A 61,932-nucleotide genomic window follows, 5' to 3' on the forward strand; every position below is an offset into this window, starting at 1 on the left:
AGAATGATTCTTTTACCACTAAGGTAGATAGCTCTTCATGACTAATGGAAAAGACAGACAGCAACACTCTTCTAGATTAATTATTAATCCCAACACTCAATGCTTTTCCCAATTTAAGGATATATCTTGTGGTAGTAGCATTCTTATCTTGAATTCTAGAAGGTTTTAGGCAAATATTTCACTGACAATTACAATTTTATGCATGTAAAATTCAGTACCTAACCATTTCACAGAACTGTACAACCTTTTACCCATCAGGGTTCAGGGGCTGTTCAGATTGATGTCATTTTTAACCATACCTTTTTTTGGCAAAGTTTAGTTTGCTGTCAATTTGATAAATACATAAGAAATCCTGCAAAAAATTTGACAATATTGACAACTTGCCAAAATTTTAGTATTGCCAAAATTTGATAAGGTTTATTTTGGCTACAATCTGAACAGCCCCTCAATTCCTAGCTGGTGGGACCGCCGTACCACCTCGTATCTCTCGGGAAAATAACAAAAAAGAATTGGGAAAATAACAAAAATAAATTTGAGCTAATCATCTAGGTAAACATTTTGGATCACACACAAAAAGAAGTTATTCCTAACAGACAGGTTGCCTCTAAATAGAATTCTCCAACTAGTAAGCCACAGATCATGATGTGCAACAAAAGCACTGCTCTTCTCTAACCAATACTACTACTCTGGATCCAAAGGTGTGGTCTCGGTTGGTATTTGGTAAATAAGTAGGTCATGTGGATTTGGTGTTGGTTGCCATCTCCTCCTTATTTTAATTGCTTTGCTTAATTAATTATAGCACTGTGTTGCACACAGCATCTAGTAGAAAGAAACAAGAAACATAATCCAAGATGAGATCCTCTGCAACCAACTGCAGCTACTATTTTCAGGTATTTGGGTTTCCACATGTGAGCAGCAGAATCATAAAAGGACAGAGACGATTCTCTAACTGCAGCTGCTGCAGAAATGTTTTTTGTTTTTTGGATTCTGAACAGAGACTAGCATTTCATTAATGAGAACAAATCACCTACCCATAGAGAATCTGATTTCTTTTTAGGAGTAATTAACATGTGATTACAAAAATGGATCTGGAAGTAATTAATTACTAGCTAGGTATAGTGAGATGGAACTGTTCACATAGACTGATCATTATGGCTTATGATCAAAGCTAAGCTACCAAAGAAGAGAGAAAGAGGAGCCAAATAAAGGTTGGTGGAGACATCAAGTGTTTTTGTTTACCCATCTTTTTACAGCCGTGGTTTGATTCCCATTGCCCATCATATTCGTTAAGACTCAGGCCGACACTGTCTCTAATTTTCTCCTCAACACATCATTTGATTTTGTCAAGGATCGTTGCTGAAAATGATGAATCATAATTGAATGAAAGATCCTTTTTTGTCATACTAAGTAACAGATTAATTCCTACCTAAAAAACTGAAGAAAACTTGCGTTGCAGTTAATTGCATGAGTGGCAATGATCTGAAGAATTTACTAACCTCACTGAATTTAGCTCGTGCTGGTAGCTAGCTGTCGGCAGGCAAAGATCAGCCGGTGTTGTGAAGTTGGTCCTGATTTTCAGTCGTGGTCATGGTCAGATCATCTAATGATAAAAGTTGATGGAGATCATCAGGTCCTGCACGGTGGATCCAACGGTCAGACCGCCGATGGATTGATCGACTGGTTGACTGACTGATTGATTGCAAGCTGCTGCACTGTTGTGGCTACAGCTAATCTTAGCTTAGCTGAGCTAGCTGCTGCAGTGAGCTGAACATGAACAGTGATCAGTAAAAACGATACGGAACATGGTGAACATGAACAGTGATCAGTAACAAATGAATAGTGAACAGTGAACTTCAGTGCATTGCTGCAGCTACCTCTAAAATAGATTCTGCCATGTTCTTTCCAGATAAGTTGCTGGATTATTGGGACTGATTATTGCTCCATGTTCCGAAAAATAGGTTTTATAAAAAAACATTTATTTTATTATATTTTTTTGGACCACTTTTTTAAAGCTATTATCGTTTCTTTTGAGAAAAACAGATATTTCGTTAATTATGATTCTCAGATTAACCATGAAGGATTATATATTCGATGAAGTTACAGTCAATTTTAAGCTACTACCTCCATCCCAAAATATAACAACTTTTAGCTATGAATCTGAACATACAATTGTCCAGATTCATAGACATGAATGCTTATATTTTGGGACGAAGGGAGTACTATCTATAAGTTCGCTTTTGAAAATACTCCCTCCGTTTTTTAATCGTTGACTTTTAAATACATGTTTACCATTCGTCTTATTAAAAAAATTATGAAAATATATAAGATATAAATCATGTTTAAAGTACTTTGAGTGATAAAACAACTTACAACAAAATAAATTATAATTAAGTAATTCTTTTTAAATAATACGAATGGTTAAATGTGTGAGAAAAAGTCAACGGCGTCATATATTAAAAAATGAAGATAGTATACAATTTATTCCTATAATTAAGTAGATAATCTGTGGTAATAATCTAAATCAAAATTTGGGGGGGGGGGCTAATCATGAATTGAAGATGAACAGTGGAAAACGGATGGTGGGGTTAAGGAGGGCTAGCTATAATTGGATCCACAGATCCACACTCCATAGCGAGGCACACTTTGTCAAGGATGAATCATGCATGGGCATGGCCGGTGGGGGTGGTGTGTCCATACAACAACAACAAGGAATCAATCCCCAGCCAGCCTACTTTGCCTTTGCAGTCAAGCCCGCCATCATTCTTGCTCACAATTGGGGCTCTTCGATTCACTTCATCCACACACTCAATTCAGATTTCATCCACACCTCCTCCTCCTCTTCTTCTAGCTTCCATCTCATATGCTTTCTGGAATTCTGGTGGCCCTAACTCCACTCCTCTCCTCCCTCTCGCAAAGTGACTTCAATCTCCAGGAAATATTGTTGATTTGTTGTTTTCGCCACAAGAATCACAACTTATGCTCTCTCTCTCTCTCTCTCTCTCTCTCTCTCTCTCTCTCTCTCTCTCTCTCTCTCTCTCTCTCTCTCTTTGAAATTCATGATTCATTTTTGGTCTTTTCTGTTACCTTCTGCTAATATATTTCTCTATTTTTTTTCTCCATGTTACCTTCTGCTAATATATTTCTCTTTTTTTTCTCCGTAATGTTTAATTCAATACTATAATTCCATCTAATTTGGGAAGCGAAAGTGATGTGGTGGTGGAGTTGTGGGTATATGATTTTATCCTCCAGGGTTCAAATCCTAGCGCCCACGAATATTACGCATATGCAAGTGGACTTTCAACAAGATTTTAGTGAGATTAATTAGTAATGTTCCGCTAGTTTCTCTCTCTTAGAGCGCATGTTAAGGGACACATTCGCAGGGCTATGAGTGTGGTGTTGCTTGTGTAATAGTGTGTGCGTGGGTGCGTCTGCAATGTAACTGAAAAAAAAAAGTAATTCCATCTAATTTTGTCCAGCAAAAAGAAAAAGAAGAGATGTATGGGCCGGCCCTTTTCCTCGCGTTTCCACGAAGCCCACAACATCGGGCCCACAAAGGCTTTGCGGTAGGCCGGCACGTGATTCCCACCCACGTGCTGGGCCGGCGCGTCATTCCCTCCCGCTTACGTGTGCTGGGCCAAAGTACGTGGGCCGGAAAGGGATTCCCAACCGCGTGATGGGCCGTAAATGGGTGATCCCGACCCAAAAAAAAAGAGCCCACGTCTTCCTCTCCACTCCCACGTTATCACCTCGCCGCTGTGCTCCCACACTCTATCTTCTCTTTCTCTTCTCCTCGCGACTCCGCCGCTGCTCGAGAGCGCAATGGCGTCCATGGCGTTCACACTGGTGGGAGCATTCAAGGGGATGTCCCTCTCCTCCCCGTGCCATTCCTCCTCCTCCGCCTCCTTCCTCCGCGCTGACCGTGTCTCGCTCTCCGTCGGCGGCGGGGTCGGGATGGGGGTGCCGATGACGATGCCGGTGCGGCGGCTGACGATCCAGATGGCGCACAAGAAGGGGGCCGGGAGCACCAAGAACGGGAGGGACTCCCCCGGGCAGCGCCTCGGTGTCAAGATTTACGGCGACCAGGTCGCCAAGCCCGGCGCCATCATCATCCGCCAGCGCGGCACCAGGGTCATCACCATCCTCTTCCTTTACTTACTGGTTCTTGGATGTTTCATGTGTTCGACTTTTCTCCTCAAATTTTGACTGATAGTATAGCTTCGTCCAGCTCTGAACAATTTGTGAATTTAGGTGAGGTTGTTGTGTTAACTAACATCTGCACAATTCAGAGTTCAGGAATGGTGTGAATATTCTTTAACAAAAAGGCATGACAATGATCGTGTTCCAAAGTTGGTCCTAGAGAAAGTCTGTTATTCTATGCAACGCCACCCGTTTGCTAAGACGTGGCCGCATGTGGTACATTCTTACCAATATCGTGGGATGTGGCCAAGAATTACACACTCTTCAGACTTCAGGGGAACTAGATGTTTCAGGCACTCTAATGCAATGCAGAGAGAAAAGGAGGAAGTACACTTTGATATTAGGACGTGCTGTTTCTGCACTAAAGACTCAACTGATAGTTACTTTCTTCACATCCATGAACTAACATAGCACAAGAATGTGCTACATAAATGTGTGTATCCTGTAAAAACAGTTGCATGTGCTGCTAAACTACTTCCTCTTATGTATTGTATCGTATTGCAAGGCATGCATGCATCCTTTCGATGTACTTTCCAAGTTCTGGCATTTGTCCCGCTGTTTCAGTAATGCATATGCAACTTCTTTGAAGTTTATCCCTGAACCACCACACACACCCTCTGCAATAGTCTATGTTTCTACATGTTATGAGCAGTTGCGTTTCATACAGTAATTTCACATTTTACGGACATATTCTTGCTTTTTCTTATACATTTTCATTGGTCATTTTAGGTCTATCCTGGAAATAATGTTGGAATGGGCAAGGATCACACCCTCTTTTCTTTGATCGATGGCCTCGTAAAGTTCGAGAAATATGGACCAGACAAGAAAAAGGTGAAAGTCTGCATCCTAGCTATAACTTGTCAGCATCTACTTATAATTGTATCTAAGTGGTTTTCTGTTGCCTTTTCTTTTACAGGTAAGTGTTTACCCATACGAGAAACAACCTGAGAACCCAAACAGTTACAGAGCAAGAAAGAGAGAGTACTTCCGCATGCAGCGTGAACGCAAAAAGGCAAGAGCAGAGGGAATTGTTGAGGTGCAATTGGTGTTGGCAGCTGCAGATGAAAGTCCTGAGGTCAATGCAGACTGCTGATAAGTTCTCTGCCCCGTTTTTCTCCATTTTCGCAATCCATGTTTGATAACAATGTTTGGAATGTAAATCATCAACTATGAGATGAATACAAGGCCCATCTTCAACTCCTTGTTTAGCCATGTTCGGCTTGCTGTATCTTTTCTGGCAGCTAGGCTTTAGGAACTAGGGCGGGTCTATTCCAACTGAATCATCAACAGTGAGATGAATACAAGGCCCATGTTCAACTCATTGGTTAGTCCTGTTCGACTTGTTGTATGCATGTACCTTTCCTGGCAGCTAGGCTTTAGGGACTAGGATGGGTCTATTCCAGTATTCCGGTACCACAAGTTCCACGTAATTGTGTTATGGGTGTTGTGGTGGGCTGATCTGATGCTTGAAAGTAGTGGTATTCATGTGGAATTGCAATTTGCAATGGATCAACATCATCACTGGGGGTATGATATATGGTTCAGGCCGTATTTGAAACTACTTTACAAGAGGTTCTTGCAAAAGTAGTTTCTTTTGGCATGTAGGGCTGTAGTGGGGTTTCAGCCTCTTAATTGATTTGGTTGCCGCAAGACTGCAATGAGACATCTGCATTTCCTTGATTCCTTCTTGAGGGACCTACTATCTCTACTCTCTACAACGTAAAGTATGTGAGTTGGTGATTGGGATGGTAAGTTCTACGCCTGCATCCTTCCTCCAATTTTCGCTCACAACTTTGACATACATCTCAAAGGAACATCTTTTACCAGGAAAAATAGGATGCATTTAGGTTCACTATTATGAAAATCAATTTCATCGCTGTCATGGGCAGTTGGGCACTGCTAGTATTGTAGAAACAGCACAATATGTTGAAGATCAATCGGATTGTCAGCACTTGAAGACGATAGATAACCACTTCATCAAAGAAAAAAAAATAGTACCGTGATATTCTGCGGTTATCACTCAAGAACAAAAGAAAAGATGGTGGTAATTAGTTCCACTCAAACGAGGGGAACAACCAACATATGCCATATCCTTAGATTATTAGAGAAAGTTTAGACTTTTTCTTTCTTTAAGGAAGCTTGTGGATTAGGTATTGATCGTCATCTGTTCATCAAATAATTATAAAGGAGTGTTACTGTGGTTTTTGGCCCCTCTTCTCTTTCATAGTCTAGTCTATCTGCTGTGTTGCTTTCGCTGGAACAAAGCAGAGAGGGGCATGAGCCTCAGGTGGGATTTTTGTCCAATAAAGGTGGCCTGCCATAGGGTAGGTGGGACATGTTCTTGGCCCCTCACTTCTAAGGTGTCAAGTCTTCATCAAGAAACACAATACAAAGAAAAAAAAGGAAAAAGAAATGGAATCAAGAAGCATAATCCTTGTTTCCTCTCTGTCCATACCTCATCCTATAACACGGGAGCTAGCAGCACTAGTGAGTGATAGTGCCAAGGCAAACATTATTGAGAGCCCACCTTGTTTTTCCACAAGCTTTGTGCAAGTGGAATAATGGAGAAGGGCACAAAGTATGCTAATTACTATAACTTTTTCTCTTTCAATGTTCCCATAGCAGAATCTTTTCTCCTTGCACGTGGAATCTTGGAAAAATCAGCATTAGCATTTATACTACTGTAAAAGCAAAATCATGTGCAGTGGTTTATTTTTGACATTGGAAAATTTATCATACCGACAATAGTTTATTGGTAATACTTGGGGCTGCTTGAGGCACTGCTTTCTACCTTCTGAAGGGGTTTATTTCTCCAATTATATGTCCCAATGATGATAGTGCAACTTGCAGGATAAAATACTGCACTGTTAACCTCCTTATGTAAAGTAAAGCAACATTATGGTTTCAGGACATACATTAGTTCTATAACTTTACAGGAATGATAGATTTATGGTTAAGCATGTGCATTTTTCACAATCTCTGAAATAGTTGTATCACAGATTCACTGAGTGCTGTTTCTGATCTATATTCCCTTGCAGCATTTCTAGGAACCTTCCCATTGTTGTTTTCATGATGCATCTGAATTTTTGCAGGAATTCACAGCCATCAGTTCCCCTTTGCTTTATTTATGTTAACCGCCTTAGTTTGGTAGAATATTACTAAGATCTCATGAAATATCTACTTTTTAAATATGGTTGTGAAAGAAACATGCTCTCATGAAATGGACCACCTTTTCATGCTGTAGAAGTCGCTGTGTATTAGCCTTTTTAGATGCAACTTTTAAAGAGTTTATTTCAGCCATATGTTAGAAGCTTGTAAAAGATTACAAGGATATTCTAACAAGAGAATCTCTTCTGATGGAATTCCTTTGCGTTGGAAAAAAGAGCTTCATTCATTCAAATAGAATGGGCAAAGCTAATACCCTGAAAAGTATTTCCATCCTTCACCCAAAAAATGAGCAGTAAGAATTGTGTTCCAGACCAGGAGAGGACCAATGGAACCATCCAACTTTCACCGATGCAGCCATGCTTATCTCGAATTCTTCCTTTGCATGCAGACTCCACAGACCACACTACATAATAGTAAAGGTTTTGTCCACCAACTGCTAATGAAACCCTTTTTATCAAGAATTGTCCTCCTTTTTCTGCTCAATTATTTGCCTAAAGCATATTCCGCCGTTGTGGTAGCCATAATTCATAACCCTTCTTGTCTTGCAATGCATGTCACATTGTCATGACAGGTAGATTGCTGGAACAACCAAACACCTTTGTATTGCCTTGTTCAAGATGGACAGATTTTAACGTTGCACTCGATTGCCAGGCACTTCAGTAGCCTTGCTAAAGAGAGATACTGGGTCCTTGTGAGGGGATAATGGACACTACTGCACTAGTGTTTGTTGGATTGGACTGGTTCCAGTTTAACCTCTTGTTTCCTTAGTCCTTAAGTTTCAAGGATATAGGCTTGTTCAATGCACAGCGAAGTAGCGGACGGTGAGGATATATCCTGCAGATGCAATTGGATAGATTTGATGTAGCATTGGTTATTCGCTTAGGCCAGATTTTGGTGTGATATGAGGTTATTTTCTTGTGTTGAATGTTGGAGCAGTTTGCTGGTGCATATATTCATAGTCCAAAGAATTTCTTTGTTCAAAATTCGGAGAATATATGGTCCTCACCTCTCCATTGTCTTTTTGAGATGATATAGCAGCCTGAGATATCTAGTCCAACTTTATTTTGTATACTGCACTAGTTTATTAGAGGAGAAAATTGGAACATTGCAACTGAAAGCCTACAATTCTGATGCTCCTAATGCTGACATTCTATGAGAAAAACTTTAGTGTGGTATTATGTTTTAATCTTGCATCTCAACTATCTGATCTTAGGTTCTCTGTTACTACTTAATTCAAAGGCACCACCCTTTTATTGGACCCTTTACAACTTTGTTCCAGCTGCTGCTTATCTTATGTTGTAATTTCCCAAGGTAATCACCAACCTGCTGGATTGAAGTTCCAGATTGAGAATTGAGATAGCATCAAAATAAGGAGAGAGTAATCATTTTGTACTGTTGAACTGAGCAGATCATGGCTACTTCAGCTTCTGACACAGGGTCAAAAGACCTAATCAACAAAATCCAAACCAACTTCAGGTGCACTTTCACCAACTGTGCCACTAGAACTAATGCACATCACATGATCTGCAACTGTCAACAGTCTTACCGGAATTGGATTCTGAAGGTGGATACTCCACCTGTCCACCATAAGTCCTTATTTGTCAGAGGTTACAATTGCATGATGTGTCTATACTCTATACTGCAAAGATGAATACTAACAAGTTTTTCTTGGGCTTAAAAGAAGAAAAACTAGGAACAGCCTCACTAGTTTGCTAGGTCATTTCCAGGGTTTACGTTTTCGATAGAAACCGATCGAGAACTGCGAAATTTCGAGGTTTTGACGCTGGTCAAAAGTAGATCTGGGTGAAATTTTGAATGGCTTTCGAGAATTCAAATTTGAAAAGTAAAATTTGGCTGAAATCTGATCGAAATTTTGCCCAAAAATGTCATGACATTCAGGGTCGGAATCCTAACACTCAATCGGATAGGTGAACACTGGTCATTTCCCAGTGATATATGCTTTGGCATGGTTTGTAGGTGTGAATCTCTCTTAATTTCTCCAGACCAGCTACAAGCCTTCAACCACATGACTAGAGGTGTTTTTTTTTTTTTGAAACCTTCAACTTTCTAGCGAAAAACCATTACGGAAAAGAAAAATCCCGCGGATGCGATAAATAAGTTGTGACTACCGACCAAACACAGGATACTGTGTGTCTGTGCCACACTCCAATGGAATCGATGGTCTTTTGGGGGGCAATTCAAATTCCAAAATGAATTGCAACCATCAAGTCAAGGATCATGATCGTGATCAAGAGCAGAGGTGCCATGCCAAAGCAGGAGAGAGTGAAAGAAGATGTGGAGAAAAGAAAGTGTGTGAAAAAAGATGGCAGCCACCATGTCTTTTCTGACAAAGAGGGTGCCCCCACCCACACAACACAAACACAAACACAAAACACAAGAGTTTATTATAAAATCCCAAAATGCAAAAGGCAGCAGCATGTGTGTTGCCAATGCTTTGCATCTCTGCCACCAATGGGAGATCTGTGTCTGCCTACTGTTCACCCTTAGCCACATATAAAAACCCTCTCACCATTCCTCTTCATATCTCAGTCTCATTGTGCCTTCTTTCTTCTTCTTCTTCTTGAGCTGAGCCTCCTCCTAAGGCCTCTCTTGTATATACACATTTTGTATAGATTTTTAGAGTTATATCACAGTCTCATCAGCTCTTGCAACTTCCCATTGCAAGAGTTTGATTGATTGATTGGTTGATCAGCTGGTGTTCCAAATGGATCCAATCAGCATAGAGAAGATCAGGGCCATGAGCAAGTGCAGCAACTGCAAGAGGCAGCATCCGATGATCCTCCCTGCCCTGGCAATCTCCATGGTTGCCACCTTTGTTCTTCTCCTGCTGGTGACCAGCCCTGTCTGGGTCCCAAGGCTGTGCTCACTCATGGCCTTCTTCTTCCTCACCACCCTCCCTGACCTTGCCATGGCCTTCCTCCTCAGCCCCAAGTGCCTCTTCGTCGTCGGCAACCTCATCGTCGCCTTCCTCGTCGGCGAGTCTAGGCTCGCCCCGAGGGGGGAGCCGGCGTCGTCGTCGGTGAATGAGATACATGACGAACATGTTAAGAGGAACGCCGCGATAAGCGCAAAGGCGGTGACCGCGGTTGTGGCCATTGATCAGAATGCTCATGTTGGAGAATTGGGGGAAGAAGAGGAAGAAGAAGAGGAGGAAGAGGAAGAAGAAGAGGGGGAGGAAGAAGAGCTGCACCAGAGAGTAGAGGACTTCATTGCAAGGGTCAAGAAGCAGAGGAGAATGGAGGACAAGAGCATGTTTGACACTGATCGATGACCTGATGAGTTTTACCTTGGATTTGGAAGATTCAAAGAAGGGATTATTGCATCCAAATTAAGGATTCTTGTGATGCTTTAGTTTTTCATCTATCATCTTAGGGCCAGAGTTAAGAAGAAGAAGAGTTCACTTCACTGGCTCACTGCACTGTAGGAGATTATGCATGCACCCTTTTGATTAGAGTGTGTCTGATGATCTGATCCGGTTTAGCCATGCACAAGAATTAGGCAGAGAAAAAAAGAGAGACAAGGAATGTGTGTGTGATCTTTTGAAAAAGCAGAAAAAGAAAAGTGATGCATGTGTCTTTCTCTTATCGATCTTTGCTTTGAGCCTAATTGCATATGTAATGTCGCAATTATTACATCACTTATCCTGAGGAACAATGAGGCCAAGTACACTCAACCTGATCACCTCTCAGTTGTCGGGATAACAAAGTTGCTCAACACAAACAGTGCAAGGCAAAAGCTTAGCATTTTTGTGATTTTTCTGAAACGTTTTCTTAAGCAGCTGGCACATAAATATGTGCCCGGTCAACTCAGTTTTCTTTTCCTTTTTGGAAGGCAGCTAGCAAAATTTGATAGTAATTCGATTTCCAAATTCCTGCAACTTATATTAATTGCAAATAGTTTTTTTAAAAAAAACATCAGATTTTGGATCGTTCCTAATGCAAAATATTGAGATCTGCAATTTGTTTCAAGGAACCTTAGATTTAATAAAACCTCTCGTATCTATGCAGTATGCTTCCGTTTCAGGCTATAATATATTTTGACTTTGGTCAAAATAAAACTATTTTAAGTTTGACTAAGTTTATAGAATAAAATAGTAATATTTTTGACTCAAGATAAATTTATTATAAAATATATTTAATTATTAATTTAATAAAACTAATTTGGTAATGTAAATATCACTATATTTGTCTATAAAATTAGTCAAACTAAAAACAGTTTGACTTTGTCTAAAGTGAAAACATCTTATAATCTGAAACGGATGGTGTATCATATATAAAAATACACGCAAAATACGCATATGTCAGAACACGAGAGCACGTACAAGTACACGTATAAAAAAGAGAAAAAAACATACAGCTACAAAAACAAAGAGGACACATGAAGATGGCCCATATGCTTTTGATCCAGATAAAAGTTTAAAAAGATCCATGACACAGTGACACGCAATGCTGAATGTTCAGGCACAATAATATATGTCCTCTGCCTGCATCTGTGCATAATTGCATATGCAATGTCTCACCCTGTTTAAGCAAAAAAAGGGATTTGATAACATTAACCGTTTGGATTATCACGGGGTGATCGGAGCCACATGTTTCTGGCCGTCCCTTTTTTGGATGCTGATTCAGATCAGCGTCAGTGGCGATGAGATCACGTATTATTATTTTTTTTTCTCCTTTTCCTTTTATCTTAAACACGCAGCTGCACGATATGACATAGAAAAGGGACCAATCCATGCTACCAAAATAAATACCACCTCCATATTTTAATGTATGACGCCGTTAACTTTTTATCCAACGTTTGACTATTCGTCTTATTCAAAAAAATTTATATAATTATCATTTATTTTATTGTAATTTGATTCATAATCAAATGTTCTTTAAGCATGACATAAATATTTTTATATTTGCACAAAAATTTTGAATAAAACGAATAGTCAAATGTTAGTTGAAAAGTCAACAGCGTCATACATTAGAGGGAGTACTATATTAGAGAGGGGCAAAAGGCAAATTATGCTGGAAAAAAAGGTTGATGCATGAATATGCATGCAACCTATGCATCGTGTCCACGATCACGATGAGATGATGATCAGGTTTAGTGGCGCAGAATAATTACAAGTGGACTTCTTTGGAACGTGGAAAGCAGATGATCCTAGTAAAAAAAAAGCATTAATAAATATCTTCCTGACGCCTTGACACTGCAGCGCAGCAAATGAGATTAAGACGCGCATATTAATAATTACATGAAGTTCCTAATCAGGTTAATGCTGATAATGCGTTGAGTGTTATTTTGTGCGGATGGAATGATGATTAGACGAATGATTTATGATAATTATTTAAGATACAGACGGATTAATTAACTATTATTATAAAGTTAAACAATGGATTTTAAAACAGTATTATAAGAAATTCATATATTGGAAGTTTTTGTAAAAATCACACCATCTAAGAGTTCAGAAACATGACGGCCTTCCACTCCCCTAAAACGAACAGGTACTGTAATACAAAATGCATATAGTTGTAAACATGGCATTATCTCGCACAAAATTAACACAGTAAAATTTCCGATAAGAGATATCCACTGCAAAACCCTTTCATCACTTTCTGTTGCACAAGCGCCAAAAGGTACATGAATCGATTGTTTGCATTCCACTCGTTCAACAAAATTGGACTTGATAACATGGACAAAACGAAAAGCTTACATCACAACTAGAAATCTATCCTCATGTGCGTAGCAATGTATAGCCAGAAACCGCTTGAGCCAGCAATGTTGACTGCTATTATGTTTCCAGCATCACTTGTATCGGTCCTCGGAAAGCTTGTCGAATTTCCTACGGATCTATTTCCCGAATTTATTAGCTACAGCCGGTTCCGTTAGTGTGTTCCAGACCTGTCAAAGATGCAGAAAATAATGTCAATGAAGGCAATCAAACATGGCAACGAATCTTCAATAGCCTCTAGGCATGGCCATGATTGCTTACTTTTAATTTGCCTTTTGATCCTCCGCTGGCCAACAAGAAGGGACTGTCATTCGAAAATGATACCGAGAAAATAGCTCCCTGGAACAACATTGAAGCATATAAGAAACATAGAATTATAACTTGAAAGTGATTCCTTCCAAAGATAAAAGACTGGTTTCATTTCAGTTCATACGAGTTTTGGATTCAGAGAGGCGATGCACGATGGTTGGTTGTTTGATAAATCCCATAGCTTCACCTGTGTTTAAAAAAAAGGTGTTATTAATCAGCAGAATTGGTATCTAAGGTTTATCAAACTCAGGTAAGTTCGCACCATTTTGTCAGTCGAGCCTGTCGCAAGAAACTGCAAGAGAAAAAGCTAGTCTCAGTAACTCTCTATTAATCTATCTTTTGGTACATGCAGAATGCATACGTAGATTCTCAAAGAACATATCATACATTTGGGGTAGATGGACTGAAGGAGATGGAAGATACAGCCTTCTCGTGTGCGTGCAGAGTAAACGTGGGACGACCAGAATTTGAATTTGATGAGGCTGTCCGCTTATCAAATGCTTGAACCATCCCATTTTCAAGACTAACCTGCAAGAGTTAACAGATTAATGACTACCTTAACAAGGACCACACAGAACAGCCAAAAAAAAGTGGATCAAAGCAGAGTGTCATAGCATCAGGGAGAAAAGGGTCACCAAATAGGAAATCAAAACTGTGGGCACAAACAGCAATTTCAACTTAGCCTTCAAAGACTAGGCTATTTCCATAAGGGACCAAACATAGTGAATTTTGCATCCTATGGCTGCCCCTGCCACCCTCCACTGCTAAAATATCTACCTTTCTACTCAAATATGTTGTCATATCCGGGATACACTAACTCCGTTCATCTAAATTACGACAACTGTTCTCCAGAGGAAACTTGACGAAAAGGTTAGCAGAAGGCACCATTGTTTGTCAGCAATTTCTTACATGTTGATATATGACATGTATGAGTCTTAGGTTTTTAGCATGTTTTAAAAGAAAAGGAATGAAAGTTCAATTTACTCACCATGAAGGAGTGCTCATTATGCGGATCCCAAGCTAAGCTTTCTACATCTGCTTCAACAGACCATTTATTACAACTCTGTCCACCATCTTTCATGTCATTCTGTAATACAGCAGTAGCCATTGTGAGTTTTCAGTTAATGTAAGTATACATAAGTTATCACAATAATGTGACAGCCTTCAACAGGATAATCGAAATGAAACTATAACTTGGTCCTTTATATACCATGAGAGAAAGAAAATAAGGGCTTACAAGAAAATTCCTCTGAACCAAAAAAATATATATTGTACAATTAGCATGGCACAAGCATATTCAGTTCTCGATTTATCAGTTATCATCTAAATGCCTCTATCCAAGTACAGAACAAAACAAGATTATTAATTACACATCCTTTTAATTATCACACTGCTTATAGTCTGGTCAGAAACAATATGATACATATAATGTAAGATAATTTTCTAAATAGCATCTAAAATTAAGAAGTACAACAGCAGCAGAACAAATTTCAGGAAACAAATCAACAATAGAACTCATTATGATTAGTAGATCCATTACCATGGCAACTGATTTATCGAACGATCCGCTTAGAAGAACTTCAGGCGATTGTCGGCTCCAAGCAACAGATTGAACCTACATGCCAATGTAAGGAAAAATCAAATGTCTCAGAAACAAAAATGCAGTAAGTAAACAAAAGTAGTAAACCATTACCTTGTCATCATGATGTTCCAATGTGACTGCACATTTGCCAACAGATACATCCCAAATCTTAACAGTTTTGTCTGCACTTGCACTAGCTAGAACATTCCTGTGGCTCATAAGAACAGCAAGTCGTTCATGATGGGGCCATTAAGAGAAGATGTATTATCACTTGAGTAGAGAACTAAACGCACCTCACCTCCTTGTTCCATGCAAGACCAAGCACAGAACTTCTATGACTTCCCTTCTTGTACTTTTTTGCCTGTGCATGAGAGGGCATGTAGCATGAACATTAGTGCAGCTAATGAGGGACGAGAAGTAAACAAACACCTGAAGATGGGCATATGTGAATCATACATATGTATAAAGTAAATAAAGGCAGTGCCAATGAGCCTATGCAGAAGTCTGCTTAATCTACCCTTCAGGTACTACCAGTACCAGTTAATCGGATAAATGTGATATCAGTTCATGTGAATTCAGTTTAAATAAAGATTAGGGTGGATCTGAATCTCAAACAGTTCTTTCACAACATCCGGTGGCAAAAAAAAAATGCTGGCTCAATTTCAGGTCAGCATTTTTTCATTAAATTCAAACATAGAGCATAGCTGCTAAGGGAACTGATGGCAGGTTTCCCACATGGTGATCTAGACTAAGGCTGAATGCAAATAAACAGGAAAGGAACAATGGTAATCATTACAATGCTAAAATGTGTTATCAGCGCATCTAAAACAGAATGTTCAACATTGAATTGACAGAATGCCAGGAGAGTCGACAAACGCTCAACAGGAAGAGTAAGACAAGATGAGCTGAGCATGACCAATCAGTAACATATCCCATGCAAAGCAACGATATCTTCAAACTAGCTCAACATTGAAAAATAAGGACTCAGGAGAGAACCTTTTTGCCCTTTACTTTTTTCTTCTTTTTTGAATGTCCTCCTAGCACCATGTGAGGTTGAACTTCATCGACCTGTTACATAACACCAAATTCCAGAATCATTAATTGCTTTGCAGTCAAGCAGTTGATGGCTGTATAGAAAGACGGTGTTGTATGTTTCTAGAAACATTACTATATCCAGGTCCCAAATTTCAATTGCAGGATCCATGGTGCCAACAGCTACGAAATTCCCTGAGGTAAAAACAATGAAGAAAGGATCACAAAATAGGATGTATGAGCAAGTAAAACATTGAACTCGGAATAGATTGGCACTTAGTTGCTTATCTAGTAAAACACAAACAGCACCAAAATTTTTACCTTTGTCGCCACCCTTAAGGTTAAAATCCATCCATGCTGTGCACAACGGAAAATCAGCTAGAGGCACCTCATGGTGCACAAACATATTTAGATCGCCGTCTTCTGTTTCTTCAAGTAAATTTACCTGCATAGATAGAAATTCACAGATTGAGTTCATATTATATGAACTAATAGCATTCAGCACAATGAAACATCAGTGACCACAGATCAATTTTAAAATATGCCAACAAGTATTAGAGTAACTCCGCATAAATATTCCTCTTTAGATTGATCTTATAAAATAACTCGTCAAAATCAGACAAAGCTGAACTACAGCAATCATATTTAGCAAAAAATAAATAAATACGAAGGCGCTAATGGAATCTTGCCTGCAGCGAATTGACATCATCCTCATTATATGCACAAACTACCATCAAATCAGTAGGTTTGATAGTCATGTCTTCAATCTCTTCATCATCGTCATCCTCCTAATATGCGTCACATGAGGGGACGGATTCAGTGAACTCCAATCCGGTGGTAGTACATTTTAAAGGAAAAGGAAATGAACACAAAGTCCCCTTCACAGTAAGAGATAACTCACATCATTGTTCTTGAGATAGGGGTCCAGGTCATTGCTAGCATAGTACAAGTCCCCTTGGCCGGAGCTGAAAATCTCGAGACCTGATGTGAATACATATCAAGTTGCCATTTACGATTAGCTCCTGCAGCTTAATCATCATCAATGGCTACTACTGACCAAATCGAAACTGACAGCAAAAGTGCAAAGAGGATTCGGATTCGTAGCTACCTTCCTCCTCCTCGTCGTAGTTGTCCATGTTGAGCTCCTTGAGCTCGTCGGCGACGTCATCGACAGCGCCCTTAGCGAGCGCCTTGGCCGCGGCCTTTGCCTGCGCGACCTCGTCTACCTCCTCCTCCTCCTCATCGGCGGCGGCATCGACCTCCATGTTGCCATTCTCCTCGCCGTCGTCGGCGTCCTCGTCGGCGTCGCTCCCACCTCTGCACGTTGGAGATCGTGACCGTGAGCCAGCGCAGCAGCGGCGGACGAGGAAGGGAGGGGAGGGGATGCGTACTCCGTGTGCTGGGCGATGGCCTTGATGGCCTCGTCGATCTCCTCCTGCGTGGGCGGCTCCGCCTCGACGGGGACGAGCTTGGCGGCGCCCCTGGGCACCCACGATATCGCGGAGATCATCCTCGGAGCTTCGGTGGTTGGAGCAAGGCGGCGGCGAGTACTCCGGCGAGAGGGGAGATGGTTGGGCGGTGGCGCGAGGGGGAGGAGGTTGTGAAGAGGAGAAGAGGGGAGGGGCTAGGGTTTAGTTGGTTCGCGGCGAATGCAATTGAATTGGGCTTGTAGTGGGCTGGGCCGAGCCGTGCGGATTAACTGGGCCGCGCCACCGCGAGATTGTTGCGTGCGGCGGTAGGCGAGGTGAAGAGAATTTTCTCGCAGCTGCAACTTTTCTATAATCAGAAGTTTCTCAAACGGTCTAATTTTTCATCTAAATTCTGAAAAAAATATAATTAGAGAATCCAGAAAATGAAGCTGTAAATTAAGTTTCTTAATAGTCTGTTTACTAGCTTTTGATCCAGAAAATATATTTGTAATTTCTCTCAAAATTAGAATGAGAAGTCCGTTTAAACAGTTCAACTTTTTATTCAGACAGTGAAAAGTTGCATTAGTTATAGAATTTAGAAAATATAATACTACACCCGTCTCAAAATAAGTGCAATCGTGGATATCCGTGTCCAACGTTTGACCGTACGTCTTATTTGAAAAAAAAAAGGTAAAAAAAATAGTCGCACGTAAAATATTATTCATGTTTTATCATCTAATAACAATAAAAGTACTAATCATAAAAGGCTTTCAAATAAAACGAACAATCAAACATCGGATATATTAAGGTGTAAATCTAATATTTATTTTGAGACGAAGAGAGTTTTAGCAGTGAGAAATGATTGGGTTGGTTTGGTTTGTGGCCTAAATTGGCCTTACCAATTTTTATCAATATCAAATTTTGGTAACTTTTGGCATGGCTAATTTTGGCAAAGGTAAAATTGTGTTTAGATTGAAGCCAAAATAGCCTAAATTAACGGTTGAAATGGCATATTTTCTTAGGCATGCTAGAATTTGGCTCCAAACCAAATAGACAATAAATACTATTGAAATTGCCAAATATTGGTAAGGCCAATATAGGCCTCAACCCAAACCAACCCGATTTTTCCATAAGCTTCTCGAACTCAGACCGAAGAGGAAACGAGATACGGCCGACGCAGTGGCTAACGGCGTCGACCAAAAAGCAAAGGAAGAAGGGCGGTGGGGGCCACCCCGATCGGATCGGGGGGAAGCGGTTCGTGTCCACCTCCGGCGAGGGAGGCCAATCGGCGAGCGGCGGGGGGACCCGCCACCGCTCGCCGGCCCGGACAGTCTCGTGTCGCCACAGTACGGTGCAACACAAGCCACCAAAAAGTCCCTGCACGTAGTAGCCACGTACGCCGTGCTTGCGTTGCGACAAAAAACAATCTACGCTTAACTACGACTAATCGTGTTTAGTTCGGAAAAAGAAATTTTTTTTTTGCTGTTTGATCGGATGTCGGAAGGGATTTTCGGACATGAATGGAAAAACTAATTTCATAACTTCCTGGAAACCGCGAGACGAATTTATTAAGCCTAATTAATCCATCATTAGTATTTGTGGGTTACTATAGCACTTATGGCTAATTATGGAAAAATTAGGCTCAAAAGATTTGTCTCACGATTTCCATACAAACTGTACAATTAGTTTTTTTAATAATCTATATTTAATCCTCTATGCATGTGTCCAAAGATTTAATGTGATGTTTTTGGAAAAAAAAGGAACTAAGCCGTGGGTCGTGTTTAGTTCAAAATTTTTTCTTCAAACTTCCAACTTTTTCATCACATCAAAACTTTTCTACACACATAAACTTTCAACTTTTCTGTCACATCGTTCCAATTTTAACCAAACTTCTAATTTTAACGTAAACTAAACGAGGCCTAAAATCTAATCACTCCTACGCACAGCAAATCTAATCTGAGATGACCTGAATACGAGTGTGTTTAGTTCACGTTAAAATTAAAAGTTTGGTTGAAATTGGAATGATGTGACGAAAAAGTTAGATGTTTATATGGGTGTGTTTAATTCACGCTAAAATTGGAAGTTTAGTTGAAATTGGAACGATGTGACGGAAAAATTAAAAGTTTATATGTGTAGGAAAGTTTTGATGTGATAGAAAAGTTGAAAGTTCGAAGAAAAACTCGGCCCTGATCTGAAATTAATCCCCGGTCACGTCAGGTCAGGTCACATCGCATCATCAGGGCCATAAGAACCTTGCACTGCAAATTCCACACGCCCATCTCCCCATCGTCCAACCGTGACCGACCGCTTCCAGTGCACACCCGTCCTCGTCTTGGTAGCAGCAGTAGTATCTCTAACAATCATAAGCTTCTCATAAACAATTCAGATTTTCGTTCGAATTTTTAGATGTTTTAGTTATAGAATTTATAAAAAAAAACTCCCTTTGTCTTAAATTATAGCAGCTTTCAACAGATTATAACATATACTATTGTACTACGAATATAAATAGATGTATATACAAGTACGTAGCACTAGATATGTTTAATCCACCAAAAATAGTTTAACTTTAGAATAAAAACTCACGGCTATATTTAAAATGTTTTCTAACTTACGACTACATTTAAAATTAAAATGGAACAGAGGAAATAGATATATGCAGAGTAAACGATACTGTGAGCCCAACATGCAAGTTCCAGTCGTTGTCGATCGCCTGAATTTGGACAGATGAAATAAGATCGATCCTGAAACAACTTGTGGGAACGCACGCACCAGCTAGCAGCAGCATGAGGGTTAAAAAAAATAGTTGAGGCAAAGCAAGCATCAAGTTGCTGTTTGTATAATAATTCTCCTAACAAGTAGTAGCAGCTAGAAGCAGCTACCGGGATAAGGAAGGGCACGGGGAATGGAAAAAAAACGTCCAAAAAAGACCCAAACCGATGGGGTTCTTCTTCAGCGGCCAATTTTTAGTTAGTTCCATGTCATGTGTTGGACCTTGCTAGCGACCTTGGTGTGGCCACCTGCCTCTGCATTCTACTATAATCCCCTATATATACATTTCCTTTTATTCATTCCAATATCGTTTTCTTCTAAAAAAAAACTCAACTTTTAGTCTTAGATTCTCTCTCACGCACAAAATTAATAAAAAGAGTAAGTTTCATAAACCCATGTTTTATGATCAATGTTACGGACAACCATATGTATTATAACATGTGGCATATAACTACATGTTTATGGTCTCATTGTTTCATAAAACCCCATCTTTATTTCAATCTTGATAAATTTCAGCATATTTTTAATAAATTTTTGAAAGTAGTAAAGAATTAAACTATCAACCTTAGTCAAGAACTTAATAATTAAAAATTTTATATGCACTATATGTTTTTGCTCAAAATAAATAAAAGTGGAATTCTGTGAAACTTTAAAATCATAATACCAAAGGTTAGGTGTCACATATCATAATATCTGTGGTTTTATGCAACTTTAACAATAAACATGAGGTATTTTGAACTTTGCTCTTGGTAAATTATCATGCTGTCATAGCTACAATGTTGTCTAATTCCTAACTGAGAATATCTTTCAAGAAAAAAAACATGGATGGAAGTATATCACATAGCTACAAATGCTATGCCATCACAGTTTGTTGGATGCACTCATCCAGTCGGTTTCTATTGGGTCACCAAATCACCAAGAAAATACCCCAAAAAATATCTTAGCCGCATTTCGATGTGTTTTTCTTTATAAGAAATGGAATGGAAAACAGAAAATGCAAGATAAGCATATATATTACAGTATTCCCACTATTTTATTTCTTTTTCTTTAGACAAATATTCGACATCGTGATACTAGTGGTTGCAGTGAGACGTGTGAATCCCATGGGTTTATATTAGTGAGGGTGTCCTTGTCACCTTGTTCATTGTGGATGAGCTCGGATTTGCATGTCTCCATCATGTTTCTCCATCAATAATAACATAATATAATATTACATTATTGCTACGTATTTTCAGCACTACTACTACTACTCCATTATGCTTGATACTTGGGGAATCAGTCACAGCCTCACAGTGTTTATATACACCGGTAGATATTTCGTCTGTGCTGAGTATAGTATGGATGGACACACTGATCTCATCAGCCGAGGATACCGGGAAGTTTTGGGAGTCACTAAAATTTCATGGTTTAGAAATCAAAATTTGGTTATTGCAAAGTTTGACTATTTTCTCTTCAACAAACCATATATGCCCTGAGGCTCCGTTTGAGATAGTTGTTAAATGTATTATTGAATTGATTATAATGATAAGGAGTAAATATGTATAGAAAAACAAATACTCAACAATCTGTATATTATTCAAAACATAGAACAAATAATCTATTCAATAATCCGATGAATGCGAGTTAAAAAGAACATAGTCTTAACTCTCGAGAGATTACATGATATCAGTCTCATATTTTCACTTATGCTTATGCTTATAAGTCAAAATTTAAATTTTCAACCTTATAAATTTGAAGTTGATTTTGGGTTTTTTTTATCGTAATATATTTTCCAGTCTTTGCTTTTAAATCGCTAAGAACACGTATAATTTTATCACAAATTATTCTTTGTTTGCAAATATGCCGCTTGGCATCCGACGCGTGATAATTGATTGGTGCCACGCACACATGTAAGGAGAAGTAGACACGTTGAAAGTGTAACTCGAAAGGCAAGAGTAAACATTAAACTTAAAAGGGGGATGCATGTATGATGATGCTCCAGTGCAGACTTGGAAGCAGTTTGATCGAGTTGATGATGTGGAGGGTCAGTAGTGCAGGCAGCAATCCCCTTGTCTCCATCGACGAACGAACTGGGGCTGAAATGCCCTAATTCGCGAATGCTTTTGCTTTCTTTTGTGGTTGTTATGATCGCCTCTTTTCTCCTATAGTCCTATTGTTGCTGCCATTCGATTCGATTCCATCTCTTCCACTGTCCCAGTTACATTATACTCGGCTGAAATGCCAGAATAACATGCTACCACTGTAATTACTGGTATATGAGTTACACTCTCTTATTATCATATATATTAATGTTTATAATGGTACTTTCTTCGTTTCATATTATAAAATTTTCTAGCACTGTCCACATTTATATCGATTTTTTTAGATAACATCGATTTATATCGATGTTATATACATATCTAGATTTATTAGCATATATATAAATGTGAGTAATGTTAAAAAGTTTTATAATATAAAACGAAGGAAGTGGTGTAATTATGATGAGTTGATGTGAACCGGGTTTGGTCATGGTGAGCAAGTGAGCAACCATGGCAGCTAGCTGCCGGCGCTGCCAATACTCACTTGACACCTGGTTTTCATCCGTTCGGTGTTATGGAATTCGACTGTCTAATCAGCATGGTCAATTCAGGATACTTCATTATAAACACAGAAAAACTAATCTGAGTTGAGTCATGATACTTCATGATCTTGTTCCTACCATGAAACAATATTATGTACTCCCTCTATCCTAATAGGACAATTTTATCATACTTCAGAAAATTCTGACAGTTACCATATTTTTATATAAAATTTAGTATTATTAGATACTTTGAGGTAAATAAATTTTAGTGTAAAATTTAGGTATCTCGAGGTAATTTTTTAAGTACCGTAAAATTTCTCATCCTAGCAACGCACAAGCAGCTTGAGGCATTTTAAATTTGTATTGAAATATAAGTATTTTTAGGTTGTGTTCTTTCTACATTTTTCTAACTACTACTCCTTCGTTTTTCACATGCACACATTCTGAATTACTAAATGGTGTGTGTTTTGAAAAAAAAACTAGTAAAAAGTTGTTGTAGAAAAGCACAATAATTTATTTTTAAGTTTTTTCTTATACCTAATTAATCATGCGCTATGCATTATTAATTGAGTATTTATTATTTTAAACTTGACAATTAATTAATACAGTATAATTTTTTAACCACTTTTCTATATTTTGTAGATAAAATATTTTATTTGTACCATGGAGAACCAATTATTTCTCCTCTCTAATCTCTATCCGCTGCAAAAGATAAGCTATAACTGCTGAAGATGTTGCCGCTACACCGATCGGTCCTTGGGGGAAAAAACAGATTGAGAAGGAAGGAAGGAGATGCCGCGTCCGCGTGTGATGTGATCGTGCGGTTTTCGTTTCAGATGCGGATGCGGTGTTCGATCGATCGCGCGTCATCACTTTGTCTCTGTCGGCTACTCCACCGATCAGGCGTGCCTGCAACTGCATGTCTTCTCATCCAGATTATCCACTCAATTAACGATGATCCAATCTGTGTTCAACTATACTAACTTGCGGAGCCAATAAGCAAAACGGCATATTTACAAACGAAAAAAATTTGTGAGTAAAATTTTTATATACGTGTTCTTAACGATCTAAAAGCAAATGCTTAAAAATAAACTTTAACGAAAATACCTCAAAATCAGCTCCAAATTTAAAGTTGAGATTCTAAATTTTAGCTGATAAGAAAAAGCACAAGCAAGAAGATGAGGCCCTTGGTATGATCGAGCTTAATCATTTCCGAGAGCTATGCTTAACTTTCAACCCCATCGATGAATAAGCAAAACAGCATATTTACAAACGAAAAATAATTTAAAAATAAAACTTTTATATATGTGTTCTCAATGATCGAAAAGCAACGGCTGAAAAATAAACTACGATATAAAAACTCTAAAATTAACTCTAAATTTAGGGTTGAAAATTTAATTTTGGTTAATAAGTATAAGTATAAGTGAAAAGATGTGGCCGAATATCATCCTGCTGTCTGCGAATTCACAACCTGGGTCTCTATAGGCTCTAGCCATCTGTACAAGAAAATCTGGAAAAAAATGTTTGGAATAATCCAACCAAACCTGCCAAATACTACTCCCAGTTTGACAAATTAGTCCAGGTTTCAGACAAACTCGCTCAAGTCTGAATCGCATGTTTACAATTTTGACAAATCTCTCCCAGATCACTGTGCCCATCATCTCTATCCGTACTGGAGTACAAATAAAGGTTCAGAAAAAATGGATAAGCAGGTGACACAAGCTGATTAAAACGAACAGGTGATAGATAAAAGAGTAAACGAGATGCCAAATTGGCTGTCGGGTGAGGAATAGACAGGCCAGGTTAGGCGCCCGGGATATCTTAATCTCCTCCTTATCTTAATTCCTGTTAGAGAGAGAGAGAGACATCGTGTTCGTCCCTGTTTGACCTCAACCTGCCCAACTTGTGTACACTTGCAAATTATTCCCTCTCCTCTCACTCACCTCAAGATGAAAGAGATACTCCCCCATCCCATTTTTTATTTTAAGTGCAGCTATAAATTATAAATTTTAGTGTCCAAGATTTAATCGTTCATATTACTTTTTTTATAGTTAGTATTTTTATTGTTATTAAATGATAAATCATGAATAATATTTTATGTGTGATTTATTTTTTTAAGTCTTTTATAAAATACGGATGGTCAAATGTTATACACGAAAATTCACAACTGTATTTAAAATGGGATTGAGAAAATACAGAAAAAAGAGAGAAATCGAGCCAGAATTTCGCAGCCAATTAGTGGAGAGAGAAGAGAGAAAGAGAGAGAGAGAGAGAGAGGAGAATCTCTAACTGTACTGCTGGTACTTACCCACGAGACAGAGCATCTTGGAATATATCAAGTGAATGCGAAATGTTTTTCTCCTCTCTCTTTTTTCTCTTCTTTCCTTTTTTCTGATCGATGAAGTGAATGCGTATTGCTGTTGGTGCTACAGTGCTATAGGGACAGTTTGTCTCCGTGGTGTGTTTTTGAATGGTGTACATTTGTTCTTTTTAGCAAACGAAGGCATAGCAAAATACGAGCTTTTATCTAACCATCTGATGATCGGATCATCGGAATAGCAGACCGCAATTGCGGTATGTTGATTTTAGAGAAAGTAATGTCTCCATTGTAATGCTTTGTTCAGCCATGGAGAAAATGTTTAAAGCAACGCAACAATCAAAACATAAATTTTCTGAGGAATTCAAATTGTTAGTCTCTTATTGTCTACGACAACAACGACCAAAATTTGAATTTTTAAAATTAAAGTTTAGAGTTGATTACAAGGTTTTCTCATTGCGATTTATTTGCCAGTGTTTTTAGCACAAATATCTCTTTTGTCTTTATTTATTTATTTATTTATTTATTTTCTACAGCTTATGAGTCGTAACTCAACCGATCATAACCATATTACTTACACTATCTTTCATTATTTTCATGATATTTTTATTAGAGCAATAATAAGCATTGGATGCCTGGTTGCATCTGCGAGTGCAAGTTCGTAGTACCGGCAGCAATTCTGATCCAAAGCTGTTTGTGTTTGAATTGAGGCAGGGAGGTGCTACAGTAGAAGTTACTCCCTTCTCACAATTGCGGGTACGTGTCCAATTGTCTGTTTTATTTTTTAAGAAATAAAAAAAGTTAAAAATAGTGATGCATAAATTATTATTCATATTTTACCATCTGGTAATAATAAAAATACTAATCATAATTTTTTATGTAAGATAAATGTAGATACAGAAAGCTACAATTATTCTTAAAATGAGACGGAATGAATAGTACGCGGCAGGGCAGTTCGGCCGGCAGACAGCCGCACACACAAAGTCAAGAACGACATGAAAAATTACACACAGTCTTCATCCCCCAATATGAGGGGACAATTTCCCATGCATATGTGCTATGTCCACCCTTCACCATGCACCCCCAGCGGTATTTTATATCGCCGAATGGGTCGCGGAGTATTTTCTTTTTCTTGTTTTGGTAAACACATGTCGAGTGATTTTCTTATGCGAAATTTCCGCAAAGTTGTCTATAAACATACGTCGGTTTTAACTAAAAAAAAGTGAGTGCTCACAGGCTTGTTCACTAGCATCTGAAATGCTACTACGAACCAAGGCTGAAAACAAGTTGGTGTTTTTCAATCATGTACATTCATGATAAGATCACATGACGTATACTAGTTTAAATTTAAAAATAAAAATAGTTTTGTGTGCCCATCCCAAGTGGACGTAAGAAAATACCCCTCTCTCCTCCGTTGGTGGCTGACAACTTTCTTCCCCTCTTTTCATTTTTTTTCTTTTCCACTCTCCCCCAAGTGAGTTCTACCAACCACGAGTAAGTAAACTCCAAAGCTAGTAGACAGTAAATTTTAAAAAGGCAGGTAAAAAAAGAAAGCACACACACTCTCTCTTAAGCGTCACTTCAGAGGTTTTAACAGCTTGGTTAGAAAAGGATATCCCAAGCCCTAATCACCATGTTAAAGCCATCCCATCCTAAAATTTTTCACCATGTCACATCGATCGTTTGGACGCCTGCATATAGTATTAAATTTAGGCTAAAAGAATAATTAATTACACAGATTAAGACTACTTTACGAGACGAATCTTTTAAGACTAATTGCTCCATGATTTAATAATGTGGTGTTACAGTAAATATTTCCTAATAACGGATTAATCAGGCTTAATAAATTCGTCTCGCTGTTTACTGACGGATTCTGTAATTAATTTTTTTATCAGTGCTCAAACACTCCATGTGATACCCTATATAATAACCGATGTGACACGATAAAATTTTACGACGTGAATCTAAACACCCTAGTTAAGAGAGAGAACAGAGATAAGAAAAAAAGAAGAGAGAAAGTCCAAATAGGAGAGAGTAAATCTAGAAAGTGGGTGTGGTATCTTTCCCAAGATTTTCTTATTCTTCTTCTTCTCCTCCTCTCTCTTCTCCTCTTCTTGCACCTCCTCACCTTCTCCTCTCCTCTCCTCTTCTTCTCCATCACCATCCACCCATCCAACTGGTCCAACTCCTCCAATCGTTTGCTTCTTCTTCTTCCTCTTCTCGCTGTTCTTGGTGGAGGAGGAGATTAGGGTTTGATTAGGGTAGATAGAGAGAGAGGGGTTGGGTTTGGTTGGTGTTTGTGTGGAGATGGACCCCAAATTCCCCCCACCCCCACCGCTAAACAAAACGGAGCCCACCACCACCACCACCAACCAGCAGCATCACCACGATGAGCAGCAGCAGCAGCATCGCCTCCAGATTCAAGTTCATCCTCAGCAGCAGGAGCAGCAGGATGGAGGTGGAGGAGGAGGGAAGGATCAGCAGCAGCAGCAGCAGATGCAGGTGGTGGTTGCGGCGGCGGCGGGGGAGAGGAGGATGCAGGGGCTAGGGCCGAAGCGGAGCTCGAACAAGGACCGCCACACCAAGGTGGACGGGCGGGGGCGGCGGATCCGGATGCCGGCGCTGTGCGCCGCCCGGATCTTCCAGCTCACGCGGGAGCTCGGCCACAAGTCCGACGGCGAGACCGTCCAGTGGCTGCTCCAGCAGGCGGAGCCGGCCATCGTCGCCGCCACGGGGACCGGGACCATCCCGGCGTCCGCGCTCGCCTCCGTCGCCCCCTCCCTCCCTTCCCCCAACTCCGCCCTCTCCAGGTCGCACCACCACCACCACCACATGTGGGCGGCAGCGCCGCCCACGGCGTCCGCCGGGTTCGCCGGTGCAGGGTTCTCCGGCGCCGACTCCGGGGTGATCGGCGGGATCATGCAGCGGATGGGGATCCCCGCCGGGATCGAGCTCCAGGGCGGGGGAGCGGGGGGGTTGGGGGGTGGGGGTGGCGGCGGCGGTGGCCACATCGGGTTCGCGCCCATGTTCGCCAGCCACGCGGCGGCGGCGGCGGCCATGCCGGGGCTAGAGCTAGGGCTCTCGCAGGACGGCCACATCGGCGTGCTCGCCGCGCAGTCGCTCAGCCAGTTCTACCACCAGGTCGGCGCCGCCGGTCAGCTGCAGCACCAGCACCAGCATCACCATCAGCAGCAGCAGCAGCAGCAGGACGGGGAGGACAACCGCGACGACGGCGAGTCCGATGAGGAGTCCGGGCAGTAGTAGCCGCGCCACCTGAATTTGTTCATCCACGCGTCGTCTCTTCGGAGGAGAAAAGAGAATTCTAGGAAGGACATGCAGCTAATGGAGGGGGGAATGGAATGCTTTTGTTACTGTTGGGTTGTTCTTCATGGGGGTTTTTATGTCTGATTTTTTTTCCTCGTGTGGTGTCGAAGCTCGAAAGAGGCTACTACTTTGCTCCGGCGACTTGTTGGGATGGATCATGATCATCTTCAGTTGTTACTCCTGCTGCTCCATGGATGGTTGCCGGTTTATCCCCCTCCAAGTGTTTAGGTGAAAGCTCAATATTTCGCACTCGACAGTCAACACATGACATGATCTTCGAAAGGTTGCTTGATGAGCTTATGTATCTGTGTTTGTGTTCATTTTTGCAGGTGTATAATAGCCGAGAGCTGGATGGACTGGATCATCGCTGTCGAGTGAGTGCTTTATTTGTTATTGCAGGTCGTTGTGTAGATATTCAGGTATTTTTGCAGTTAGAGAGGTCTTCTTTTTTTCCTTTTTACGAGAGTGATGATCCGCTTATGTGCGACAAATACGATGTCCGTCAAACTGATCCTCACCCACGGGCTGTTTCTGCAACGCAAATATGATGCATATACATTTTTAGAGGCCTGATTTTATATGCTTATTCTTTTGTGGTATGTTGTATGATGTCGGTTTCAAGGTTTCTCTTGATTTTCCCTGGCTTGCTTTTAGTTTGTGTAGCATGTTTACTATTTTTGTCAATTTCTTGATTTGGGTGACCTGTCTATTAATAGAACGGAACAGCAGAAACATCAACAATGTGTGCTTGCAGGCATGGTGTCAACGTGTCATGGTGAAAATAAATGTGTAATGTTTCTCTGTAGAGCATGTTTTACACTTTTAGTGCCTCATATACAGCACACAATTATACAGTAGAGCAATGCTTCATGATTGAGAAAAAAATCGCATGATGTGGCGCTGTAAATTCCAAGCATTCCCACGGTGTTTAAGTAAAGTAATATAACTCAAAAGCTTTTCACCTTGTTCGTTGTACGGACTAGTGTCTTCCTGGCTATGAGAAATAGGAATTGAGGCTAGCTCAGTTGGTAGGAGGAGGTGTGGGTGTACACTCCCACCACCCAATTTTTGATCTTCTAACTTCGGTGTATATTAATTTCTTCGTTCTTTAATTTCATACCAAAGTTTGTCTTTGCTTTCCTATAAAATGAAGATGGTATGACCTTTTTGTTCCTGTGCCATTGAAAACTCCAGTAAATATCTCATAGAACTTGAAAAATATCACGAACAATCAACGGGAAGGGCAAGCATGCTTCATAATCATAAGGTGGACCCTTGATGTTCCATAATCCATATCATTGGTTGACACTAACCAAGACCAAACAACCTTTCATGATGAGTTCGGTGTGGAAATGGCCCAACTAGATTGTGCTGGTATTGGCTTTAAGCTTGACTTTGTAACCTGAGCACATATAACACACCATAAGGCTCACCTGTGCTCGGTTTTACCTCGTCTATTTTCTTGTCATATGAAGGTCTCTAGCCACTACTGGTATATCAACAGAAGTTGTGAGGAGATGCCAGTTAAGTGTAGTGTTAGGGAGAACCTTTACCATCTCATCTAATGGAAAGTTGCAATCTTTTCTCTGGTGAGGTAGTAAAAGTGAACAGTTAAATTAAAATCATTTTACAAGTTGGGGAGCAGCATGTTCATTATAGTTCAGTCACAAACAACAAAAAAGTGTTCTCCTGTGTGGGCTAGCATGAGTGTGCCGACAACTGTAGTTATCCCAAATCCCATCTCCATAAATATACTTATATATCTTAAAAAGTGTTCATTTATCACGACTGCAACTGCTGGCTGGCCATCTGCTGCCCAATTGAAAATGTTCTTGTTTGCTGGATAGTACGTAGGTAATGTTCATGCTGCCCAGTTTTGTGTTGTGTTTGCACGGAATCCATTTCATATTTTTAGTACTCCTTACCTGTGTTGTTCGGCACATTCATTGCCGAAATCTCCCATAAATGTGAGAAAGCCATTTGGTACCTGCTGGATCTTGCCAAGATGCCATAAAACCTGAGCTGCACGAGTACTTTGGCATCGTCAGTGCACATGGTCGGCAGTCACAGCTAGTACATCAGCACTGTCCTGCCCTGAAAATGCCACAGGGCCATAAAAAACATATTTCTGTTTCTCTTTTCATGGAGTTATAATTTTTTTTGGCATGTTCATGGAGTGAATTTTCTGGTCCTGATGGTTGCTTGTGAGTTGTGACTTAATGCTACCATCTACTACTACCATTTGGTTGAGAGGACTAGAGGAGGTTAGGATACTACTCCTATTGAGTATTGAGATGCCAGGTAATGGATTTGTAGCTTACTGGATCATGGTAGAGTGTTACAAAAGTTTAGTAAATTTTCTGGAAATTGAACTGATGACTGCTCTATATATTGAGCAAGCTTACTACTGATACTAGAACTAGCATCTAGCATGTGAAGCATTCCCAATAGCTGAATTTGATAATGTTTTTATAACCATGGGCCTGCTGCTTGTCTTCTTCCAATACTTCATAGGTTAAAAAGTTGGGGTTAAAAGTGTGTGGACACTTGTGACAGTGTCGTGCTCAGTGAACAGCAAAAGTTACCTATAAAAAAACAACCTCGTCTCTGAAGATGGAGGTTCTCTTTTCCTTTCACCAACGACGATGCATGCGGTTGCTTGGAGATAGCAACATCTGTTGCTTCTCGAGTGGCAGCTCATTATTTTTTCCCCTTTTCTTTTGATTTTGATTCGCATGGTCACTTTGTCTCTGATGAAGCTTTTGCCTTTTGTCTTGCACTCGCTTTTCACCGCTGCTGTTTGTAAAATTGTTGGATGCGTTTCTCATTCTCAACATCAATTCGGATAGACTTTTGAGATGCCATTGCTTCTTCAATAGAACGAAACGGATGCCAGCAAGAGAAAAACGAAGCATCCGCTCTCACTGGAGGACACGTGAAAATGACGAGTTCGATGGCCAACCAACCTAACATGCTCATCCATGCTAAGACTGTAGTCTGTAGGGCTGAGTGTAGCAGCAGGCAGCAGCAGCAAATGCAAAGGGTGTGTTATTCACGTCAAAATTGAAAGTTTGGTTGAAACTAGAACGATCTGACGGAAAAATTGGAAGTTTATGTGAGTAGTAAAGTTTGATGTGATGAAAAAGTTAGAAGTTTGTTGAAAAATTTTGGATCTAAACTCAGCCTCAGCACATGTCAACCTTCTGAATTTAATCGACTGTAGCCATCCAGGTTGAGTTCACTAGAGATGGTCAAGTACGAGCATGCAAAAAAAAAGAAGTTATTAGTATATGGTTAATTCAGTTTTTGTTATTTTAAACTTGAAAAATGAATTTATATAATAGTTTAAAACAACTTCTGTATGGAACATGTTGTGCGAAATTCTGTATGGAACATGTTGTGCGAAATGTATCGTTTAGCAGTTTAAAATGCGTGCTAATTGAAACTGAGGTAAATCTGCATCTTAATCAAATAGAGCTTGCAACTTAGTTACTTGCTATAATAACCTTTTGATTTTCAAAACATCCCGGTTTTTGTCAATAACTTTTTTGGTAACTACAATACCATCGGAATAGGGATAATCCCTCCTGACGGTAAGGGAAGCCTGAACTACCAAGCAGCCAAATTAATAGAATTTCTTTGGGACATAATTTTTTACTGAAACTAGCTTAATTATCACAAAATTTTCTTCAAGTCCATTTGTTCAAAAGCAGGATTTACTGTTGTTTTTATACACCAGCATCAATTGATGTACGCATGCATCCACCACGCCTAAAATACATAAAATCCAACCGGTGAAAGCCATTCCCCTACAACTTTGACGGCATCAAAATTATTTATATTGCATGAATATTAATTTTAAGGTGGTCTAAATTATTCATACTCACGTTTGATGCGAACATAACCGACCTTTATTCTTCTTCTCTTTTTTTTTTTTGGCTTTGCCAATGTTTTCTGCTCCCAGCAGGTGGTGAGTGGTGAGCATTGGCCATTGAAGGATACCACAGGGGATCTGGTGAGGACATCAATTCACGCAGATGTCGCGCCGCGAGTGACCGGCGACCATTTCGCCAACGGATCATCCACGTCGAGTGGGACCCACCGCAAGTTTTTTTTTTCTAGCTTATCCTTGGTATCGTCTCTTCTCATCTCATTCGATTGGGACACACCATGCACGCCTCAGCCTCACCTCTTTCGGGATGAGAATGAGATGGTTTCGGTCACTGTCTAAACATTAATTTTTTCTAGCTGCCAGTGCTTAAATTGCGTCTTGCGTCCATTTTACTGGAACGACTCTTGTGCTTCTGCAACAGTAAAGTCTCGTCGATGTTTTGTGTTTCTGTGACAGTTTAGTCTCGTGTAGTGAGAACTTGCACCAGAATAAGAAAAGTACTACCTCCGTCCCAAAATAAGTGCAGTTTTACACTATTCACGTTCAACGTTTGACCGTCCGTCTTATTTGAAAAATTTATGAAAAAATTAAAAACATTTAGTCACACATAAAGTACTATTCATGTTTTATCATCTAATAGCAATAAAAATACCAATTATAAAAAATTTTCAAATAAGACGGACGGTCAAACGTTGAACATAAATAGTAGAAAACTGCACTTATTTTGGGACGGAGGGAGTAACAGCGTAGACAGAGATGAAGTTTCGTACAGGTAGGTAACACCCGACGTATGTACTCCCAGAATCTTTGCAACAGACACAGTAGGCAACAAGAGAAGCATGATGTTACCACGATCAGTCGGTTACAACTACTACGACTCATCCGCACCACGGTGAGTCGGTGACGGAGCATTCCATAACTTGGAAGAGAGACCATCGATTAAAAGGACAAAAAGTCCTTCAAAAAAAATAAGAACCCTACAAACATGCTGACCATTTTGCACTGTCCTGTACAATCTCTCCTGTAAAAACCTGAGGGCACCACAGATACACAAGGGGGGAAAGAAAAAGAAAGACAAATCCTCCCTAATTTCATCTTCTGACTAATTCTGTATCCTATGGCTAAAGGAATGAACAAAGGTGGGAGGGAGGGGTGAAAAAGGGGGTGGGAGTCATGATCTTCTCCACAGCAATGTTTACAAAATTTCTGCATCGCTACAAAGAGATGAACATGTACACAACACAAAATGGCGCCTAGAGATGCATGTTAATCATCAAGGCGATGAATCTCACCCATCATGATGCGGTTGCTGTGGACCTTGAAGCCAAGAAGAGACGGGTCAATCTGTTTTCCTTTCTTCGTTTTCTTCTTTGCACCCTTGCCGCCCGGGCCACCATCTGCAGATTCAGAGGCATCATACTGCTGCAATGCCGGCTTCTTCGTGCTCTTCACCATTTCCCTGAAGGACGGACCATCGACGCTTGTTCCTGATGGCGAGATGAAAGAGCCTGCCTCTTTGTTAGTGGAGACAGGGATATCCACAGGTTGGGCTGCCGAGGTGACTCCTCCTGATTCCAACTTATGATCTGCACAACATAATAGTTGCTACATCAAAGCTTGGAAGTTGGAACTCAAGACTGAGAATAGGGTAAATAGCGTATCCCACTGGAACACTACGAAGCACAACAATTTAGGTGCTACATAAGTGCCCTATCAAAAAACATCAATTTTCTGCTGAGTACTACTAGTGCGAAACAAGTCAGTCTAATCTATATATTTCCTTTTAAATATTTTCGGACTTTCTTAACCTGACAAGATAAACAAGCAAGCAGAATTTGCAAAAGGCATACCATCAGAAGACGCATGGCCTGCTTTCTTCAGCCTAATGGTTGAAGATATATCCGTGGACAATGCCTGAGTTGCAGAACCGTGTTGGCTTGGTGGGCGCTTCAGCAAGGAATGAGTGCCCCCTTTTGGCATGGTAGCTTCAGGCCTGCTTATGGAACATATAAGATTTAGAACCCGACATCAAAATGATCAGAAATCAAAGAGCACTCAGTTTGAAGAAAAAGTATAATTATAAACAACAGCACTTCTCAAAAGTTGGCAATACTGAAATGAACAAAACAAAAAAAAATGAATTTAAAAAGGGGTGTGGGGTAAAAGAGGCACTTAGCAATAGAATCAAGAATAATACCAGTTGCTACCAGCTTCTTCAGCAAAGTTAGTGTCATCCCCTACCAAGCTCGCGCTTGAACCCTGCCTTTTTCCTCTTGGTACCTCATTGGCAAGTCCAACCAATTGATTACCTGATGCACCACCCCCCATAATACCTGAAAAATCACCCCTTTGCATATCAAGCATTGATCCTGAGCTTGATCTCAGGCCCAACTTTCCACTGTTCTCAATACTGCTAGTCAAACTCTCCAAATTTGCTGCTCCCTCTTGTCCTGCCTGCCCAGCTTTAGCAAAAAGGGACCTTTCTGCAAGAGGATCATCAAAAGACAACCTGTCCGCAGGTGATCTTAAAGGGTTATCTGCAGCAGGCTGTGCAAAGAGCGATGAAGGGTCTTTACGTCCAAAGGATGCCGGTACTGGAACATCAGGATAACCACGAGATTGTTGTGACTGAACTAGTTTTTGATGGAACAAGTCGCTCAAATCTTGCTCTGTGCTCCTCTCGTTGTTCCTAAGTGATGCCCATGCATGTGAATTGTCAACGGCAAGGTTCATTTCCACATTCCTTCGCTGTTTCTGTGCTTCCATTTGCATCTGGCTGATGCGTGAAGGTTCCATAAGTGTGTTTTGCAACTGTCCATTGGCATCTGACCAGTGCCTATCCAGCCTTGCCAAGTTACCAGAAAGCTGTTCCTGAAGCCTGTGTTGCTGCGGATGAACCCCTGAAGGAACCATAGGCATTTGTCCTAGAGAATACAAATCTCCATGTGTTTCTAACTGACCAATGCCATGATGGCGTGCTAGGGAATTTACAACATCCAGGTTAGGTAGAGGAGCGCCACCAGGCAAAGAGCCAGATCTCTCAAGGGAGTGGATACCTTGACCTCCTCTATGCAACCGCTCATGCAAAGACAAGCTCCGCTCGAGATGTTCATGCTGCTCCACCGATGAGGATCTCTGAAGGGACTGCAGAAGATCAAAATGTCCTAGTCTAGAGGCATGGCCTTGGTTCGGACTAGTTCCTGAGCGGATAAAATGACCCGATTCATCCATTGGCCAACCCCCGCTCAAATGTCTTTCTTCCTCTCTGCCTGCATGTTGACGAAGAGCGTTTGCCAATTGTTGTGACTGGAGCTGATCATGGTGAAGACCTAACAGAATTTGTTGCTCTAAAGGAAGCATTTGCCTCTGATTTGAACGTGAGAGAACATCCATCAGATCATTGTGATGCTCCCTATGGATACCTTGCCCAAATTTTGCTTGAATGAGTTGCTCAATCGCTGCATCATGCTGCCTTTGCAAATGGTGGGGCTGGTGATGCAGGTCATTCAATACATGTTCCCGAAGTAATACTTGATCAACCATGTTAGTTGGTCCAAAATTTGAAGCTTGCAACTGTTGCTGCAACATTTGCTCTAGAATCAGCTGTTGCTGTTGCTGTTGTTGCTGTTGCTGCTGCTGTTGAAGAAGCTGCTGGGCTTGACGCTGCTGCAGTTGCCTCTGGTGCTGCTCTTGCTGGAGCTGTTGGCGGCGTTGCTGTTGCTCAAGCTCAAACTGGACTCTCAAAAGATGCTCCACCTCAGGAACCGGTTGATTCATAGACTGCCTGTGTTGGTGCAAAGAATCAAACACCTGTCCTGGAAATGGTCCAGGAAACTCCAGATTGTTCCGAGCCATCAACTGCTCCTGCTGCCGTTGCTCCCTCCGGATCTGTTGGAGAAGCATTTGCTCCTCCATATTCAAATGATTCAAGTCAGGTTCAAGCTGGGGAAGTCGACCTGAAATGTTTGTGTCAGTCACATTGTCCAGACGCCCAAAGTTGGCAGGCCACTCGTCTCGAACAACAGGAGCTTCATTCATCCTGCCAAGCTGCCCATGCCTCATGCTCACAGGCGGAATGTCCTTAGGGGCTGCAGGCTTGGGATTTCTTCGCTCATTTACACCGAGTACGTTAGATGAGAGAGGTTGCTTCGGGTGCATTCCTTCTAACTCAGACCAAAGCAAGCCAAGAGGACTGAGCTCACTCTCTCGGGGAACATCATGCTGGGGCAAATTAGCTTCTCCCATTGCAGCACGGTGATCACGTGATCCCAACTGGAAATCTGAACGGTCATTTTCAAGATCCCGTAGAGACTGACCAGTGCTGCTGTTAGGCCTCGCTGTGTACAAAATTTCTGCGGTAAGTAGAAATAAAAAAAAATGAGCATTTACTGCAAATTGGAAACAAAGGACTGAGAGATGATTGTGAATATAAGGCCTCAAAAACCAAGGAAACTAACCTTCAGCATCCAGACTCACTGATTCAGGAATGTGCTGCTGGCGGATATCAACATTAGATGCGGTCTTTTCTGTTTCATGTGAAGGGAGCCAACTCATATGTGACTGAACAGCTGCTTCCTGCTCACCTCTTTTAAGATCAAGAACATAACTTTCAGAATCCCGTTTAGATGTTTGATCATTCTTCCCAAAAGAACCAGAAGCAGGAACCTTGTCATCAAAACTATTATGTACAGAGTCTGGAGATTCACTAGTTTCACCATGGGATACAGGTGGGAGAGGTTGGGGCTTTTGTCCAAGGTGTGGCATTACTTCAAAAAGTGGCCGGAAAGGAGAATCGTCTGGAGAATTAGCCAAACGCACTGGTAACTCCAAACCAAAATATCCATCTTCGTACCAAGAGATTATGTCAGCACCTAGGAATGGACCCTGCATGCCCCCTTGGGGATCCAAATAAAACAGAGTTAAGTCCTCTGGATAGCTAGCCTGGCCACTAGCTTTTGTATCCATGTCATTATTTTGGTACAGCACAGGAGGTTGTTGAATATGCTCAAAGGGTGATTCAAGAAACAGAGAGCTTGAGTCGTTGGGTAGCTTTACACCAAGATCAAGATCAGCACTTGAGTTGACTTCATTAATTTTCGCATCTTCCCGTATGCCAGAAAGCCCAAATTCATTTTGTTCCATAGTAAGGTCCTTTGACGGAAATGTAATACCAGCAGAGATTACCCCTCCGTCATAGAAGGCATCCTTCTCTGAGATTAAAGTGGATGATTCTTCCTGACCCAATCCACTAAAAGCAACAGAGCTTGTATCCTTCTTGCCATCAATACCAGAAGCCAATCCTGAAATATAGTTAGCTTCAGAAGACGCCCAGAAAGAAAAGAACCCTTGTGACGGTAGCTCATGCATTTTTTAGATCTACAAAAATAATAGCCACAATGCTGCTTGCAGCTTCGTATGGTGTACATACCTTCAAGCTCTTTTTTCCTATCTCTTTGCATTCCAGTTGTATTGGCTACTTCACTGCTGATGACCTTACCCTTCATAATATCTTCCCTAACAGCCTACAAAATGAATAGGCAGATAAATATGCATATGAACAGAGTTGAATATTCAACGAAAAGTAAGGCATTTATCAACAAAATGTTACCTCCTCATCAGTATCAGGTGCAACAAAGGCCAGAGGTTTCACAGGAGAAGATAGTACGACAGAAGGAACTTCCTCCAGCTTACAGTGTACGTCATCAAAGGATGGCATTGCCTTTTGTTGCCTGTATATATCAAGAAGTTTGCCCCGTGGGTAGCAAAAGGTAACAGCAGATGATGCACATTTTCCATGTGTAGCAGGAGCACCAATTGGTCCAGCAGAAGATGGCCGGGTGAAGGATGGGATGGAGTTGGGGTTTGCCCTGCCTCTTCCAGCGGAAAAACCAACATTGGACTCCTTCGCACGTCCTTTCTCCAATCCAAATCCCGGAGCAGCGCGGTACGTTCCTGTTCCAGCTGAGTGACTTTCCTGCCGGTGACGAGGTCTCCATTTGTCACGAGAGTCTGTCTCAGTCAGCAGCCTTCCAGTAAATGTCTGTTTTTCAGCATGGCTTTCATCCTTCTCCGCATCAAGCTTCTTTTCCGATCTGGAGTCCTTCTCCTTGTCATCAGGCCCCCATCTTGATGACCATTTGCCATCACGCCGCCCTTCATTCCCTGAACCACGGGTGGATCCATCGTTCCACCTTTCAGATGGGGGTGCTCGTGAATCACCTCCATCCCTCACAGAAACATTATCAGATCGGCGATCATTTTTACGGCTCTCCATATCGCGGTCCACTTCCTTCTTGCGCTCCCTCCTCCCAGGTAGGCTTGTTTCCCTCTCCTCTTCTAGCCAACGAAGGCTACTGTCAGCATCAAATACATTCCGCCTGCGTTCTTTCTTGTCGGCAGCTCCTTCCGGCATCCTTACTTCTTTTTCAGAAGGGTCAAGCAAGGAACCATGACCCAAAATCTGCAAACAAGCATCGTGCATCATTAATGACCGTTTCTAGCAGCAAGCGATAAACAATAAATCAATATACAGTCCCAGATAAACTTATGAGTTGTGACCAAAGTAGAAAAGCCATATACAGAGTCTGAATTGAAACATGGTCAGGAGAGCATCACAAACCTTTGCATCAGTTGGTTTAGCATAAAGCCACTGAGGAGACAGAGGAATGCTGTTATCCAGGTGCTGCTGATCTGCATAGCCAAAAGATTTTCCAGGGTCAACGACTTAGCAAAAGCGTGCTATCTCACACAAAAGGATGCCCTGCTCACGCACAAACCCCACTCTCACTCCCACCAGCAAGCAAGCAAGCGTCCGCTCACACACCACACAAGCAGGCACAGGACGCGCACGCACGAGCACACGTGCACACACACACGCATGAACAGTATACCCAATCCAAAACCAAATCATACATGAAGCTATATGCTACAATTCCCTCGACGACTAAGGAAGAAAAAAAATAACGAACGATGCGATGGGGGTGTGTGTAGAAGGGCCCCGACCTTTGGATTCGTCGACGAAACCTATTGCGGCGGCGGCGGCCATGTCGTCGTCGATCCCCAGCGAGAGCACATCTGCGCAAACAAACCAGGCATCATCATCATTCATCACCATCAAATCGAACACAGATCTGAACACCCCCACCCCACCCCCACCCCCAATCCCGCGAGCGCCGCAGATCGGAGATCTCCCCACCCCCGCTGCACACGGTTGGATCGGGCGTGCTCACCTTTGCCGAGCGCCGCGAATCGATCCATCTTCCTCTCCGACATATCGCCCTCCTCTCGCGGCCGCGGGATCCGAGCGGGGAGGGGGAGTGTGCGCGAAGCTCGCTCGCTCGCTAGGGTTTCGGCGGCGGCGGCGGCGGCGGCGGCGGGAAGCGGAGCAGGCGCGCGGGGGGAGGGGGGGAGGCGGCTGCGGCTGCGGCGGCGGCGGCGGAGGAGGAGGAGGAGGAGGAGGGCTAGGGTTTCGAGCGCGGGGGTCGCCGGAGAGTGAGGAGGAGGAGATGGGTCGTGTTGTTTAGGGAGGGAGGCTTTTCCGTGCGCTTGGTCTCTTTCGATTCGAGAGGCGATGGGTTTGGGTGCGATGCGATGCGTTGGGAGCGGAGAAGGGGAGGAGAAGGATGATGAGATTGAGGGATCCCGAGAGGGGAGGGGGGGTGCGAGGGGATAAAATCACCGGATTGTATTTTAGTGACCTTCCTCCTCCTCCCCTTTTCACTTTTTTTTATTTTTTATTTATTTATATTTTTCTCTCTCTATTATTGTCACGGTGTGCTGCTATACGTACCACCGACCCAGTTATACTACTAAAGATATACCCATAAATCATATGCACTATAGTCATTTATAACCGCCGATCAACAATCATAGGTGGTGTTTGTATCTCCTGAAGATGAAGATGAAGATAAAGGTTAAGTGTTTCACACAAAACGATGTGGTAATAACATATGATTAATTAAGTTTTAATTATTACAAACTTCAAAATGGATTAATCTGGTATTTTATAACAACTTTCATATAGAAAGTTTTCACACGAAATACATTTTTTAGCAGTTTGAAAAGCGTGCCACGATAATCCAAAATTTTATCCTCTCCCAGAAACAAACAGGGCCATACATGAGTCAGAACAGATGGGTTGAATGCATAGCGATTTTCATTGTTGATGATGGATGGAAAAGGGTGGTGGTTGTTGTTGTTCATCAATGGATGGGGAAAGTGCTGCAGGGTGAAATTGATATCTGATGATCCAATATTTATTATTATCCGCTTTTATTTACTCATATATGATTGTTTTTATGGAGCAGTCTATTATTAATATGGAAGTACGATTTTTGATCTATTGACGGTGGATAGAAAAGGGTGGGTGGTGGTGGTTGTTCATAACAGATGGGGGAACTGTTGGTATTTGATCCTTTATTGCCTGCTTTTGTATAAACTTATCTATGGAGTTACGAATAGAGATATGGCGTGTAAATGCGCAGATAATTCTGTCTCATGTATCCACACAAACATCTCATGTAATTGGATTGGTGTTATAGATTAATACTGATATGTTAAAAGTATGAGATGTTTGAAAAATACTCGAGACATAATAAATATTGAACCTATAAATTGTAAATTTATAATTAATTATGTTTAGCCATAGTACTTACTGTCAGATAGACAGAGACTAAAGACCAACCATAGGAATTGCTACGGGACCACAAAATATTACATGACCTTCATAGGGGCTGTTGGCAAAGCTCATAAATATCTCAAACAAGATGATAAAAGAAGTCTGGACAGAAAATATCGTCCTACCATATACGTACACATGCTAATCACCTCACTAAGCGAAAAGGTAAAAGTACCCAGTAACGATATAGGGGCTGTTTAGTTGGTGAAATAAAAAAATTTCGGTGTCACATTAGATGTTTGATCGGATGTCGGAAGGTGTTTTCGGGCACGAATGAAAAAACTAATTTCATAACTCGTCTGGAAACCGCGAGACGAATTTTTCGAGCCTAATTAAGCCGTTATTAGTACATATGGGTTACTGTAGCACTTATGGCTAATCATGGACTAATTAGACTCAAAAGATTCATCTCGCAATTTACATGCAAACTGTGTAATTAGTTTTTTTATCTATATTTAATGCTTCATATATGTGTCAAAAGATTCGATGTAATGTTTTTACGAAAATTTTTTGGGAACTAACCAGGGCTAATTAAATTAATCTCAATCTGCCAAATGTTGTCATCGGTTATCCATCGCCCCTACCACAGAGGAAAAAAAAGGAAAATATTCCATGGGCCAAGGGAGATGGCGTCCCTGGATCACAATGCATCCGTCATCAAATTCCAGAAACTTCCACCGTTAGGCCTCCAAAAAAAAACTATGTTAGCTTGATACGGGGATACGGATACGCGATACGACGATACGGGGATACGTCATTTTTCAAAATACTAGGATACAAGGATACATGTATATATTTATATATATAAAGGAAATAGCAATAAAATAGGAGTGTTCAGGCAATTCCATATCAATCTTCTCTAAATTATCTTTTCTAGATAATTCAAGTTGGCGAATACAGACAAAAATCAACACATGCATGAAAGACAAATAAATTGATGCATCGTGCTTACAACATCAAGTAAAGTGCCGACTAGGTAAGTAGGACCGATCGACCACCACCAATATCAAGATGTTACTTGCACTTGCTTTCTCTTGATAAATCAGCAGCTGCATGAGCAGCCGCGCTAGCACTAGTATTGCTAGATGCACATGCACTAGCCTGAGCTTCCAGATCCAAAATCCATGATAGCACTTGACTACTTGTAGCAAGAAAATAATAAAAATAGACGTATGAACCAAAATCTCATACATCCATTTTGAATTCTACGATGGTTTCTAGGTTTGTTGGGTCTTATGCATTTAGCCCATTATTGGACAGGAATGAGCCAAAATACACGTGTATCATCCCGTTCGGGACCAACATTGGAAGACATAAGACCATTAGACACCCCTCAACTATTTGTTTTGTCTAAAACACACCCTCCAACTTCAAAACCAGATATTTTACACCCCAACTATAAATACCTACACATAATCTCCCTAGGTGTTTTCTAGCCTAGATTTGGTACCACGTGTGATTTTTTTATTAAAAAAAAGTGGATCCCACGTGTCAGGAGTCACCCCTCCCATCTCTCTCGTCTCTCTATCTCTTATCTCCTTCCTCACATTCCTCATATAGAGCAACAGAGGAGGGCGGGTTCAGGTGTCGGTGCTCCAGCGAGAGAATGACAGTAACTGCAGTGATAGGACGCGTTCTACCGCTTTAGTAATGGTAGGATGGGTCAAGGGGAGGAGCTCGAGCTACACACATCGCTCTGGCGCTCGACCTCTCCCGCGTGGTCGATAACTTCACCTTCCGTTCCATTCCAACATGCATCAACGTGTGCCGCTGAAGCTAGCTGCTACTCCTCCTTTGCCACCTACCTTGACTCGCGGAAGCACTGCCCTTCCACATACAACTTGGCGACGGGATGTGTGGCCGTGCGAAAGTTGGGAATAGCTCATTGAGGAGATCATGGACAAGGTCGCATGACTCCGCTCCCTTCTCTCTAGAGCGACGAGGAAAGTGTTGATCGGCGACCTCGCCTTTGCGAGCTTGTACTTTCGGTGGATTGAGCGAGAAAGGGAAATGAGGTCATAGAAGGGAGGAGAGATTGACATGCGAGACCCACCCACATACTTCTTTCGTTTTTTAATAGATGACAACTTTGACTTTTTCTCGCATGTTTGACCATTCGTCTTATTCAAAAAATTTATGCAAATGTCTAATATATAAATCACACTTAAAATACTATGAGTGATAAAACAACTCATAACAAAATAAGTTATAATTATGTAAATTTTTTGAATAAGACGAATGGTCAAACATGTGAGAAAAAGTCAACGGTGTCATCTATTAGAAAATGGAGGGAGTATTTTTCTTGTATTTCCTATACTAACTAGACTATCACATAAGCGCTACATACAACTTTTCGCCACTTTCAAGAAGTGGCAATTAAGGATTTGCCTGACTATGACATATGGGTCCAGTAGCAAATCCTTTATCACCACTCGTAAGAGTGGCAAATAGTTAATTATCCCGGTCTAAAATACATGTTTTGAACTTGGGGTGTATGTTTTACACCAAGGGAAAGACTAGTGGGGAGGTAAAGTGGACTTATCCCAAATTGGAATTCCTTTTCTAATGTGATGTTAGGCTGGACCGGGATGGGAATATTCCTCCTTTCCCAACCCCACGGCCCACGGCGCAGAGCGTGCGGCATACTGCTCGCGCCGCCTTCCTCTCGCTCCCGCGCCGGCGCTCACCCTCCGTCGCGCGAGAGGGCAAGGCAACGCCGCTGCTCAGTGCTGCCTTCGTTCTCTCTCCCCTTTCCTCCCGTGTGAGATCCTCCATGCCGATGTGGATTCCTTGCTGTCCATCGACGGTTTTCCGAGCTTGGGGGGAGGAGATGAAGAACAACTCCGTTTCGGATCCGGCGTCCGTGTCCGATTCTCTTCTCGATCGGATCCCACACCCACACACCACACCCGCCGCCACACAGCGAGAGGAGCAGAGGAATTAAGCAGAGTGTTGGAAAGGAACAAGGAATAATACGGCGGCCCGGAGATGAAGTCCGGCAAGCCGCCGACGGCGGGGGTCCGCGTATTCGGCGGGCTACGCTACGCTCCGCTGGATGGCATGGTCGTCGACAACCCTCTACTGGCCGCCCTCATCCGAGCTGTTTACGTAAGTGTTTTCTTTCCTCCTCCTTGCAATATGTATATGCTGTTGCAAGATTACATTCCCTTTATTTTTTGGGTTCTGGCTTTGTTTCATCGTAGGATCTATGGCAAATGACAATGGAGATGCTCCTTGTTGTTGGGGTCTGACTTAATCTGGAGCATTTTCCGTTGTCATTTGCTGATTCATATTGTTATTATCTCACTGTGTGGCAGTGCTACCTTATTTTGTTGGGCAGTTTAATCGTTGGAGTCATTGTCAAATACACCATGTTGTTCTTATTTCTGCATATACTCACTCCAGTGTTTAGGCCAGCAGATGGAGTGATAGAATGCTAGTAAATTTCATCATCTTTCGGTGCTATTATTATAGTGCACCATGAAGTTTGGGTGCCATCATTTGTCTAAAATCTTTGATGTGATAGTACCAATCTTCCCTTGTTATTATTTATTAGTACTCTTTCCGTTTTAGGTTATAGGACGTTTTGATTTTAGTCAAAGTCAAACTACTCTAAGTTTGACTAACTCTTTAGAAAAAAGTAGTAATATTTACAACACCACATAGTTTTATTAAATTTATAATTGAATAAATTGTCATAATATATTTGTCTTGGGTTAGGGCATCCACAATGTAGTTCAAAAGTGGTCCATAAGCAATATAATATGTGATTCAACCACCTAGCAACATTGTGGAACTAGTCTATAACAAAGAAATAGCAAAAGCTACGCATAAGCATATGGGTTGCCCATAGAGAATAAAATATAGTATTTGTCTCTACTTCTTCTCTCCCCCTGATACTATTTGCTATCCATATACATTGTGAAGGTTACAATAGTTAAAGTTTATATATGTGGGTCCCATCTATATGGACTACTTTTACCATATACATTGTTGTTGCCATTAAAATATTATTATTTTTCTATAAAATTAGTCAAACTTATAATAGTTTAACTTTGATCAAAGTCAATATGTATTATAACCTGAAAAATAGGGAGTAGTAGTAGTTGTTTAGTTGGTACTTCAATCATGTATATAACTTTCTTTGCATCCAGATTTTCTTATCTTGGAATCCTAGTGAATAGTCAGTCACTCACTTTGCCTGTTATTTCTTTGCAGACCTTGTACATGGCTACGACGGTGCTTCTCTACATTTTTGGCATGGTTACTGCTCTCAAGGAATACGAATTGTTAGTGCCACTGTCCATAATTGTAGTCATGCAGCCCTTCTTCATATTGATGTGGATTGCAGCACCATTCCTTAGGACTGTAGCAATTGTGAAATATGCGATGGGGCTCCCTGATGGTAACAACGTCAACAGAATTCCAACAGGAAGGATGTCAGCCCTAGCCTAAACAAAGTGTGCCTAAGCAGGGTTCTTCAAGTTTATCATAATTGTGCCCTCTTTAGAAATAGGCCACTTCTAGTTGCCGTCTTCTTTAGAAGACTTTTAGATTTAGGTGTGTATTCTATTAGAATATATCTTAAAGCAACTTTGTATGTTTCTATTAGTTATATGATGCTTCATGGTTCTTTTGTAGTGAGTTTCATGGTTTCTGCTTTCTCGCTTGTAATGTGTTGATTCTTTTGATTTTGGAGAATAAAAACCACCGGTTCCTTTTATTTATCTGTGCAACATTTGTACATCCGTAGAGGCATTTTTGCAGACTTATCCAGCCACCGGGGCTTCTCTATTCCTAATTCCAATAGGCTGCCAAGCCAGATCGACAAGCCGTGATTTGAGTCTGGTGCTACAATGTCGTGCAGTCGGAACAGTGCAAGACAGTAGATAATACTCGCCAAAGTGGAAAGAAAATATATCAACTACAACGATCAAGCCAAAAATGCCACCTTTTTTAAAGTCCAAATAAAAAATGTAGCATTTTTTTCTTTTTTGAGTAGATGTATAGCTAAAATAACCTTATATTCCGACAGGGTTAGTAGTGAACACATGGGACAGTTTAGCCCACACCCAACACCAATAGTGAATTCATTTCTAATTCTGCTGTAAACTCCACATAATAGTTGCAACAGGAATAGGTATTAATTTTAATTTAAAGTACACTCAAGGTCCACATCCACATAATAACTATAAGCATACTACATTGCAGACCGAAGTTATAAGATCACAATGTGTTCCTAGTAACAACCACAACGCAAAATTTCAGGCTAGTTCTTTAGGTCATCCTCTGGGCAGCTTCCTTGGCTAGAAGCTTTTCCCTGGCTTTGGTCTTGGCTTGTGACTTTGAGCCCATGATACCACCACCCCACTTCTTCCTGACCTCATCGAACTTGTCGTTGAAGTTTGACTGGGAGTCAGTTAGAAGTGTCGGTTTAGAGTCATATGCAACAAACAACAAGGACTGGTTAGACTGGATGAGCACAAGCTCATTAGATACTTACCTTAATGGCCTCCAAGATTTTGCTGAACTCCAACTTGTCTTCATTCTTCACAGTCGTCAGACAAAGGACAGATGCTGTCTTCTTGTGCACAATCTGGTCAAATAGAATTTTTTTTAGTTGCAGTTTGTACATTAGGGAGCTGTGCAGAGGTAAGGGGAATATGGATTGCTAAGAGCAGAATAAATAACTAGACATACCGATCCAAGACGAGCCTTTCCCTTCACAATGCAATAAGGGATTTCCATCTTCCTGCACAAGGCTGGGAGCCAAACGACGAGTTCAATGGGGTCGACATCATGAGCAATGACCACAAGCTGTGCCTTGCTCTGCAGGTAAGAGAATAGCAGCACTTGATTAATTGGCACATATAGAAATATAGAACATTAAGTAGAGTAAAATTAACACATAGATGACATGAAATAGTAGTAGCCAGAGCACAATAAGAACACACCTGTTCAATCAAATAGGTCACATGGTCAAGACCATACTTCACAACAATTGGTTTCTTGGCTTCAACAGTCTTCCCTTCAGCCTCTGCTTGCGCTCTTTTCAAAAGCCTTTCCTTCTGGCAGCCTTATCTTCAGGGCGGTACTTCAACAGCATCTTGAATAGATTAGTTGCTGCAGTACAAATAAAACCTTAGCTTGCAAACAGTCATGTCAAAATACACAGGTGCATGAGTTGTAAAAACCATTGAAGAATACATACAAGCTTTATCACCAATTCTATCCGTCAATAGTAGAGAAAACATAAACTCAAAAAAAAAAATGAATCATACAGTTATTGAAAGGGAATATGCATTGTTCCATTAAGGATTCCAGTATAAAGTTACTCAAAAAGGTGGCAGTTCGGCTATCACGGCAACATTGTTATCCGACGAAAGCATGCAAGTCAGACAACATGATCAACACAGTATTTGTTGAAAAATGGAGGCAAGCGAGTCATCACTCACAGGCCTTCAGCTACCCTATCAACTTCAGTGTACGGGTGTGGCAGATCAAGTATAAGACATAAACATTGGCACATTGCCGATAAATTCAGCACATTCATAAAAAACACCTAATCTAGTTGATGGAATGAGTGAATGACCATATGATCAGCTTATCACACATCAATTGGAAACCATAGAAACTAGCTGGCAGATTGACCAGGCCCTTCAGCTTCTCCAATGAACAAATTACAAGTATAACAATCAATTACCCTTAGAAAACTAGTTAAAACATGTATGATCTTCAGCCTAACGAACTGGCCTAGTAGTAGCTAGCAACATCTAGGTGTACAAACAACAGAATCAACGGTGCCACTACCACAGATGCGAACAATTGGACGGATTCAGCTAGCAAAAGTAGCGTCACCACACGAACCGAGGTTCTTGTCGAGGGTGCGGGTGAACTGGTTGAGCGCGGGTGGAACCTTGAGGCGCTGCTTGAGGACGCGGCGCTGGCGCTGGATCCGCACCGCCTTGGGCCATCTGACGAAGCGGTGCAAGTCCTTCCTCGGCGGGAGCGCGCCGCCGATCCCGAACTGCTTCGGCCGCTTCTCGAACAGCGGGTTCACCGCCGCCGCCGCCGCCTTCTTCCTCGCCGGCACCGGCGCCTTCGCGCCTCTCTTCGGGGCCTGCGACAGCACGGACGGGGTCAGTCGGTCGGGATGGCACGGCGTATGCTTCCGCCTGAGACGGGGTGGAGGAGCTCGCCGGAGTTCGTACCATCGCGGCGGCGCGCGGGATTGGAGGGAGGAAGTGGCGGCGCGGGAGGATTAACCCTAGGAAAGCTGTGGGATGGCGGCTTCGGGGTTATTATAAAGTGGTCTTGGACTCTTGGGTGATGGATGCCATTCCATCTCGGCCGCTTGTGTAGGATCCTGCGGTTCGATCATTTAGCGCGTGATTGATTATTTTTTAAATTTTTTTTAATAGATTAATATATATTTTTAAAATATTTTTTTATAAAATTTTAGAAAAAAGGTGATAAACGTGCGCGGGGGAGGGGGGACGAGGTACTAGAGGTTGGGAAAAGCGAAAAACGAACACACCTTGATTTCTTTGTAATATACCTCCGGTGCTGTTGTGCAATATTGAAGCATCTCACGCAGTCAGTAATTGTAACTCTCATTTGTTGTCATCCTACTATTGCCTCCAAACGTGGCACCCGGATCGTTTCGTTAGGATCTGCTGTCTCCACCTCCTTTCCAATCTCACTAGTCCCACGCAATGTTGTGGCATCATCCCTACCTCGCAACTACCTGCTACAAGTGCACCACTCATCTCAACCCTTAAATATTTTGCACCACTCATCTTAACCCTTAAATATTTTCAGTTCAAAGATGTACTAGAGGTTGGGCTCCTAGTTGCTGAGCATGCTGGGTTGGATCTCTTCCGCTAGAGCGTGACGAGTGCATCACCATGGGGTGGTCGCTGATCTGGTCATCGAGAGGGGGTTAGGGGGCGTGGAGAGGGGAGTAAATGACAATAGTCAGTTAGATGTGGGTCCCACATACTCTCTCTGTTTATAAAAATTTGATAATGTTAACTTTTTAGCACATGTTTGACCGTTCGTCTTGTTATGAAACATGTAAAACTATATATATAACAATGAATCGAATGATAGGAAAATAATTAATAATTACTTAAATTTTTTTTAATAAGATGAACGGTCAAATATATTTAAAAAAATTAACGGTGTCAAATATTTAGAAACGGAGGGGGTATATTTTAGTAATTTTGATGACTCCTGTCACATGGACATTTCGTCATGAGTCATTTCGATTGAGAAATACGAATTGAGATTCTACCTTAATAAAGTCAAAATTGGACTTTTCCATACCCAGGACATAAGGCTCGATGTGCAAACGGGAAAGGAAAGGAAATACGTGCCAGGATCACTCCCTCGTCAGGCCCAAACACTTTTTAAGCCCTACCCATCAGACAAGCAAAGGAAGGATTGAGACGAGGCCCAACCAAAACAGTAGCAGGAGAACTCCTCCTCCAGTCACCAAATCAATCGCCGCCGGGCGCGCGGGGGGCGGTCGCGCGCGCTGCGGAAAATTTTCGGTGGCGCCGCGGGCGGGATCGAAGGTAGTAGCGCGCGGCGTCGGTAGGGGGGAGGACGCCGCCACCCCCGCCCGATCCGAAAAACTTTTGGTGCCGAAAATTTTGAAACGCCGCCCGGGCCGCGCTCGTGTGGTCGCCATTTTGGCCAGCGGGCGAGCGTACACTTTGCACTGCGCTTCCGTGGTCCCGTGCTAGTGCTTTTACCATTTTGCCCTGCTAGCTAACCTGGACTATTTAGCCCAAATTAATGCTCCGATCAGACAAATTTGGACAAAAAAAGGTTATCCAAATTTCTAAGGTTGTTGTTTTATGGAGGGAGTAAGTATAGTGTACATTTTGTACGATCATTGTATTGTTGTATTCTTTTCTATTATAAGTTTGGGTATTTATCATGTTCCGAGAAATATTTATTTTTTTTATTTATATCCATTAGTATGAGATCTTTATTTGTATTAAAAAGGTCCATATGAGTTTTCAAATCCCAGTTATTCATATTTATTTTCATATCCAGCCAAAAATAAGAAATCGAATACGAGAGCATTATCCATTCTTGAAGTTGAAGAATAGAAGTAATGAACACTTGGGGCTCATTTGAAACGCATGATTAAGAAAATGAAAGAATATGAAAAAATAATGATTATGACATGATTTTAAGTGTAAAACAGAGGATGGTAAAAATACATGAATAATCATTTTATTTGACTAATACACGTCAGGATTGAATGAGAGAGATAGATTCATAGTTAACTTTCAATAGTTTTTAATCCTTTGTTCTAAAAGGCTAAACTTGCATGGACTGAGAAATTCCTTATAATAGGATTCAATAGTGTTCGATTCCTTGCTTTAGAGGGTCATATAGCAAAAATAATCCTAGAAACAAAAAATCTGTTTCTCTATAAATCAATGGATGCCTTATTAAGGGTGTATTCTTTACCACTTCTTCTTAACTTCTACTCTATTGTTTTTTTCTTCAAACACGCAAAATAATTACACATCGGTACATTAGAAGAAAGCATAGTTTCAATTACACAACGCAACCGACCAGGCCGGTTGTTGCTGGTCATACTCTCTTGAATTTCACGTGCACACTTGTGTTAAAAAGTAATTGCTCCGTTTTATATTATAAGACTTTCTAGCATTGCCTACATTCATATATATATATATATATATTAATGAATCTATACATATATGGGAAAATGCAAAGTCTTATAATATGAAATGGAGATAGTAATGTAGAAAAAATGTTTTTTCAAAAACCATATTAATCTATTTTAAAAATCTATTATAACTAATATTCAATTAATCATATCGCTAGTCCTACTAATAGATAAGGCATCCTAAAATAGGGTCGAAACAAATGGTAAGGGCAAAAGTGTCAAACCACCTAGAAGGAAACACGGTGCGCGCAGCGCGCGTGCCAATCCACTCCGCCTCCGCCCCCAATCCCCACACGACCGACCCGATCAGCTCAGCTCTCGTATCGTCTCGTCTCGTCACCACCCCCATTAATAGCGTTTGCGCCGAGTAGACCGCCCCGGAATTTCACGCGCACCCTCCCACTCCACACTCTCCTCCCAAAAATTTCCCCCCCCTAAAACCCTAGCTTAGCTCCCCCCGCGCGCCCATGGCCTCCGACGCCAAGCCCGACTCCCCGCCCGCCGGCGTCGACCCCCCGCCGCCCAAGGAGGAGGCGAAGGCGGAGAAGGAGGGGGAGGGGGAGGAGCCGCAGTCGGGGGGGCGGAAGCGCGGGCGGCGGAAGAAGGGGGAGGCGGAGAAGGAGAAGGAGAAGCCCCCGCCCGCCACCCCCACCATCGAGAGGCCCTCCAGGGAGAGGAAGACCGTCGAGCGCTACTCCGAGCTCGCCCCCCGCGTCACCCCCGCCAAGAAGTCCCCCGCCATTCTCCAGGTCACCTCGCCTTGCCCTGATCTGTTCTCTCGGGGGATGGCGTTGCCTCGGTTCTGTTGCTTTTGCCCCGTCGCAAAGCTGGAATTTATTTTCCTTTTTTTTTTCGTGTCCTAGTACTACTAGTGCTAAAAATAGCCGTTTTTAGCGATGTATGCTTACTCTTCTTCCTCCACGCTTTTGGTTCACGCTCGAGGCTTGGAACCCTTGCTGCTTCGTTTCTGACCTCTCTTTTGGTGCTTTCTTGGCTGTTGCAGGGCTCTGGATCGAAGCTGAAGGACATTCCCAACAGTAATTTCTTCCCCCTCAAACTTCTTTTTTTTTATTTTTTGAACTGAAAGCTTGTCCTGATTTGCTTTTTTTTTTTAAAAAAATAAAAAATTAGTCACGAGACATGTACACTTGCCTAGTGGGATGGGATGCTATGCCTCTGTTTGGTTGTTAATGTGCGGAGATCTTTCTCCCGGGGATGTGCTGCTATGCTAGTATGAAAGTTCCGTTCCTTGAAACTTTAAACCGCAAAAGCTGTATCTCTCTGGTATTTTTTTAGATTTAAAGCAGCAGCTGTGGGGGTTTTATTACGGATTCGCGAAAGGATCGACTATTTTTGAAAGAGTGATATTGTTCTCCTGTTTTTTTTACCTATTTATCTGCTTATATGTCCAGTTGATTTGAAATGCTTGGTGCCAGGTCATTTAGATTTACTTTGTGCTTTGGATGCTATAAAAATAGAGGCACAAACAAGTGTGCCTAACAACTAATTAGCTGAAATCACAAGTTTCCATGGAGCATGTAGTCTTATTATTGAAGAAATTTTCAGTATAAAATGTACACTAGAAGAATAGAAGAACGGCTTAACTTGTATAGAAGTACAGGGGCCACAAGGTCATCTATAGCTCATTGACGAGTTTAAACAGTTACCTTTAGCTCAATTTGGTCTATCATTGTGTTATTTTGCCCCTGTGCAATTTAGCATATCTGGCCAGAGCCTTAAGCAAGCTAATGCTAAATCTGCTCAATTGATTCCCTTTCACATATTTGCTGGCTCTGTTTATTGAAATACATGTTCCTGGATTGGAAATATCTATCCATAGATCATATGTTTCTATATCCAACTTTTTCGACCAGTTTGTGCAGCTTAATGGAACTTAGGCTGTGTTCTAAATAACTTAACGGCTGGGTTGTGAGCATGCTTTCCAAACTGCTAAATGGTGAATTTCATGCAAAAACTTTTTATATAAAAGTTTCTTAAGAGAATCAAATAAATTCAATTTTCAAATTTATGATAGCTAATACTTAATTAAATCATGTGCTAATTGCTCTTCTTGTTTTGTGCAGCCTTAATATATTTTCAGCTGTTACATTCTTGAGGTTGCTCTATTTGTTTAGTGATGCTAGAAAAGTTTGTACCACCATGGATCTTTAGATAAATGTACTATAAGCTCCAAACACAGGATAATGCAGAAACAACTAGCCCAAATCTATAAAACTGCACTCATAATTCCCACTTAGCAACTTGCTTATAGAAAATATCCCACAAACAACTTTTTAACTCAATGTGATGGGTGTATAGCACATCCTCACAACCACCAACTCCTTTTGATGGAGTAAATAATAGCTTTTGTTGCCTGTTAGAGTAGCTTAATGTTTTATTTCCCATCATGTTTTTTGGGGACTAGCTGCATGCTACTCTACAATTTTTGTTTAATCATTTGTTTGCCTTGTTTTCTTATCAGTTCAATTCAAACTATCAAAAAGAAAGGCAGACGAGAACCTGCAAAGTCTTCATGTTTTAATGTATGGAAGAAAATCAAATGTAAGGTTACTGCACACCTTGTTTAGCTTTAATGTAATTTGCTCATCTTCTTTTTTAAATGTGTTCAATTCTCTGCAGGTCCATTTCTTGAAGAGAAACATATCCCAATTTTCTGGTTTTGTTTGGACTGACAATCAGGTGTGTTTTTGAGTTGATGTAATGCTATGTGAAACAATTTTATTTTTATACATGCTGAGCTTTATTTTTTGGTATGTCTGCCTGAAATCTTTCTCAGGAAAAACAAAGGACCAGGATAAAGGAAAAGCTTGACAAATTTAACAAGGAGAAGTTGCTGGATTTTTGTGAAATCCTTGATATACATGTTTCCAGAGCAGCCACAAAGAAGGTTAGTTGGCTGAGCTTCATTTCGTTTTATGGTCCATGTAATAAATCCTGTAGCAATACCCATGTGTTTTGTTGTACTTCAGGAGGAAGTCTCTGCCAAATTACTGGAATTTTTGGAGTCCCCTTGCATCACTAGAGATGTTGTTCTCACTGATGATAAGGTACATAATCTAATCAATGCTGAGTCTTCTTTTCTAGGTTGAAGTATTGCTAATTTTCATTGCCCTTGCAGAAAGGGAAGAAACGTGGAAGGAGATCTAAAGGAAATGGCCAGGCGACTGCTGAAGGCGCTTCTGATGGGAAGGTAACATCCCTTGGTGCCAAGTGGCTTGAAAATGTTGTATTATTTTCCACCTACGGGTTTGCCAAGAAAAAAAAACCATATATCATGTCTCGCCTTCTGGTGTCTGCTGAAGTCTGGTGCTGTGCATCATTAAGTTGCTTAGTGTGTTAGAATAAAGTGGGTTTCTATTTATGTTTGGCTATTCATTTGTGGTTACTGTTATGAACCATCCAGAATTTGACATGTGTTGTAATTAAACCATCTGGTTATTATTCTGAAATGTTATTAGCAGAAGTACTAAAATTGGAAAAGTTTATGCCAAAGCTGAATAATCAATGAATCTCTGATACGTACAAAAAATATATGGAACTAAGGTAAAAAAGGGGCCTAAAATCCAGGGTAGACTTTATGTCTTAAGCTAGGGACTTAAGAGCCTAATCTCACATAACATACATGTGATCTTAGTCTATAGAATGTTATTCAGTGATATTTAACACTAACAAAGTAGAGTTGCTGTTGAACTGTCACATAAAGCTGATTTTCATGGTAGACGATGAAGTCATGAAGATCATTTATCTGGGCCTGGTAGACGATGAAGTCATGAATATCATTTGCAGGATTTATGCAATTATTCTTTGCTGTGGAAAACAGTAGGTCATGGTGGGTTTGGTAAGGAATATGTAGGAGTTGGGGGAGATAATGAGAGCGGTTTGAGAACAGTAGTTTGTGTGGTGAAATGGTCAAAGTTGAGGTTTCCATCAAACCTAAGCCTCCCTTTGCTTGTGCAACATGGGTTTTGTCATTTGTGGCCAACTTGATTATGCAATTCCATGTGGCTCGTCTACATATTTGTATACAATAAAGCTTCCTGGTTTTGTGTGCAATTGCTCTGGTTGCATGATACATCTTCTGATGGGAATCATGAGGACAGAATTTGCTGTTTGTTTTATTCCAGTCAACTGCTGGTTCAGTCTGTTTTTTAAGCCACACTTCCAATATGCTTTGGACCATAGGCAGATAGGGAGCTGAGGTCACTATCATTTCTTTGGACCATAGGATTAAATCATCCTGTTGATTGTTTTATGAAATGTGAAACAAAATATGCATACTTGGAAGAAAAAAATAAATATTATTATTATTAGTCAAGACTAAGGAATTTCATTTTTCACTATCTTTACACAGCAATTTTTGTACTATAGCCAAACACTTATTGTGTGCTTTCATTTTGTTTTTCAGCTAGGTGTCTAATATTCTATACTCTGCTGTCTACATATATTCTCATCTTATTAAATCAAATTGATAAGCATTTATAAAATCAAATTGAGTTTCTATACTCTACTGTGTACATATACTGCAACAGAAAACAAATTGAGTTTCTACCTTATTAAATCAATTAATAAACACTCATTTAGTCCAAGTAATAATACGATTTTCCTTATTAAACAAGTAGGTGATTTTTTGAAATTTGGGGAGAGCCAATAGTGAAACGGGAGACGACTCATTGAAAGGTGGTAGGGGTAGTGTGGGAGTGGACACCACCACTACTAACATTTTAACATTATATTGACTAGATGTTAGCTTTAGTTTTAAGAGTTATTAATATATTTAGTAATATTTAATTATCAGCCAAAGCTAGCCTCTCGAAGCCATCCTCTTTATTGTAGTGGTTAATTTGTACTGACTCCTGATGTTTGTCTTTATAAACAGAAAAGGAGAAAGAGTCGAAAGCAATCAACTGAAGCTGCTAAAGAGAATGACGATGAAGACGATGAGGGTCCTGCTGATTCTGAGGATGCATCAATGGGTGAGGAAGATGATGAGGATTCTGAAGCAAAAGATAATGCTGGGAGTGATGAAGAACCTGATGAGCCTCCAGCAAAGAAAAAGGCAACAGATGATAAACAAACAAAAAAGGCAAAAGAAAAGGATGCGACTGCCAAGAAGGCTTCTACAAGACCTGCAAAAGGTGTGTCTAAGCCTTCTCAAGACACTGAAGAAGATGATGAGCCAGAAGTTGAGTTAGAAAGCAAAAAGGTTGTCAAAAAAGTCTCAAAGAGTTCAAAGGAGAGTGATGTTACTGTAGATAAAACCACCAAGAAGGCTTCTAAATCCAAAAAGGATGAAGGAAAAGATGGCCAGAACAATAATTCTGGTGCATTGAACAATAAGGCACGCAAGAAGGATGCTGCCAAGACAACCAATAAAAATAAAGGTACAGCCGTACAAATTGTACTCAGTTGTTTTGTCCAAATAATTTCTGCTGGAGGATTTATTTTGATTTTCAAGAGTACATTTTAGATGTTTTTGAAAAAAATACCCAACTATAACTATTAGATTGTAGGGAGTTGGAATTTTACAACTTGTGCATGTGCCCCCGTTTGCTTCTCACTCATCAAATATCAGTCAAATGGTTATAAAAACTCTGAAAAAATTAACAACATTGATATGATAGGCATAGCACTGACACTGTTCATATCCAAATTTGTGTTCTGTTCTTAGACATAGATTTAATCCAGTATTGCCTGTTTGTGGCTGGACATGCCATTGTAATCTATGTAACTAATTTTTGTAGAACTTGTGAACATTTGGCTGACATGCAAGACATGAGTGTATATGCTCATTTAGTTTGTAATCGATTTTCCTATATTGTCAAGCATAGTCACACACCATCTCTTGCTCTACAGGAAAAGGAAAAGGCAGCACAGAGGCTGGGGCAGCCCCAACCACTGAAGAGCTGCATGCTGTTGTTAGTGACATATTGAAGGAAGTTGACTTCAATACGGTAAGCAAATGGTTATGATCTGCACAATTTTTTTGGCCAGCTTTGTATGCTTACTGTTGTTTATATTATCTTGTAGGCGACATTGGCAGATATTCTTCGGCAATTAGGTACTCACTTGTTTTCTTCTTTGTTAATTTCCATTGTACATTTGGATAAAGTTGAAATATAATGTTACTTTACAGAAATTCCTTATCTATATGAATGTACTGACATAGGTTGCTATTATTTTCACTGTAGGTACTCATTTTAAGATGGACCTCATGGATAGGAAATCAGAGGTGAAACACATTATTGAGGAAGTAATAAATAGTATGTCTGATGATGAGGAAGGTGAGGAAGACAATGCTGAAGATGACAAAGACAAAAATGCTAAGGAGGAAAATTCAAAGGAAGATGCTGATGGTGACGAGAAGTAATTCAGCGGACCACATGTGATGGTCGCTTGTGTTAGTGTTATGGATGCAGGACTTTCTAGCCCAACATTGCCGTTTGGGCTGTGTTGGGTCTGTACAATGAGGGCACCGCAACAATGAACTGGTGACCTGGGGGTAGTACAAGGTTGTTAACAATTTGATAGCCACACACACCTAGTTGTTGTGCTTGACTTTGGTGTGACTTGTAGTCTAGTTGCTGGTCATGTACAATAGCTGTGCTGTTATAACTTTGCTTAGGTAGCTAGCCTGACTGTAATATGCAGAATAATTCTTTGCCTGTTCCTTCCATTTATCCATGTAAAACAGTGAATTTGGAATTTTTGGTTCTTGTGTCAACTCTCATCTGCCCACCTTGCCAGGATGTTCAGGAGGATTTGTTGAGGAAATGATATCGGTCATTTCAGGAACCAACATGGGCTCTGGAGCAAAGGGGCATCTGTATCGAGGTGCTGTGCTGCAGTTTATGGTTCCGAATTAATAAGTGCCATCTGTGAGTATGAGCTGATTTTATGTGGTAAAATCTCTTAATTGCAATGTGATCCAGTGATTAATATGGAATGCCATATGTTATTGTTGATGGTGAAGTAAAATCTGCTCCTTTCCCTGATGATCCATGAAACATTTCTTGTCTGATTAAACTGGAATTTTTGCTGTCCTTGAATCTAGAATACCATGTTAGGTGATCTAATCCATCCAGTTCGCTAAAGATCTACTTTCCTCGTCTTAGAATGTATAATCGTTTTTGAGGTGGGCAGGGTATTAAGGAAATATGTGAGAATGATTTGATGAAGTTTATGATTTGTTGAGGAGAGACAATAAGTGAAAAAAAATTAAATGGATAATGGTAGTGATTGGTTGAGGCTTGAGAGTAGATGTATGTGAAAAATAGTTCCATTTTAAGATAAATGATTGTGTTAAAAATAACTATATTTTCATATAGAGGTCGTAGTATTCCATTCAATTTGCTGTAAAGTACTCCCTCCGTATTTTAATGTATGACGCCGTTGACTTTTTGACCAACGTTTGACCTTTCGTCTTATTCAAAAATTTTATACAAATATAAAAATACTTATGTCATGCTTAAAGAACATTTGATGATAAATCAAATCTCAATAAAATAAATTATAATTACATAATTTTTTTAAGCATGACATAAGTATTTTATAATTAAATAAATCATAAGTATTACATAATTATAATTAAATAAATTATAATTTATTTTATTGAGATTTGATTTATCATCAAATGTTCTTTAAGTATGACATAAGTATTTTTATATTTGTATAAAATTTTTGAATAAGACGAGTGGTCAAACGTTGGTTAAAAAGTCAACGGTGTCATACATTAAAATACGGAGGGAGTATATGTATACTTGCAAGATCCCTGGACAAAAACACAGCAGCATCCCTGTCCTGCGTTCTTGTCATATCTGTTATTTGCTACAAATATTTATCCGGAGGAATACGATACAACATTGCATTGGACGAGCTCCTCTTGATTCCTACCTACTCGGAGAAACAAAAGCAACGTGCACGCAGATAGCGTTTCTGCTCAGGATCAATGGCTATGCAGCTCACTCCATCCAAATGTCCCAACCAACCCTAGCTTTGCTTGCACACACGCCGGAGAGAGGAGATGACCAAATCGACAATGGTAGGCTTGAAATGAAACCTCATCACCCTCCCCTTCTCTTCCTCTTCTTATACATTCATCTGGTGCCAAGATCACACACACTCACCGGTGTTCGTCGCTGATCCGATCGATCAATCCAACAATGGTGGTGCATTTGCATCCGTGTTCATCCATCTGTTCATCGAATTCTGATAACATTTTTTTTGATATATATGGCGATCGATCGATGTTGCAATGATCATGGTGGTGTGGTGATTGCAGGGGCAAGAAGCCGCCGCCGCCGCCGCCGTGGAGCTTGGAGTGAAGCGAGGGGTGCCGACGCTGGTGGCGCCGGCGGCGGAGACGAAGGGTGGGCTCTACTACCTCTCCAACCTCGACCAGAACATCGCCGTCATCGTGCAGACCGTCTACTGCTTCGCGGCGGCCGCCGGCGGCGGCGGCGGCGGCGGCGCCGGCGACGCACTGAGGGAGTCGCTGTCCAGGGTCCTTGTCCACTACTACCCTCTCGCCGGCCGCCTGGCGCTCACCGACGACGGGAAGCTTATCGTGGACTGCACCGGCGAGGGCGCCGTGTTCGTCGACGCCGTGGCCGACGCCGCCATGGCCGACCTCGGCGACATCACCCGCCCCGACCCCGCCGTCCTCGGCGAGCTCGTCTACAGCGTCCCCGGCGCCAAGAACGTCCTCGAGATGCCCCTCCTCGCAGCTCAGGCACGTACATGAACTCTCATGCGATTATCCATTTAGGCCTTATTTAGATTCCAAATTTTTTTTTTGCAAAAACGTTATATCAAATGTTTGAACATATGCATGAGATATTAGATTTGAGAAAAAAAACAAATTGTATAGTTTGCATGTAAATTGCGAGACGAACTTTTTAAGCCTAATTACGTCATGATTTGGCAATGTGATACTACAGTAAACATTTGGTAACGATGAATTAATTAAGCTTAATAAATTCGTCTCGCAATTTACAATCGGAATATGTAATTTGTTTTGTTATTAGTCTACATTTAACACTTCAAATGTGTATCCGTATACTTCGAAAACTTTACGTCTAAAGAACTAAACACACCCTTAATCGTTGCGTTTGTTGCTCATAATCATCTACGAGTTCTTGTTAATGGCGATGGAGTAGGTGACCAAGTTCAAGTGCGGCGGGTTCGTGCTGGGCCTCGCCATCAACCACTGCATGTTCGACGGCGTCGGCGCCATGCAGTTCGTCAACTCGTGGGGCGAGACGGCGAGGGGCGTGCCGCTCTCCGTCCCGCCGGCGCTCGACCGCGCCGTGCTCCGCGCGCGCGACCCGCCGCGGGTCGCGTTCCCGCACCACGAGTTCGCGCAGATCGACGACGGCGATGGCGGCGGCTCGCCGGCGCAGGACGGCGCCGAGCCGCCGCTCCTGCACAGGTCGTTCCGGTTCACGCCCGAGTCCATCGCCCGCGTCAAGGCGCTCGCCGCGGGCGACGGCGGCGGCGTCGGCGGCGTCGGCGGGCGCGCGCCCACGACGTTCGAGGCGCTCGCCGGGTTCGTGTGGAGCGCGCGCACGGCGGCGCTGGGGATGGGGCGCGCGCGGCGGAGCAAGCTCCTCTTCGCCGTGGACGGGCGGCCGCGGTTCACCGCGCCGCCGCTCCCGGCGGGGTACTTCGGCAACGCCATCGTGCTGACCAGCGCCGCGTGCGCCGCCGGCGAGCTGTCGCCCGCGCGCGCCGTGCGGCTGGTGCGCGGCGCCGCGGAGGCGGTGACGGACGCGTACATGCGCTCCGCGGTGGACTACTTCGAGGCGACGCGGGCGCGGCCGTCGCTGGCGTCGACGCTGCTGATCACGGCGTGGTCGCGGCTGCCGTTCCGCGCCGCCGACTTTGGGTGGGGCCCGCCCGCGGCGTACGGCCCCGCAGCGCTGCCGGAGAGGGAGGTGGCGCTGTTCCTGTCGTGCGCCGGCGAGGGCGGTGGCGTCCGCGTGCTGCTCGGCCTCCCCGCCGCCGCCATGGCCGAGTTCGAGCGACTCGTGGACGAGGTGATCTTCTGATCGCCTCCTGGATTTGACGGCCATGGTCAAAGGCTAAGCAGCGCGTAATCGTTGACTATTTATATACATTATGGTTGTTAATTTAATTGAGCATCAAAGAGCTGTGTGGTAGTGACAGCCACTTAATTTGCTGCATGCAGCTGATGATATGCCTCTCTATATAACTTGTTTGAAAATGTCATGGTTAATGACATTTGTTGTTTGAAAAATATTTTTGTGAATGTTTGCATTTAAAGCACTGCGATGGGGCTAATATTGGCAAAATTTTGAATTGACAAATCGTGTACTCCCTCCATATTTAGGACAACTATTCCGTTCGATGTTTCATAATATTGTATATATGCATGAAATTAAATAGCGCCTCCCTCTTCTCTTTACTTCGTTTTTCAGATTCCTCCTTGGAATAGTAACAAACTATTTTGGAATGATTCGAACGAGTAAGAAGCAGTTTCGTCTTTTATTTTGTAACGGAAGGTATAAATGTTATTCACATAAGTTGTTTATGAACCTAAGTTACTCGAGAATTGAGTTGGAGTATAATCGAAATGTCCTAATCTCCTTAAACTTTGGGGGTAAATTGGCCTGTATATAACTCTACATTATATTAAATGAAGGAGCACTGCTATGCATATGATGGATTTGTACGACCCATGTCCGACCATACCATGTCCACCGCCTTTGACCGTCGCACATTTGAGTCGGACGTATAGCTATTTTCTAAATGAAGATGAAAGATGAAAAGCATGGGTGGTATGGTGATAGAATTATAGATAGGTACAAATTCTAGTGGCTATAAATATTAAGTGGGCTTTCAATAAAAATTTAGAAAGACTAGGGAATTTGTTTCTTTGTTTCCGTTGTTTTGAGTGTGGTGTTGAGTATGTATTGATGTGTGTGGGTGCATCTGCTGTATATACTTGAAAAATAAATAATGCATCTATCGTGTACTTGAAAAAGAAATAAAATATATATTTATTCGTAAGCGGCAAGCCGACAATGTTGAAGCATAATTGAATTGGTCATTTCCTCTATTAACCCAGTTTATACCTCACGTCTACCAATTGTCGTACTTTCCAATACAGTAACGTGTAAGCGGCAATGTTGAAGCATAATTGAATTGCTAATTTCCTCTATTAATTCAGATTATACACCCCACGTCTAACAATTGTCGTACAAATTT

General features: G+C 41.4%; 7 protein-coding genes and 1 pseudogene across 11 annotated transcripts; 5 read left to right on the forward strand and 3 right to left on the reverse strand.

The window, feature by feature from the left end:
- Positions 1-3,736: 3,736 nt before the first annotated feature.
- On the forward strand, positions 3,737-5,582 carry LOC4327257 (50S ribosomal protein L27, chloroplastic-like). The gene is made up of 3 exons (NM_001406311.1): positions 3,737-4,128; positions 4,927-5,028; positions 5,114-5,582. Exons 1-3 carry the CDS (start codon positions 3,820-3,822, stop codon positions 5,288-5,290), a joined length of 588 nt encoding a protein of 195 aa, NP_001393240.1. The 5' UTR covers positions 3,737-3,819; the 3' UTR covers positions 5,291-5,582.
- A 4,331-nt stretch (positions 5,583-9,913) lies between these two features.
- LOC4327259 (uncharacterized) lies at positions 9,914-11,391 on the forward strand. Its single transcript, NM_001406310.1, has one exon. It carries the CDS (start codon positions 10,091-10,093, stop codon positions 10,655-10,657), a length of 567 nt encoding a protein of 188 aa, NP_001393239.1. The 5' UTR covers positions 9,914-10,090; the 3' UTR covers positions 10,658-11,391.
- A 1,566-nt stretch (positions 11,392-12,957) lies between these two features.
- On the reverse strand, positions 12,958-17,627 carry LOC4327260 (uncharacterized WD repeat-containing protein C17D11.16). The gene is made up of 16 exons (XM_015790374.3): positions 17,417-17,627; positions 17,134-17,342; positions 16,927-17,006; positions 16,715-16,813; positions 16,347-16,470; positions 16,162-16,220; positions 15,990-16,061; positions 15,287-15,354; positions 15,105-15,201; positions 14,952-15,026; positions 14,400-14,498; positions 13,799-13,939; positions 13,674-13,703; positions 13,536-13,598; positions 13,364-13,441; positions 12,958-13,272 (listed from the first exon to the last, which is right to left on the reverse strand). The coding sequence occupies exons 1-16, from the start codon at positions 17,533-17,535 to the stop codon at positions 13,222-13,224; spliced, it is 1,464 nt and encodes a 487-aa protein (XP_015645860.1). The 5' UTR covers positions 17,536-17,627; the 3' UTR covers positions 12,958-13,221.
- A 9,569-nt stretch (positions 17,628-27,196) lies between these two features.
- Positions 27,197-29,003, forward strand: LOC4327261 (transcription factor TCP20). The gene is made up of 2 exons (XM_015766300.3): positions 27,197-28,632; positions 28,734-29,003. The coding sequence occupies exon 1, from the start codon at positions 27,388-27,390 to the stop codon at positions 28,339-28,341; it is 954 nt and encodes a 317-aa protein (XP_015621786.1). The 5' UTR covers positions 27,197-27,387; the 3' UTR covers positions 28,342-28,632; positions 28,734-29,003.
- Positions 29,004-33,235: 4,232 nt separating this feature from the next.
- Positions 33,236-39,939, reverse strand: LOC4327226 (protein ESSENTIAL FOR POTEXVIRUS ACCUMULATION 1). Of its 4 annotated transcripts, none has more exons than XM_066310519.1 (9): positions 39,526-39,939; positions 39,299-39,370; positions 38,916-38,986; positions 37,905-38,756; positions 37,725-37,818; positions 36,754-37,596; positions 34,494-36,633; positions 34,147-34,289; positions 33,236-33,882 (listed from the first exon to the last, which is right to left on the reverse strand). In XM_066310519.1, exons 1-9 carry the CDS (start codon positions 39,566-39,568, stop codon positions 33,563-33,565), a joined length of 4,578 nt encoding a protein of 1,525 aa, XP_066166616.1. In that variant the 5' UTR covers positions 39,569-39,939; the 3' UTR covers positions 33,236-33,562. The 4 variants fall into 4 exon arrangements, with proteins under 4 accessions (XP_066166616.1, XP_015614913.1, XP_015614905.1 ...); XM_015759427.3 differs by having other exon boundaries at positions 34,147-34,292; XM_015759419.3 differs by having other exon boundaries at positions 34,494-36,648.
- Positions 39,940-46,033: 6,094 nt separating this feature from the next.
- On the reverse strand, positions 46,034-48,242 carry LOC4327228 (large ribosomal subunit protein eL8y-like; annotated as a pseudogene).
- A 2,822-nt stretch (positions 48,243-51,064) lies between these two features.
- Positions 51,065-57,427, forward strand: LOC4327229 (DEK domain-containing chromatin-associated protein 1). Its single transcript, XM_015766472.3, has 11 exons — positions 51,065-51,434; positions 51,689-51,722; positions 53,168-53,247; positions 53,326-53,385; positions 53,483-53,593; positions 53,676-53,753; positions 53,825-53,896; positions 55,583-56,087; positions 56,560-56,657; positions 56,734-56,764; positions 56,895-57,427. The coding sequence occupies exons 1-11, from the start codon at positions 51,153-51,155 to the stop codon at positions 57,071-57,073; spliced, it is 1,530 nt and encodes a 509-aa protein (XP_015621958.1). The 5' UTR covers positions 51,065-51,152; the 3' UTR covers positions 57,074-57,427.
- A 1,189-nt stretch (positions 57,428-58,616) lies between these two features.
- Positions 58,617-60,961, forward strand: LOC9266238 (omega-hydroxypalmitate O-feruloyl transferase). Of its 2 annotated transcripts, none has more exons than XM_015779378.3 (3): positions 58,617-58,744; positions 58,985-59,434; positions 59,862-60,961. In XM_015779378.3, exons 1-3 carry the CDS (start codon positions 58,727-58,729, stop codon positions 60,750-60,752), a joined length of 1,359 nt encoding a protein of 452 aa, XP_015634864.1. In that variant the 5' UTR covers positions 58,617-58,726; the 3' UTR covers positions 60,753-60,961. The 2 variants fall into 2 exon arrangements, with proteins under 2 accessions (XP_015634864.1, XP_015634870.1); XM_015779384.3 differs by having other exon boundaries at positions 58,737-58,868.
- The last annotated feature ends 971 nt before the right edge of the window (positions 60,962-61,932 follow it).

Source organism: Oryza sativa, chromosome 1, assembly GCF_034140825.1.
Source record: "Oryza sativa Japonica Group chromosome 1, ASM3414082v1".
In the NCBI taxonomy this organism is placed as follows: Eukaryota; Viridiplantae; Streptophyta; class Magnoliopsida; order Poales; family Poaceae; genus Oryza; species Oryza sativa.

What these genes read in the sequence shown, in the direction of transcription:
- LOC4327260 (XM_015790374.3), bottom strand. Translation starts at nt 17,535, where the DNA reads ATGATCTCCGCGATATCGTGGGTGCCCAGGGGCGCCGCCAAGCTCGTC. An exon ending in ATGATGTCAATTCGCTGCAG is followed by an intron (nt 16,471 to 16,714) that starts GCAAGATTCCAT and finishes CTATCTATGCAG; the next exon opens with GTAAATTTACTTGAAGAAAC. An exon ending in CCTTAAGGGTGGCGACAAAG is followed by an intron (nt 16,221 to 16,346) that starts GTAAAAATTTTG and finishes TTTTTACCTCAG; the next exon opens with GGAATTTCGTAGCTGTTGGC.
- LOC4327229 (XM_015766472.3), top strand. Translation starts at nt 51,153, where the DNA reads ATGGCCTCCGACGCCAAGCCCGACTCCCCGCCCGCCGGCGTCGACCCC. An exon ending in AGTCCCCCGCCATTCTCCAG is followed by an intron (nt 51,435 to 51,688) that starts GTCACCTCGCCT and finishes TGGCTGTTGCAG; the next exon opens with GGCTCTGGATCGAAGCTGAA. An exon ending in TTGTTCTCACTGATGATAAG is followed by an intron (nt 53,754 to 53,824) that starts GTACATAATCTA and finishes TTGCCCTTGCAG; the next exon opens with AAAGGGAAGAAACGTGGAAG.
- LOC4327259 (NM_001406310.1), top strand. Translation starts at nt 10,091, where the DNA reads ATGGATCCAATCAGCATAGAGAAGATCAGGGCCATGAGCAAGTGCAGC.
- LOC9266238 (XM_015779378.3), top strand. An exon ending in TGCCCCTCCTCGCAGCTCAG is followed by an intron (nt 59,435 to 59,861) that starts GCACGTACATGA and finishes GCGATGGAGTAG; the next exon opens with GTGACCAAGTTCAAGTGCGG.
- LOC4327226 (XM_015759410.3), bottom strand. Translation starts at nt 39,568, where the DNA reads ATGTCGGAGAGGAAGATGGATCGATTCGCGGCGCTCGGCAAAG. An exon ending in CACCTGATACTGATGAGGAG is followed by an intron (nt 37,819 to 37,904) that starts GTAACATTTTGT and finishes TTCATTTTGTAG; the next exon opens with GCTGTTAGGGAAGATATTAT. An exon ending in AGGCCATGCGTCTTCTGATG is followed by an intron (nt 33,883 to 34,146) that starts GTATGCCTTTTG and finishes TATGTTGTGCAG; the next exon opens with ATCATAAGTTGGAATCAGGA.
- LOC4327261 (XM_015766300.3), top strand. Translation starts at nt 27,388, where the DNA reads ATGGACCCCAAATTCCCCCCACCCCCACCGCTAAACAAAACGGAGCCC.
- LOC4327257 (NM_001406311.1), top strand. Translation starts at nt 3,820, where the DNA reads ATGGCGTCCATGGCGTTCACACTGGTGGGAGCATTCAAGGGGATGTCC. An exon ending in TCCGCCAGCGCGGCACCAGG is followed by an intron (nt 4,129 to 4,926) that starts GTCATCACCATC and finishes TGGTCATTTTAG; the next exon opens with GTCTATCCTGGAAATAATGT. An exon ending in ATGGACCAGACAAGAAAAAG is followed by an intron (nt 5,029 to 5,113) that starts GTGAAAGTCTGC and finishes TTTCTTTTACAG; the next exon opens with GTAAGTGTTTACCCATACGA.